The 72,089-nt window shown below is 38.8% G+C and overlaps 1 protein-coding gene across 1 annotated transcript; it reads right to left on the minus strand.

The window, feature by feature from the left end:
* Positions 1-11,927: 11,927 nt before the first annotated feature.
* On the minus strand, positions 11,928-34,787 carry tada2a (transcriptional adaptor 2A). The gene is made up of 15 exons (XM_084717970.1): positions 34,653-34,787; positions 34,055-34,161; positions 33,905-33,964; positions 33,399-33,490; positions 31,684-31,841; positions 28,227-28,315; positions 27,889-27,961; positions 27,732-27,795; positions 22,697-22,740; positions 19,886-19,996; positions 17,431-17,502; positions 15,226-15,358; positions 14,749-14,792; positions 14,285-14,364; positions 11,928-12,324 (listed from the first exon to the last, which is right to left on the minus strand). The coding sequence occupies exons 1-15, from the start codon at positions 34,675-34,677 to the stop codon at positions 12,139-12,141; spliced, it is 1,338 nt and encodes a 445-aa protein (XP_084574096.1). The 5' UTR covers positions 34,678-34,787; the 3' UTR covers positions 11,928-12,138.
* Positions 34,788-72,089: the final 37,302 nt, after the last annotated feature.

The following is a 72,089-nucleotide window of genomic DNA, read 5'->3' on the forward strand; positions in this document are numbered from 1 at the left end:
ACAGAGCTGCAGGCTGCGGGAGAGACAGTGACTCGGGTTCAGACCGAAATGTCAGATGAGTCAGAGGCATTCTGGGAAGACGCTTCTGTTTAATATGGCTCCACAGTCTGCCACGGAGGCTGAAAATTTACAATGACACCATCACCGTAATAACAAGCACCTGCAGCCACGTTGTGAAGGAGCTGTCTGCTCTGAATGAGCGGGTAGTGACATTGATTAACCCTGACCGCCTGTAACACAAGATAACTGATGGGCTTGACAGTGCAGAGGGTGCCACAGTGATTTAACCGTAAAATCCTTTGCACATCCCTCAAACGTATGGACACTCAATAACCTGTGCTGCTCAGCTATGGCCACTTATTTACACTCTCTGAGGGCCAGCAGGGATCTGTTAAAGGGATACTTCGGATTATTTGAGGAGGGGTTGTATGAGGTAGTCGGTGTATTACCTACAGTAGATGGTAACTGCACACCTCCAGTTTGGAGAGAGGAGCTAAGCGGTGTAGGGGAAAACAGGGATCGAAGTACAACTTTTTTCGTATTTCCCTCTGTGCATTTATTTAGAGCAGTGTATCTCACACTTTTTACACCGTGTACCACCTCAGAAAATATTGCGCTCTCCAAATACCATTCTTTGCACTATTTGGTGCTAGGAGGTGCCTCTTAAGTAGCCAACTTTATTTTCATCATGGCATCTCAAAATATTCCCCTCCTGATCTGCACTTCTGTTCGTAATAATTCCCGTTTGGTGCCACAACTGGCTAATCTCTCAGCCCCGCCTCAAACAGCCACTGTCCAATCCTAGGTGAACAATTGAAACTAGGGCTGGCAAGCTTTCCAATTCTCTACATGTTGAAGTGATGTGTAGGAGGCTGAGAGAAGAGTGATGTCTGGCGTTTCATGAGACTGGACGGTGGCGTCTTCTTTGCAGTCCCTCAAAAACATGAAACTCAAGAGCAGACGTGGTGAATGGATTAAACAACAATGCATCTCTCTCTGGCTCACTATCTCAGGTCTAAGTTGGGTTAGCTTGGCTCTTATGCGGGCTGTCTTCCATGATCGAGATCCACCTGGTCTGGCTGGGTGATCCGTCTCAAGGTCCGCTGCACTAATAGAGTCCCTGCGCTTCCTTTTCCCACGTTAGTGAGTGTATTTCTGTCATGTATCATGCAAATACACCTGCTGTATTTCCCCATGCTGTATTTAGCTCATAACTACCAGTTATTGTTGTTGACTTATCCTTACTTTGAGTTTTGCTTTTGTGAAAGCAAAGCAGAACAATTGGAAAATATCATGCTGGCACTGGTTTGATTCGGGAACTGGACCTTTAGATGTGAACCCACCATTAAACTGATGTTGATTTATTTAGTAGGGTAGGATGGGCTGCTGACTCTGTCCACAGCAGGACATTGCTTAGCTTCCTTCTGAGCGTATTGACCAAAATATACTGTAAGTAATACACCGACTATGGATAATTACCTCATACAACCCCACTTCAAATAATCCAAACTATCCCTTTAATCCAAAAAGTAAATTATGAGCACAGCTGTTCCATTAAGGTTGCTTAAAATCATTCAGGGAGAATGCCAGTGATTACATGGAGCACTTCAGAGTCCTGGTGTGAGAGCTGAGGCAGAAAAACTTGCTTGGTATCTGGAAATATTGGCAGTCCAGCCTGAGGGGTGTGTGATCAAAGCTTCAGCAGATTGTCAGACTGTCTGATTCATCTGCTAATAAGTTGATGAATGAATATCCCTGAGAAAGTAAACGCAAGTGTGTAAAGACACACTGTAAATCTCCAGTACGATGGTCCCTGTAACACTAGAGATGCTTATTTCAGTCTGTGACCGATCGGCGGAGAGGGCGGTAAGATGAGGAGAATGGAAAGTGCTTTGTGGTCAGCCGTGGTGGAGATGCTAGGAGAAGGAGGGGGAGGGCATGGGGGTCTAAATAAAGTTGCTGCTGATCCCACAGGTGGCCCCGTCGCGCCAGCTGTGACTGCGGTAAATAGACATGGGATCTAAGTGTTTGCTGTGGCAACATGTGAGAGCAGCGAGGTGGCTCCGCGCAGCATGGAGGCTCCCCGCCGCTCTGATCAGTGCTGCTCTGACATCAAACAAACACATTTGCTGCCGAGACCCCAGACACACACATCCTGCTACCTTCCATCTATACACACAGACAGACAGAAAATACAGTCGAGATTATCTCTTTTTTTTTTTGTCATACTCAGGATGGAAACCTCAAATGTCGTACTGCTGTGTTACAGATTGCAAGTTGTAAATGTAGGTGTCCATTAATGCTGATCATTTCATCATAAATCCAGATTTCATAAATCTGGAGGAACATCAGGCCACACTTCAAGCTAACAAATTTGATAACCCTTAGCTACTGTGAGACGACAGCTAACGTTAGCATTTACCCACTTCCTAGCTAACGTTACCATTTAATATTATATGATACAAAAAAGCATAAATTAATTTTGAAATATCTGGGCACTTCTAAGCTAAGATAACAGTATCCCTGTTTTAGCGACTTAGTTTGCGAACTTGGACAAGAGACAACAAGACAGTCATCATCACAGTGCAACTTTAATTCAGTATGTTTTACATCCAGGGTTAAATAAATGTGTCCAAGATGTGGGATATTTCAGAATTAATTCAAGCCTTTCCTATTGTATCCTGTAAGCTAAAACAACATATTTGATAACCTGGAAGACTACAGCTAATGTTTGCATTCCCACCCTTCCTAGTTAACGTTATTGATATGTTAGATGATGCAAAAAGAGCTTCCCAAATGCTACCGTGAGACAACGGTAACATTTGATTTCACCTACTTCCTAGCTAATGTTACCATTTGATAGTGTTACACGATACAATAGGAAAGGCGTAAATTACGTTAGCTAGGAAGTGGTTGAATGGTGATGTTAGCTGTTGTCTCACAGATATGGGCTATCAAATATCCCTCTAGATTTTCACTACTAATTCGACATATTTACATGATATTCATTTTGCTCTGGTGTCATACTCAGGATGGAGAGCTCAACTTTGCAAGTGTGCAACTCCTGACATATGATATGATATATGATTGATGACCCATTAGCTACCATGACACAGCTAATGTTAGCATTCAAACACATCCAAGGTAATGTTACGATAACGATAGGAAAGATATGATAGGAGAGGTGTATATTATTTTTGATTTATCAACAGAAGGATTGATTTACACCTTTACTATCATATCATGTAACACTGTCAAAGGGTCCTTTAGCTAGGAAGCTGCTGAATGCTAACATTAGCTGTTGTCTAATGATTGATCAATCAGAAAGTGGTGAAATGACAATGATTTGTCAGATTCCCTATGTAATATGACTTGCAGCCTAAGCATGTGATGTGATGTCCTCAAATGCTGTTATCAAAAGGATTTATGTTGTACTGCTGTGTTTCAGGTTGTAAATTGTATAAACATACACAATTTGACAAATCCGTATCATGTCACAGACTCCCAATTTGTTAACAACTGAACAGAAAATAAACAGTGGAAATCCAGAGGGAACCATATTTCAAGCTCAAACAATATAATTAGAATTATTATATTTATTATTAAAATTACATAATTAATAACCATCTGCTTGCTAACATTACTGTTACAATAAGAAAGATGCTATGGGGAGCCGTAAATGAACTGAAATATGAATGCAAATCAGTTTACACCTTTGCTATCATGTAACACTATCACTCAAATGTTAATGTTAGCTAGGAAGTGGCTGAATGCTAACATTAACTGCGGCCTCACGGCACCTAATGCGTTATCAAATATGTTGTTTTAGCTTCAAATGTGGCCTGAAGTATCTTTTCAATTGCCGATTTCTCAGGAAGCTGTGAAATGGTAACGATCTTTCAGATTTTGTACATTTCTACGTCTTAAAACTTGAATCACAGCAGTATGACACTATTGTTTACGTAACAGTGTTTGAGCTTCCCACCCTGCGCCGGACGTCAGAGAAAACGTCTTATTGACTGCTGAATGGATGTGCATTTATTTGCTCCCTTTCTTCTCTGATAGTGAGTCAGTGACAAAAAGCACGTACACAGATGGGTGGGGGGGGTGGGGAGGGGGGTGAGGTGAGGAGGTGAGGGGGTGAGGTTTTGGGGGGGGGGGGCGCTGGTTCGTCACGACTCTTCTGCCCAGCAAATGAGCACGAGCAACAGGGCGAATATGTGTGTGTGTGTGTGTGTGTGTGTGTGTGTCTCTCTACAGAGCTGCCCCCTGCCCCTCCTCTCCACTGCTGCCACCACCGCTCCTTCTCCCAGAATTCAGTATGCCACAGACCTGGTTGCCAAGGTAACCTCTTGTGTTGATGGGTTCACCTTTGTGTTAATCACTGCCCTGCAATAATGGCCAAAGGGGGGCGGGTGGTGACTTGTATCTATATATATGTGTGTGTGTGTGTGTGTATACGTGTACGTGTTGTCCTTTTAAAGAGGTTTACAACAACAACCCAGAGTGGAAACATGTGGAAGACATCTTTTTCCCTTTTCCCTGAATAGCAGCAAAGTTAAAAATCAATAAGACACCGGCAGAGGAGAGGCTCTAAAACCAATGGATTGATTTTTCTCAGGAGGGTTGTGGTTTCTCTTTAATTCCCAAAACATGATAGCCTACTTTTTCTGCTCTAATAAACAAAAATAGCTCCAAGATTACCAGAGAACGTGTCTATCTTTATACCGTAACCATGCAAATCATTAAATCAAGATTTAACTGGCAGCATATTATCACATATCTGAGCAGAGATCACATCATCTCCTCTGAAGCTTGTTTGCTCTCCGTCCTCTTTGTGTTCTGTAGGATTAAAAAAAATCATCAAATGAAGGGAAAAAATTAATTGTGATGCGGATTATCATTAACTTTTCTTATCCTCATTAACAACGGTTCCTGTGAAATGAGTTTTTTAGATTTATTATTGGATAAAAATAATAACAATGTACAATTTATATAATGTACACAGACCACACACTAAAAAAACAGCACACACTAGTCATAATAGATGAAAAGAAATCCTAAAAACCTAAATGATAGCAAACGAAAAGCCCCAAAATTCAAACTTTATTTTCTTATCACATCAACAATGAATGTTTCAGCCATCAGTAGCCTACAACAATGTTTAATACAAGAGGACGTCCTCTTCTTAATTCATAAATTATTATTGTTTGCAGGCACATACTTAAAGGGATAGTTTGGATTTTTTAAAGTAGGATTGAATGAGGTACTTATCCATTATCAGTGTATTAGTTACAGTAGATGGCGGTCGCCACGGCGCCAGTTTGGAGATGCAGCGAGCAGTGTACTGCTGTGGACGGGATCAGCAGCAAAACGCTTCTTAACCACTTATATCTTTTTTGTCTTGTAGCGTCTTTCACATTGTTTTTGGTCTTTTAATGTCTTTTTCCTTAATACATCTTTTAGGTTGTTTTTGTTCCATTACATCTTTTTTGTCCTTCACTTCATTTTTAGTCCTGTTACATCTTTTTCGTTTTGTTATGTCTTTTACATTTTTTTTTTCTTTTCATCCAATTTTCAGGTTCAGAATCTTCTTTTCTTTGTATTATTGTCCCGTCCATTTAGGTTGAAATCAGTCTTGATGTTGGGAAGGTGGCACACAGTGATGCAAAATAAAAATAATCAATGATTCCCCTCAAATGTATTAAAACTAATGTAAGGAGTAGAAAGCACAGATATTTGTGTTAAGTTTTCAGCAAAATAAATACACACATAGGTGAAAACTCTACTTAGGTTCAGTAACAAGTGTTTGTACTTAGTTACATCCCACCTCTTCCATCTACTGTGGGTAATAATCCGATCTATCCCTTTAAATCACCAGGTATTATTGTCTGTGGACAAATATTTAAGGTAACAAGAACACAAAGCAAAACATCTCTGTGAGATTTTCACCCACAAGGCAAAGAACATGACGGCAAAACCAAAATAAATGCACCAGTCCTCTGTATCATATTTACAAATCAAATCTTTTTATAATCCCCAATCTGAAAAGCATTTGTCTGTTGGAAGGATCTTCTATTTATTTTAATTGACAATACTGACTCCTGGCAAGTGATAAAAAATAATTAATCCTGATGCAGATTCTTATTAATGTTCATGATCCCCAAACGGATTATCTGTCTTTCTCTTGGAATCTCATGTTAGAGATTTTAAAATAGTTATAGCGACCTGTCAGTTTGAGCCTGTTTGAGTCTTTTTTTTTCTCTCAGGATGTGATGTTTCTAAGATCAACACCGATACACGAGTCTCCTCTTAAAGGTAGTCGGCAACAATTTACCTTTGCAGACAGCCTGAGAGCATCAGAGAGCAGGAGGCAAACAGCGTGTCTGTGTGAGGAGACGGTGTGTGGGTGGTGTTGAGAACTGCTGCATCTCTGCACACATGCAGAGCACTGACACTAACATCTGCTCCATCTGCTGCTCCTGCCACTACAGCACAGACTCCACAGTGACAGACGCAGGGCCACGCCGCAACATGTGCTGGGTGAAGCAGGTGAGGAGTCTGCTCAGCTCGACTGGCAATGAGACACATATTCTGTACGGTCAATAAATATGTGATCGGCGCGGCGTGAAAATGGCGATTAACTCGTGACTTGATCGTGCCACGGTCAATAAATATGTGATCGGCGCGGCGTGAAAATGGCGATTAACTCGTGACTTGATCGTGCCACGTCTTTAATTTCTCCGCACCTGATGGGTCTCGGACTTGTTGCACCTGAGTTTGTCCTTGCTCACATATTTCCTTCTGGAGTCGGGGGAGATGCAAAGCGAGTCACGGACTGAGACGCGCGCGTCCTTGGAGAGAGAAATAAAGCTGTCCAGACTGATATAACACTCAGCTCAGCTTGACCCACACCTGGCCTCTGCAGCTGAAGACGCTGGACTAAATGGAAAAATAAACCTTGAGCTGCTGCAAAACATACTGAGCCTTGTGTTACATTATGCAGCATGTTATAATAACCTAAAATAGATATTTGATCGGAATTTAAAGGAGAAATCTGTAAGATATTTACTGTAATAAATCATAAAATGAGCAGGATATGTCATCAGAGATCAAGGAAACGAGTTAAGCTGAAATAGTCGCTTAATACTGCAACTGCGGTGTCCTTTCAAATTTCTATTCCCAGCCAGAATAATTGTTTTCATTTGCCCATTTCAAGTTAATTAGAGGTGACATTAATGCAGAATGCTTGCTGAATGAGTTAGTGTCTGTTAATGAGTCTTAAGAAATCATTTATAATCTTTTAGAAGGAGTAGATGTTTAAAACGGTTAAATTGAGCGATATGTTAATAGAGTCTGGCAGGCAGTCACTTAACTGAAGGTCCATTTTCAGAGCGGTGGGCTTTTGTTTTCAGTATAACAGGCTGAACTTTACACTGACAGACCACTGACAGTTATAAACAGCTGATTGACTTAAAGTATAGGACTCATCTTCACTTGTTATTGTCAGTTTAGGATATTACACGTGTCCTGCGCTCCTGCAGTGTTAACTTAAACCATAGATTATATATTAAATAAAATTTCAACCTATTTAATAAATAGTGTTTTTGGGTTTTTTTTTTGCTCACGCAATTGCTACATATTGCTCCTTAAAAGAAATAACATTTACTTAGGGCTGCAAATAATGATTATTTCCATTGTCGATGAATCTGTCATTCATTTTCCAGATTAATCGATTAATTAATCCTGTCACAATCTTGTCAGTTGAAAAAATATATTTTCTAAGTCTTTTCTGCAATTATTATTTTCATCATGAATCAATCTTTTGACCATTTTCTCCATTAATCAATAAGTTGTTTGGTCCATAAAATGGTGAGAAATATTGATCAGTGATTCCCAAAGCCCAAGACGATGTCTTCAAATGTTGTGTTTTACTCACAACTCAGAGATATTCAGTTTACAGTCAGAGAGGAGTAAAGAAAATAGAAAATCTTCATGTAGAAGAAGCTGAAATCAGAGAATTTTGACTCTTTTTTTGCTAAAAAATGACTCACATCAATTAATCAACTATCATAATAGCTGGCTATCAATTTAATGATCAATTAATAATTGCAGCTCTACATTTACTCTGGACTATGACGGGGTAGAATAAATTGATCCCAGATTGTCTTCAAAGCCCAGAATAAAGAGAGGATAAGAAGAAGAAGCTTTAATAAATCAGTTAAAAATCAGCAGCACTTGTCATTTTTAATTGTAACTTCTAATTAGTGGACGACACACAATTCTGAGCCACAGCCACCTCAAAATCAAAATTTCATGTCTTAAAGCGATAGTTCACCCAAAAATGAAATTTCACTCAGTATCTACTCACCACTGTCAGGATGTGAGGATGGGTGAAGATCTCCAGTTCACGAAACGCTCCCAGACCTTCAGAGGAAAACAGCGTCACAGCCAAATCCAGTACAATTGAAGTGAATGGTGACCACTTTTTTATTTATTTATTTATTTTCAATTCCATAATTTATTTCATAATAATTTATTGGGAGGAACTGGGGAAGTTGAGGGTGATCACGTCCCCTCTTTCCCCTTCTTCCCCCCAGGATCTGTACCCAGTGTCCGGTGTGCCGTAACAACTGGACGCTGTTTTTGTGAATATGTTGACGATGATCCTGATGGCAACAGCCTGAAGTGCATCAATGCCACCATAAAGCCCAAGTATTATTAGAGTCTGACCCTGCTGCTTTCTCTTTTCTGTACACACTGTACACATTGAACCACAAACCTCCACTCTACTGTTAATGGCCCTCTACAAAAAAAAAAAAAAAGTGTGCCATTTTTATCGAGGGACAAAATCAAATATCACAATATTTTTGACCAGATTCCCCAATATCAATACTGACAATATTGTAGTGATGACTATGGGTGCTTTGACAAAATATTAACACAATGGGATTCTTGATAAATGATAATCATTAAATCAGTAATGTGGATATGATGACTAAATAGGTAAAGACAAATAATAGAACAGCCAGAACAGTCTAAGTTCAGAAAATGTTGGGATTGTTGCACGCCTGATTTCACGACAGCTTTTCAATGTTGGAAGGCTGAATAATACAACAAAACATTGTGATGGTTAATTCATTGAGATGTATATGTGTGACATTTGCATGATGGACTGTTAGGATTAACTCACAGGAAGCAACAAAGACTGATCAAATTTATGGAAAAGTTGCAGAGTTTGGACATAATTGTAAGTTTGTGCAAATTCACAGGGATTGGTTTACTTTGCATTAACATTGCAACTTCCTGTAGGGACCGACTTCTATCATGATGAAAAGATATCCAAAATCTAAGCTGACATCTAGTCTAAATATCACAATAGATGCAATATCAATCTATTGCCATCAGTTATATCCTCACTTCTCAGTCAGGGTGGAGTTTGTTCTGATTGGCTCCCTTTTGAATCCAGAAAACTCAGGTCACCTTTGCTCATCAGCTTTCACCACAGACCAAACGCCAACTGACACTATCTGTGACCATAAGCTTTAAACAGAGAATAAAAGGAGAGCGGACAGATCAAAGCCTAGTTTGTCGAGGCTGGTTGGAACCGAGTCTCGGGTAGAGACGCCAAGTGTGACACAAGGAAAACTGTATCCTGTGAAATGACCAGAAGTGAAAGCAGTACTTTACTCTGCTGCTTCTCGTTTGTTGTGGAACCGTAATTTGATAAGACACACAGAAGAGTAAAAAAAAAAAAACAAAGAATTTCTTCTCTGTCACATCCTCTTAAATCCTGCAACATTTCAGTTCAGACGCTCGTCCTGTCCTTATCATCAAAGGTTGAATCTGCCGTTATAATCAGGCTGTTAGCTGAGGCTGATGTGGCGGCTGCTCTCTGCTGAGATAAGCCTGTCAGAGGCCGGTGGCCTCCCGCCTGTGTTACATTCGTCACAGCTCTCCCACGTCACACCGCGCCCACACGTCCACAGATGGAGACAGAGAGGATTCAGTGGGATGCCACTAACTGTCTGTGTGGAGCATCATTCAAAAATGCTGACAAGACGGTCACATCAGCTCTGATCAGACCGGATTTATCCTGAATGTCCCTCCACAGCATCCATCATATGGGAACATGTAATGGTCATTCGTAGAGGGGAGTCCATGATCATTTATGTTTAATACAAAAATACAAGCTTGCAATTTCTTATTGAGCTTAAAGCTGTTGTCATAGCTACAGAGGATCAGTGCATTTTGAGTTCATGAAGTTGTTTAATGTCATGACTGATTAATAACCATTAACTCTTACTCCTAAAAGCTACACTGAGATACTTTGTGCGATTTTACAAGATGATGTGCAAGCCAGGTCTGCGTTAAAGGAATATTTCAACACTTTTCACATGGATGTCCGATCACTGTTGATGGTAAATGTAGTCAAATGAAGTAATGAATTCCTCAGTGGAGAGAAAGCTGAGTTTTCCTGTTTCTTATGCATCCAGTGGCTATGTTTATATGCACACCCTGAATTTGATACAGGTCATATGAACAGCATATTCCATTAGGATATTATGAATTAGGCCTTATTCTGAATGGAGCATATTCTGATTAAGACATGTGGGATATGCTGGTATTATTCTGGTTTTAGGAGCATTCTTTGGACATACGAACAGCAAATTCAGAATGTGTGTCTCAGTTGGGAGTTTTTACAGCAGTTTGTGACACACAACCTCTTCCGCTCTGTGCTGTAAACACATCAACTAGCCAACAGTTTCAAGACTATGGTGTAGATGCATGCACAAAATAAACTCTCAAATTTGTGGTTGGAGGTAGAGACGCACCTTTTTTTAAAATTTTGAACATCTAATACTGGCATATATTTGGACATGCACAAATATCACATTGCTGACCTTTTCGAGAAGATGAAAGAGGGAGGCTCAGTTTGCACGAGCAAACAAGTCTACCACTGATGGAAAACTTTGAAAAAATACTATTTTGATGGAAAGAAGTGTCCATAATCCGAGTAACTATAGAAAGAACTAAGTGTATTTTAGTTTGGATTTCTAGTCTCCATCTTTGGGTAGCCAGGACACCAGCTAGAGAAGTAGTTGTGTTGAAGTAGTATCTATAAACTACTGTGGTAACATATGGCACACAATGCATGCTGGTACACGGCATGGCTGTTTAAAGGAATTAAATTCTTCATCTGACATCCACATAAAGTGCCAAATTTCCCCTTAAAAAACCAACTTCATCTTACAGGTCTAATCTCCCAACAACTTTCAAGGCAAGAACTACAACTGTTTGCAATCGAGACAAGAGTACTTCAAATATAAGTTTAATTTGTTAAAGGACCAGTGCGTAGGATTTTGCTGCATTTAGTGGTGAGCATACCACCAGGTCTGGGCTAATGTAAAAACATGGTGGTAGAACATGGTGGACATAAACCCACAACACAATTCTTGATTTCCAGAGGAATTTTCTTGACAGAACAACTCCATTAAACTGCAGTTAATATAAGTTTATTACTGGAAACTTTGCCCTCTGTATATGCTGAATTATCTGGTCGCTTATAGACACATTTCAAAATTTTACATCCTCAGTTTTGGACTGCTGATTGGACAAAACAGATTTGAAGACATCACTCTGGCTATGGGAAATTGTGATAAGGATTATTCACTTTTTTTTAACGGACTAAACAGTTAATCCTGAAAATAATCTGAGGAATAAATGATAAATAAAATTATCAATATATAGTTACATAGCACTTAAATGAGGGGAAACTACAGAAATAAAAGGTCACCAAATATTTCAGTCCAAGTTGGGCCACAGTTGTCCAAATTAAAATAAAAACATACCCACCAGATCATTTTTTAATAGACATTTAATGTCAGGAGAAATAAATACATTCTCATTGTAATATGAGCCCCTGATCTTCTGACAGAGAATTATACAAACAGATTTGTCATTTTAATACATTTTAGACTCGAAAACACAACTAGACCTTGTTACAAATGTTACAAAATTTCAAATGAGCAGCAACAATATTCATGAACCTCTTACAAAACACTGGCTTACCATGTTACAAGATTAGAAAACACACTAACCATAGCCCAGTCTCCTCTGTGGTCAGATCAAAAGCTCCTAAGCCTTGGTGATGTAGCCCTCTTTGATCAGGAAATCATAGATTTTGCGCGTCTTGTTGACATCGATCTTAATCAGCGCTCGGGCCTGTGCAAGCCGCAGCCCGCCCTGTCGTCTGCACTCGTTCAGCAAAGCCTGTTTATATTCCAGGTAGGCCCCTGGCACCAGCCGCACCACCTGACACAACTGCAAGCACAAAATAAATACAAGGGTTAGTCAGAGACACTGACATCTGAAAACATACACAGCGTCTTATTTAAGGCCTCAGTATGCTTCAGACAAAGTGCTCATCTAATTATCTAACAGTGTCTGAAGAACTGTGAACAACTCCTACAACAGAGGTCAAGTCCACCATTTTTTGCAACTTTTCATACACGGACAATCTGACAGTCACTTCCACTTGATGCAGCAATTTGCCAGCTGCGCGTGGGTGTCTCAAGCCCTCTTTTTCCATTCATTCATATTAAATTCCACTGTTACATAAATGCCTTCAAAGAAAGACGGTCAAAAAATGTGAGATGTTTTGATTAAGTGTACGATTCACTGCCTCTGGACAAAAAAAGACGACACCAAAGATTTACCACTGGGAAAATAGTGCAACGCAAATGCACACTTCAGAGCTACAACAATTTTTCGATTAATCAATTGAAATAAAAGAAGTTGCCAGCTATTTTGATAATCTCTAATCATTTTTCAAGCAAAAATGTCAAACACTCGCTAGGTCCAGTTTATTAAATCTAAAAGTCTGCTGCTTCCTCTTTGGTTTGGGAAGAAATTTGAAGACATCACTGAGCATCTTCACATTATTTGACATTTTATAGACCAAGATATTAATTGATTAATTGTGAAAATAAGTGGTTTACGACCAAACGCCTGCATGCGTCAGCTGTAATTTGTGTTCAAACATTACCTGCTATCAGCTTATTAGCACTGTCACTGAAAACATGTTGGCATACTGATGTTAGCATTTAGCTCACAGCACCACTGTGCCAAAAGCTGTCTTCAAATGGAGTTATATTTACCTTTTCCATCAACGCCTCTCTCTTGTGGTATTCACGACCTCCATGGAATGTTTTGGAAGCTCAAGTTTGCAAGTTGTGACGCGTTTGCTGACATTTTCAGAAATGTCAGAGGGCGTGGAAGTTTTTCAGTGGATGGTAAGTTAATATATTGTAATTTAGTCGTACAGAGTTTTTCTTTGCAATTTTATATGTCTGAGGGAAATGCTGCTGTTCCCAACTAAGGCCGGGTATCAATTCAGATTTCTCAAATCAATTTGATTCAATTCACAAGGTCCCGATTCAATTTGATTGGATTCTATATTGATTAAGTAATGGATATTTCAATTACCACATCAGTTTTGCTTGGATACGAAAGAGATTCTCAGAGAATTATGGTTGTAAATTGTACAAGGAAGCCTGTCACCAAAGCAGTTACATCCACATTGTTTCTCTTACTATTGATTTTTTTCCCACAAAAAATTCCATGATCAGTATTGGGATCAATAAAAATATGATAAGTATCTGTGTTGTATCAAATTTAAAAAGTTTACCATACATTATATGAACGGGTTTGCTTTAGACTTACATTTTGTCTAGACCGCAAAAGTCATGTCAGCATCATGCTTGCATGATGACAGCATTAATGCCACACTGAAGCATTTGTCCATATAGGCTCCGCATTGTCAATGCATTTCAAAGCAACAGCTGCCAAAACTTTTGTGCAATATGCAGTTTTTCTTTGATATGTGTGAATATTCCTGGCCTATGGCGTGGATGAGAAAAATATGGAGAAAAAAAGAGTTTGCGGCTGTGGTCAGGACAGACAGGTGACAGGAGCTTAGAGCAGAGGGATTAAAGTTTAGTCTACTCTTGTCTAGTGGCAGTAAATGTACAGTTTATCCAAAAACACACTGCAGAAAAAGTTTCCATGTCATGCTTATCAGCTGCTGGGTAAAATGAAGGGAGTATCTGTTGTATTAAACCAGAGAAGAGTGAGCTGTTCTTTCTGCTGCGTGACACGTGCACCGTCTGACTTGCTCGCCATTGAAACAGGGAGTTAGTCTGATCACACATTTTCATTTGAAGCATACCAAGGCCTTCGTCTTTCTGTATAACCCTTATGCAAAGATAAAAGAGAGCTGTACCTCTTTCTCTCGCTCGTTGAGTTTCTCCGTCCCTGGCAGTCCGGTCAGGTTGAGGGGAGGGGCGCTCCGCCTACCTGTTGCTGTAGAGCAGAAATTTAAATTTAACAACAGTCAAACAGGCCTGCAGCACCGCAGTGTTGGTCCACACTTCAGATAACATAATAACAGGCTGACAACATGCAGTTTATTCCTTTGCTTAGAAGAGACAGGAAAACAAATATTTACAGTGTGTATAATTGTGTAAATATAGCTGCGTGGGAGTGTGCGTCCCATCGGTGCTCCAGAGGTTACAGAAAGGCAGCTAATTTGAAAGGAAAAACAGCAAGATACATATGCATGTAGGTCCTATTTTTCGAGTGTATTTATGGAGGAGCGTGTGCATTAATGTGACTGTGCCTGGGGCCATGCCAAGGCAGCAGAGAGGAGGCAGCACAGAGGGAGAAAGGTGGAGAGAAGCTTCGTACCTGACACTGTGATTGTTGTGACAACTGGAGTGATGCCAGCATCTCTGTAATCAAAAAGGAAAAGTGTTAGCATCCCTACAATCTTATTTATATACACACACGCATACGTCCCACTTACACACAGAATCTCTGGGCTTTGTTCACAATTCTCACTCCAGGATCGTCATCCAAAAAAGATGAATCATCGCATTCAAGATTTTTTTTTTTTTTTAAGGTGGAATAATTAGAAGAACTTGCACACCACCCAAAGAGGCCTTGGATGAATAAACAAGAGCAACAGCACGTTGAAAAGACTAAAAATACCAAAGAGACTGAGGTGGAAGTAGGATGCACAGTAATATAAACGTCTGCTCTGTTCGTCTCAGCGCGCCTGCTGCTGCTGCGTGTGATGATAGAGGTCAGCGTCTCCAGGGAGCGTGACTCCACCAGCCCCTCTATTACACACTGGGTTAACAAGCGGGAAGTTTGGAGTCTCACATTGCAGCCTGTTTACTGAGCCACTGCTGGCAGGCTCTGCCGTCCTGGATGTACTGCAGCACGTCGCACAACATGGTCCGCTTCCTTCGCTCATCCTCCCGCATTCGCTTCACCCGCTCGTACACTCTGGCACCTGAGAGTGGTGACACACAGAGAGGGAAAGGATTCAGAAACAGTATCTTGTGCCAAATGCAGTCCAGCTCCAGGGTTCAGAGCAGTGACTAACACTCTGCAAGTGATGATGGACACTTTTCAGCACGGCTGTACATCATAAGTTTCATCACAATGCAATTTATGTTCTTTGGACAACAGTACAATATTTACTGATATCACAAAGCTTTGTTTCTGCAGGTTTCAACAAGTTAAATTTGAGACTATTTAAGACCCTTTTAAGAACATTATGAATGCAAGCTAAGACCTATTTAATGTCTGTGCTGGTATACTGTGTGTAAAGTCCATTTTTTGGACACTCTATCAGTTTGTATTCTTTTACAGTAGCTGCTTCACAAAAAGAAATAACAAAGGTATCAAACAACTTCATAGCTCCTGTAAATCCCTCCTACCCCATACTACCTCATAATCCCATGCACTCCAATGAATAATAATCAAAATAAAGGAATAATAATAATATTATTAACCATAATGGTGGTACATTTGGTTAATACATTAAAATAACACAAAAAAGGAAAATTAGATAAGTGGAAAAAAAAACGTTAAAAAAACCCAGTAAAACAGAATGAGTTTGGCTCAGGAAATGCTATTTTATTTGCTTAAGTGTTGGTTACTAAATGTAAATGTAATCTGTTCCAGAGGAAATAAAAATAATTAAATTACAGTTGCTGATCCAAATGTTTTCTGGGTTGCCTGGCAGAGGTATGCCCTCTGTTGAGCGCACTATGCTAGTTTACGCTTCTTACTCAGCGCTGGTTCAACTCAATGCATCTCCAGACAGAAAGGCACCACTGAATTTCAGACTGATTTTTTCATCCTAACATTAATGAAACAGAGCAGCTAATGTCGCTGTATTGAGAGCAACAAGTTAGTGGACTGAATGCAGGTTTGCGGGTTGTTATTTCCTGCATATTTTATCTCATAATAGCATTGTTAGCACATTTCCACACTGCTGATCTAGGTTCAGTTAGTTTACGTTAACAAAAAACCAACAAAAACAAAACATAAATAACAATAAGCAACAATAGGCTACAATAAGTCATTAAGTGGACCAAAAAGGCGTAGGCTGAAGCTTTACCTTATTATACCTCCCCTTTTAAATAACAAAACAAAAAGCAAAAACAGAAGTTGCAAAAACAAAACAGACTGAAACCAGGTTCAACATTTCAGAGACATTTTATACACAAATATGTTCATATCTAATTTTATACTGGTTTACCACCTTATTTTACAACATTTTTTGCATTTGTAAAGTGAACTGCACGTTCTTCATTCCTCGTCACAACTGTTCCTCACGTATATCTGTTTGACAGACGCACATCTTTTTTTTAAATGTTTGTTCTTACCCTTTGTTCTTTATCCTCAAGAGAGGAGTAAATATCATCCTTTTTTTCTTGGCTGCTTGCCATTATCTGCCCGGCACTAACACTGTTTGAATGTTTAGGGAGGAGGTGAACTTGAACAGAAACGCATGACACATGCCATGGAAAATTTCAAAATAAAAGTGTCACCTTAAAGATGACAATATGGATCAATGTTTTAACTTTGCATCGATGCTACTGGATCGTTGATCACTGAATGGATATATTGATCCACTTTGATGGATTGTTACATCCCTGGTTTTTCAGGTGAGACAACAATGTTTTTACTGAATTAGTCAGGCCCAATTTACTGAAATAATTCATTATCTACGGGGAATATTCAAGTGTTCATTAATTCTGCCAGCAACTCTCTGATATAATTCCAAGAGTAGCTGATTTAGCAGCTCAATAAAATATTCAGCTGAGCTCTCCTTTGTGTGCCATGCATCAACAAACTAGCCAAACATTGTAATTCCAAAAAATGATCCAAAGACCTGATACACTCTGCTGCTGCTGCAAATAATAATAATTAAAACAATTTGGAGCCAAGCTCATAATAAAGACCTCAGTGTAACTTGAATCTGAATGTAAATATATTTTCCCTGCTGAGGCATGCAACTTTAAACATTAAGTTTTGTTGAACAGAGGAGTGAAAAGGTCAGAGCAGACTCACTGCAGAAAGACTTGATCCCTGCTTTCCTGTACTCCTGCAGCCTGCGGATCTCTCTCCTCAGCTCAAACTCCACTGCAAGGAGAAAAGAGATGAAGGCAAATCTTTACATGCTGTCACAAAGAGAATTACCTGAACTCTGTCTTACACAACCAAAGTTCAAGTCCCACCAGTATCAACACTTCATCCAACACAATGGATAAGCATTTTGTGGTTTCATAAAGAGGTCATACACATTTCAAGCCATTAATATCTGCATTATAAATGTACAGTGTGCATGTTGTTGATGAATACAGAGAAATTTTAAGGAAAAGTTTTACATCTTGGGAAACGAGCTAAATTGCTTTCCAGCAGAGAGTTCTTGATGATGAGAAGATTGATACCACTCTCTAAAGATGAAACTAACGATTGTTTTCATCATCATTCATTTTCCCAGTTATTTGCACAATTAATCATGAAGGACTGTGAAAAATGCCGATCACAATTCCCTAGAGCCCTAAGCCGCTTCAAAAAGCTTCTTTTGTCAACAGTTCAAAACCCAAAGACTCTTCATTTACTGACATAAATGACAAAGAAATGCAGCAAATCTTCACGATCTGGAACCAGAAAATGTTCGACATTTTTGCTTGAAGAATTACTGAAACAGTTAATCGATTATTAAAATAGTTGGCAATTACTTTCCTTTTGCGCGACTAATCAATTAATCGAGTAATGGTTGCAGCTCTACCGCGCTCACTTCATGCGATTTGGCTTCTCCTGGCATGACTGTACTGAGAAATCATTGCAAATAGCAATTTCACTTCAAAAAGCCACCACACACTGTAGACATAATTACATCATGTGAGCATACACTAAAATGAGTGCACAGAAATGTATATTTTACTAAATCACAAAGACAAACAACAAGGGCATTTGGGGAGTAGATAAATTACCGAATTTTATAGATTATAATTATAAATTATAAGCTGCGACTTATACTCAGGTGCGACTTGTATAAATTAAAATATATAATTTCACATGTTCTTAAATGTTATTTCACACTGATCGACATGACCAAGGAGTAAACATTACCTACAGCAGCAAGAGGGCACTCTAGGCTTGTGACAACTACCAGTATCTGCTACTCCTGTACCACTGAAAATTAATTTAAACATTAAAGACAACTGAGAAAGACTGAACACAAATGCCCCCAAAAAGAAAATCATATTCTGCAGATTACAACCTGCAAATAGTGAAATATGCAGCTGAAAACAGTTATCGAGCAGCAGCAAGAAAGTTTGGAATGAGCGAGAAATGTGTTTTGTTCAATTTACAACATCTATCCATGACTAGAATAAAATATACTGCACTTACATTAAAAAAAGAAAAGAAGAAATGTTGCATAACATTTCATTTTAAAGCCTTTTTCGGCCAATAACAATGATGTGCCAATACTACTGTGCCTGCATAGTTTCGGCTCATTGTTTAACTATCGGACCCACAACAGAGAGTGAACATTGGACTTACATTCCCCAGGTGGCCAAATTAACAACTCTAAATGAATAATCATGCAACACCGTAACTGCTGGATGTGTAGATAAGCAACTGTGGGAAAAACAAGTTCATCATATCAACTTAAAGATGATATGTGAACGTTCACTTTACAACTCACCAAAAGAAGTGTCGGTTATTGCAGGCTTACTCTTTATAAAGACAACGATTCACCATTTCATTGGAGTTATGAGCCAGACTATTTCTTGGAGATGACCATTAACTTCCAGTATTCTCTGCTGGTTGCCTAGCAACTGATCAGAGCCAACACATAGTCTGGCACATGACCATCTGTTAAACAGTGAATTGTTGGTTGGTTTGGAGGTGCTGCTAGGCAAACTTTGTTACTATTGAACAAAGCCTGTCCAGTCTTTATGCTAAGCTAAGCTAACCGATTGCTGGCTGAAGCCCTGTATTTAACGGTCAGATATAGGAGTGGTATCAACCCTTTCAGCATACACTCCACCAGACAATAAATGAACACATCTCCCCAAATTAAAAAAAAACTTTACGTCATTTCTCTTACTTAAAACTTTTACCTTTAAGGAAAACCCTCTATAAACTAGTGAAAACCCTAATGGAATGCATGTACTGAAAATTACAGAAATCATGAGCTTCACATTTCCCAGATTTCAACCCAACAGAACGACTATGGAAGATGTTGGAGCAATGTGTTAGAAAGCGCTCTCCACCATCGTTCAAAACAGCACTGAATCTGTCCTTATCTTATACAAATAAACTAGGAAAAAAGGAAAAAAAGGGTAGTCTGATATTGCCTTCCCACAAAAAATTCAAAATAACTTATTCTGAGGCTGTGATCATCTATGAATGTTGAGGCAGTTGGCAGAATTGGTTAAATTAATTCTGTGTTTGTGTCTGTTGCATGCATCCTCAGAGCCTATCCGTGTGTGCTCAGCCAGATACTAACGTGCGTGACTTTCGATGAATTTGTCATGTTCAATCGGTCCAACCACTCTGGCAAATCGTCTCATGACATCATACAGCTCCTGCACCTCCTTTGGGTAACATCGCTCCAGCACTGACAGAGAAAGAGAGGAGAGAAGTGAGTGGGCAGTGGATACGAACAAATATAACACAGAAATATGAAAGAAAAATCCTCCCCCTTAGACACTTTTACACATCAATGGCTTGTGATTTTTAGTGCGCTCACGGAGAAGTGCAATCATTTTTTCTTATTTAGATTTTCCATAAACCGCAATGTCTAGTTCACCAACATGTGACTATGAATCAACAGTTTATATGCATGCAAATATTACTGCTACTTTCTGTTATCACAGTCACTCTGTGGCTGTTCTGTCCTATCATCTCTCGAGGCTGCTGTTTGTAGAGATCTGTACATTTTACTGAAACCACTGATTTCACTACAGTAAACTCTCAACACTCCTGGTATCTTTGCATTAGGGATGAAGCGATCATCTGTTTCAGGATAAAGTGCAAAAACAGTCCCAACAATTAGTTTTAATGTTTCAATCTTAAATTATTGTGAGAAATTTTTAAAATTGCTTCCAAACTTTCAATACTATGAAATGTTAGTACTGTATTGCCTTTTAATTACATGGTATTGAAAAAATATCAATACTTCAATACTTTTGCCAACCTTACAACAGATGAAGTGGCAGTCCCAGTTATAATCAGTCCCTCCATAATGTTGCAATGTTGCGATTGCAACAATCACACAAATTCAACCAGTCTCTGTGAATTCTGCATGACCTTGCAATTTTGTCCAAACTCTGCAACCTTTTTTTTTTAATTTGACCATTTGTTGTTGCTTCCTGCGAGTCATAGCAGTCCCCCACACAAACTTCATACATGAAAGTCTCAATGAACTCACTCAATTAATTAATTATTATTATTTTTTTAATTTAAAAAGGTTTTATTTTGCCACAAGTTTTTGATGACTTATACAAAAAAGGGCAATTTTTGGTGCGATTTTCTCTTGGTTCTGCATGCCTAAAAACATCGCAACATGCATCACAATTTTGTAGCAAAGCTGCCGTGAAATCAGGTGTTTCAGGCTGCAAAAATCCAAACAAAAGGCTGCAAAATCCTGGAGGGACTGGGTATTGCTGCAATAGCATGCTATGGCTCAATCCATGTTTGTGTACATTTTTGACTAAATTTGCAAACTATTTTAATTTTAAACTTCACAATCCTATTATTCTCACATTTCTTTATTTTGCTGTAACAACCACAAAGTCCTTGTAAACGTGCACTTAGCAAAAAATCTGATTTCTTCCTGTTATCATCGACCATTTTTACAGAATGGCATTTCTAAAGAGACCAAGAGCCAAGTGTTCCACATTTAGATTTATCTTCCTCTTACTAAGTCTGAGCCCGGCTGAAGATCACAACAGAAAAAAACATATTAAAGCTTGCTGCATCAAAAAGCACCCCCCACCTCCCCGAGACTGGCCACAGCACACCGGTGTGTATTCACCACCACTTAACTCACTCTACAAGCATACACACTCTGAAGAGCTTGTTGTGTTCGTCTCAAAGCATCAACCGTGTTGCTGAGTAACAGACAAGTGTCAGAGAGCCAGAGAGGAAAGCTGTTGTGTGGGTGTGAGAGGAGTGGTTGTCTGTGTCTGTGTGTGTGTGTGTGTGTGTGTGTGTATGTGTTTGTGTGTGTGTGTGTGGGTCAAGTTCCTTCATCAGGCTCCTGAATGTGAGCGCTAATTAGCAGCTGCCATCTCAGGCAAAACACATGAAGCCATGCAGTGGACACACAGAACAATGTTGTCCACATCTCCACGGAGACGTCAACACTGGACGTCTCTGTGGTTGCGCACAAACACTGACTGCAAACAAAGGCAACAGGAAAACAAAAACAAAATCACTTGAATGATTTAATGTAAGAAGGTCTAAGAGGAGTTCAGACACACTGCTGCTCTAAAACAACAACACTGGTCAATCTGCCTCCAGCAGTTACTGAGACATGATACTGTGAGCCTCCTGGGCTCGGATACTGCTTCCATTATTGCATGTGACACACACACACACACACACACACACACCGTAGAGACACACAATCTTTGACAGTCTCCATGACAACCAGTCTGCAGCTCTACAGCTACTCTGAGTTCCCTTTTGTCTTGAAAGACTGGGGAGATAAGGGAGTGGAGGGAGAAAAAGGAAGGAGGGCTAACTGGAGGCTGGAGGATAACATAAATAAAACATGAGGGGAGAACTCTTCAACTCCCAAAACCACAGCCAATTTCACGCAGCAACACGTGGAGACGGAACGGCGGTCGGGCGGGCGGGCGGGGGCAGGGGGTCGGACATAGTTTTAAAAAAGAAAAAATCTTGCCGTCTGTCTGACCTCTAATGAAAAAACCCAAGAGATGCAAAGAATTACATTACAGAGCACGCTGAAATCCAACCTGTGACAGGTGGATCAATAAAAGAAGCCCCCCACATTTCAGTCATTATGGCCGCAGCGCTCATCGCACGGGGATCTATTCGCAGTGAAGCAATTATGCTGTGGCACACAGCCCCTGTAGACTATTCGCAGCCTTGATCGTAAATACAGAGCTCCGTCAGTTGCCACACTCTGGCTGCCCGAGGGGCCACGGAGGTTAACGGTGGTTATTACAGTGGAGTTGTTTGCATGCATCCACAGAAACCCTCAGCAGCAGTGATTTGGCTGGGAGATATCAGATGCCTCCCTGAGTTGCTATGAATACTGTCGCAGTGTGAGTACCACAAGAGGACTTACTTTGGAATTTGCGCAGGTTGATCAGTCCGTGATCTCGGATCACCCTAAAAGAAATAAAAGATGTAGAATTATTAGTATGCAAATTAATATTCTGATTGCAGTGTCTCTGCAAAATGAAACCTGGCATTTGCTCATATGCAATTATCTTTTCTCATACAGTCATTATGGCATTTGAAAACCCAATATATACATATATCTTGTACACAGCAGCGAGGTGAGATCTGCTCAATAATTGGGTGTGAGACTGAAGTCACATTGCTTGAAAGGTCTGTAATGGGCTCCCTGAAAAGTGCACAGTTAGGTTCAGGGTTCAGCTCCCCAGGGTCACCCGCCTGGGAGCCACTCTGACAAGCTACAAGTTAACGGACATAAAATAAGGATCATGGGAAGAGTGGAGAACTAGAAAACACACATGCCTCCCCAGCCACACATGCCATTCCTCCGTGCTTGGAGAGCGTGAACTCGTTAAGGCTGATTTAGTGATGGATGCATTACAGCAAAGAATACTGAGTGTGTCCAAGAATGACAGGAAACAGTCTGAAGGTGGAGGAGCCTCTCTTGAAAGAATATCAAATAACCAATAACTTTGAACGAAGGGTAACAAATGTTTCAAACTTCTATACTTTTCCAGACTCAAATTTCCAGACCTCTCAACAGATCTTTCAGACTATATTTAACATCAGAGTATCGATGGATGTTTATTATGTAAATAAATGGTTTTGAAGTCCAACTTTTAAAACATGAGAAACATTCTGACTGCGTTATGGTATGATATCATGTTGCCAAATAATTGACAGTAAAATTGTAGCTAGGTACTGAAGGGTAGGGCTGAGAATCAGCACTCAGCACCTTTAAGGTATCGACTGAAATAACCCCGTACCAAGTAGTACTGAAACTTCTCCGGTCTAATGATACCTGCGTTCAATCCTTTGTGTAGCCTCATCTAGGGGAGGAAAAAAAGACTTTTTGTGTGGTTTTGCTTGCAGCCAATCAGCAGAAGTGTTCTTCACAAAGAAGAACCTTTGGAAAAAAGGTATGAATGAATCACTGCATTCTTATCAGCATCACTTTAAGGGTACTATTATCGCAATTTTTTAAATGATACCCAGCCCTACTGTGGGGGATTCCTTAGATATCAAATGTTTTAACACAACGTGTGCATCTAATGTCAGACATCCAGGCTTTATATTCAGAAATTGTTAAGCCAGTCCTTGGGAAACGTGCATTTATCCACTGTGGCTGTTAAGTTTACAAGACTACAAGCTGTCAAACATCTCTGCCCAAAAAGAAGTAAAGAAATCAACCTAAATCGCTGCATCACTGCAACTCATACATGTTCAGATCAGCTAAATATTTGGTGATTAGTGATGCTTTGTTTATGTCCAATTCAAAGATACTGTCACATATTCTTTCAAACCAATTTGGTCTCAGATGTCTGGTTTTAATATAATTATAGGGCACTTGGGGCAGAGCTGTTAAGCAGGCTGTGATGTGCAGACATTTGAGAAATTCTGATTTTTTTACAACATGGACATTAATCTGGAAACAATAAAATTATATACTCTATTTTCCCCCCAGTTATTCAGACATGGAAATTGTTCAAATCAAATTCAATACCGTGTAGGAATCCTGAAAACAAGGCAAATAGTGCTGCAGCCGACCAGCATTTTCATTATCCATTAATCCATTGATTGTTTATTGTATAAAATGACAGAAAATATGTCAAATGCTCTGACAAAAATACAAAAAGCCTTTGCATTATTTGACACATGGTGTGTTGTTAATCCAGACACATATGAATATACTTATTAGTCCCACACTCACAATTCATACTCCAGGATTGATTATCTGCTTTTCTCAGTTCTCAGTTCTCTCAGTTAGTAAGTTGGTAATGCAATTGATTACAAAATTCATGCAATTATTCTTTCAGACCATGCTCCTCTGTCAGTCTTCTTCACTTATACTATAATTAACAATACAACTAAACAATGGAGATTTAATAACTCTCTATTTAAAGACAAAGATTTTGTGTCTGCGGTCGGGAAAGAAACTCAGGAGTGGATCAACATTAATCTTAATTCAGTCCAGTCAGTGCAGACTGTGTGGGAAGCCTCTAAGACAATTTATACTGTCGGGGCTGGATTATAAAATACTCAGCAGCTAAGAAAAGAAGAAAAATGGCAGCGCAACATGGTCTGATTACTGAACTTAAAACCCTTGAATCTAGGCAGAGTATTAGGCTGCTCCTTTTCAGAAAATGTTGAAACCTCAGTTTCCTAAAGCCCAAAGTGAAGTCTCCAAACTTCTTGTTTTCTCTGACCAGCAGTCCAAAACCTTTGCTAATTGAGTTCACTTAGTTGCCAGTTTATGAGGTTCAGCGAGCTAAAACTAATACATTCTAATACAACAGTCCTGCAATAAATCCCATCATCATGAAAGTTATCATGTTCAACTTTCTTTTAACTGTTTGAGAGAGGTGTAGAGCTGCAACAATTAGTTTATTAATTGCTTTGTCGTCAACTATTTAATTAATTGCCAACAATTTTGATAATTAAATCCTTTTGAATATTTCTTTTAAAGAGAAATGGCCAAATTCTCTGATTTCAGCTTCTCAAATGTGAATATTTTCTTTAGTCTTTCGTCTCTCTGTCACAGTAAACTGAATATCTCTGTCGGTGAACAAAAAAAACAGAGGACTTGAGGACAGAGATAATAATTTTTCACCATATTCTGACAATCTATGGACCAAATAATTCCTTGAGAAAATGATCGATAGAGAAGTGCTGATTCAACTGCATGATTACTTTCAACCAAAATACTGATCACTGTAACCTCAAACAGTAATTCTGACTGTTTAAATACAAAAGTCTCACAAAACCATAAAAATACAAACCAATCAAGGCAAAAGTAGACCAGAAACTCCTGTGCATTCCAAAGTAAAATTACAGTTTTTGTCAAAGGAATCTGGTGGCTTTGAAAAGAGCAATATAACTGCTTCAGTTTACTATCGAAAAGTTCTGTCTTTCCCATAATGTTGTCAGACACTTAGTTTAACAATCTGAGCCCTTCAGTGGCAAAAACAAGCACTTAAGTGGACATAATCTGACGAGTACATTTACTTCCAAGCATTATGACGCAGCCACTGCAGCTCCTGCTGGCCGAGGCAGCAAATTTGTCTACTGGAGAAATTTAAAAACTTTTTGGACCTCTCGTAATACACTGGCTCCCTAAATGGGGGGAATTAAGCTTGAGCCCTTTTTAACAGTAGCATCCTAAATTGTTGCTACTGATTGATAATAACTGTGGGGTGTGAACTTTTTTTTTGGCTTTGTCCACTGCCATATTATGTAAAAACAGGGCACAAATTTAAAAATGCTCTTTTACCCTTAAAGGGATAGATCACCCAAAAATGATCTATCTACTCACCCTTATGCCGACTGAGTGCCAGGTTTAGTTTTTTAGTCCACAGAACACTGCTCATCTGGCATAATCCCAGTCTCCTAAAGTCCCGACATGCGGTTTGGACACATCACACCGCACGAACTCAGTTCAGACAGTGTGCATGTGGCTCCAAGCTAAGGCTCTACAGTGAAGGATTTATGTTAGAAACATGGTGTAAATGACGTCTTTCAAGTGAACTTGGCATGTCGGGGCTTTAGGAGACTTGGATTACATCAGACAAGAAGTATGGAGGCATTTTATGTTTTTTTCTGTTGTTTTTTCTGTTTGAAAAACAGAAAAACCATTCACATCAATTATTTGGGAGATTCTGCAACATTGTTTTCCTGTGAAACTCCAGCACTGCTTTGTGGACTAAACTAAACCTGACCTTTAATCGGCTTGACGGTGAGTAGATAATGACTCGATGTTCATTTTTGGGTGAACTATCCCTTTAATGAAGATAGTATTTACTGCAGGACTGCTGTATTTAGCCATGTGTACCTAATAAGCTGTCACTTTCACATAAAGACATTGGATTGGATTATGGATGATCAAAATATTGTTTTTCTTTCAATCACAGTGTTATTTAATCATTCAACCAACTCCAAAGTGCACTGAAGTAGGGCTGCAACTAAGGGCTATTATCATGATCGATTTAACTGTTGATTATTTTCATTATTAATCAATTATTTGTTAGGTTTATAAAATGTCAGAAAATGGTGGAAAAATGTCAGTCAGTGTTTCACAAAGCTGAAGATGACGTTCCCAAATGTCCTGTTTTGCCCACAAGCCAAAGATATTCAGTTTGCAGTGGAGGAAAGAAACCAAAAATATTCACATCTTAGGAGCTGGAATCAGAGAAATGTGACATTTTTTTTTCTTGAAAAAAAATTCTCAAACCAATTATCAAAATAGTTAACAATTAACTTAATAGTGACAGCTAATCAATTGCTAATTGCAGTTCTACAGTAAAGGTGCCCTTTAGAGTCATAAATGGTGTATTTCAAACAAACTTGAAACATGTTATTAATTTATTACTTCAGAGAGGACGCTGTCTTTGCCAGCCTAAAACTGGGCAAAATGTCAGACAGTTTGGCATGCAGAGCGTTCACCAGGAGACAGACGCATTCTCCCCATTTTCCAAAAATATTCAGGGTTTGAATTGAGGTTCCCGCAGCTCGCAAGTTGCACCTGAAGGACTCCCCGTGGCTCGTAATGAGAGCCTGAAAAAAAGGCTTAAATATGCAATTATGATCACGCTGCTGACTCCGTAACAATCCCTGTCTCCCAGGACGTGCGTGTTTAACAAAATAATAATTAAAAGTTTAGATTAGAAATTATAAATATATTAGCATTATGAATTCATTAATATTGAGAAGATACAGACAAGGGGTTTAAAACGGTTTGCCTTGTACATTTTAATTCACTGTGAAATTCATTTATTCAACATGAAAGCATAAAGAAGTACTGGTGGGAGACAAGGCTCCAAAAGGTCAAAACAGAAGCTTATAACGCCACCTACTGGCAGTCAGGGGTCATTACAAGAACAAATAAACACTGTATTGATCTTAGAGTGAATTAAAAAAGGACCTACTTTTTCCTCCGCTGTCTCTCCTTTAATCTTGAATGATATATATCCACAACCGAAAGCTTGAGTGCTGAAAAAGAACAACACATGACACAATTAAGAGTGTTTTATAAAGTAGATAATCTTCTATTTGCCAGTTAAAAAGAATTTAAAAAAGTCTCACCACGCAGGATGTCTGAGTCATCATCCACAAAGTCGATGTCTTTCAAATCCCATTCTGCATAGTTGTCGAACTCCTAAGAGGACAGTAAAAAAATGACTTTAATCATCTGCCGCTTTGATCTCAGTTCACATGAAGCTGATCAATGATCCCTGATGAGTGCTCATGTTCGAAAACAATTTTTGAATAAAAGCTGACAAGAGGATGAGTCACTCACTGTGATTCAACAACAAGGACATGAGTCACTGTAAAACCATCTAGTGGCCATTTCAATTGTTTATTCATGCTGATAGGCTACGTTCACACACAGATGATAAAATACAAGACATGTATCCCCTCACCTCCATGAAGTCCGCTCTGGCAGGCATGTATCCCGCCATATCTCGAGACAGCACAGAGTCAAACGTGGGCCGAGGGGGATCGTCAGTGGCTGTAATGTCACAGAAACACAGTACATGCACATTAAAATATGAGCATACATACATTTTCTTTGCGTCCTGCAAACGGCTGTCCCAAATATCACGTTTTACATTCAAAGCTTCTATTGAGGTTTTCATATCAAAGAAAACATAAAAAAAATCTTCTAAAAAAATTCTGAATTTGAAAAAACTACTTTATTGGATTAAATAAGTTTAATTTCATCACCTTCAATTTTTCTTTGGGGCAACAATGACAACAATCATTGTTTTTATCTTAACAGACCCCTCTTGTTTTAAATGTAGTTATCTACCAAACAAATGAGCTGTCACATCATGGTAAAGGTATCAAAGTGCATTAACAAACAACAACAACAACAACAACAACAACAACAACAACAATAATAATAATAATAATAATAATAATAATAATAATAATAATAATAAAAGCTAACTTGTTTAGCTAAAAGATTTGGCCGTGTGTGGTGGTGCAAGAACACAAATGTTTTGGAGCATTAAATTAAAATAAATAAAAATGTAAATTTATTATCATCATCATAAAAACTACAATATGTCAAAAAAGGTGTATACATATACACACACACACACACACACACACACATATATATACATATATATATATATATATATATATATATATATATGTATATATACATGCTTACCCTTTTTGTCTCTAACTTCTTGTTGGGAGGCAAAAGTCAAAATATAACAATATTGAAGATAAAGCTCATGTAATGGACTTTTTGGTAGAGGTGGTTCAATCAGGTTGAGTTAAATTCAACACATTTTTCAATGAGATACAGTTATTCAAATTGTGCTCTACAAAACAGTTGAGTAGATGGTTTATGGGTTAATGAACATGTCAGTTTCGTCAACATGAATATAAATTATGATGCTGTTAGACTGCTATGAAACTGACCCGTTAAAACAGGGGTGTGTCTTCATTTATTTGCAGGAAGCAGGAGAGCAAACAGTTTTTTTTCCCAACTGAAAATGTAGTTTGTGAAAGACTAAACACTAACAAATACGGATTTAAGCGGAATATTTCCTCAGTTAAAAACATGTTGTGAATTTTGGAAATGATTCCATCTTTTTTTTTTTTTTTTAATTGAATTTGACTTTTGACTTTTGAACCCTGCTTGTGATCCAAAAATTTCCAGTAACTCTGTAGTGTTTTAACTTGCCTGCATGTGGTAAAAAATAATTACGCTGTTTTGATAATCAATTAATCGTTAAAGTATTTCATCATGCAAAAAAAAAAAAAAAAAAAAATCACGTTTTCAGCCTCTTAAATCTGGACTGCAGTTACTGTGTTTCTACATTCATTATCATATTAAACTGATTATCTTTTTAGATTAATAAAAAAAGCAATTTTCTGACATTTTGTAGATGTTGCAGGCCTAGATTAAACATGACAATTAACTTTACTCTTTCTTATTATTTGATAACCGTCAATAAATCAATCGGTTTGTACAGGGGAAAATTAAAATAAACTTTGTGCAAGCAGATTTCTGACCCACTTGCTTGACCAGGCAAGTGAGAAAAATGTTATTGTTGAACCCTGATGAATCAAACAATCCTGCACAACCATGTCTGGAATCTAAATCTATAATTAGAACACTAATAATATTAGTGTAGCCCAATCTTTATTTGCAACTGTGCAGAAACACCAGGATTAATCAGAAAAAATGCATCAAATATTGACTAAAAATCTGAATGTCAAAATCACAAATGAAGCTTCAAACTAGTTGGCACAGCCCCAACTGTGCATGAGAAAAACTAATGAGCTGTGTGCAAACTTCTTCTGAGGTTTGGTTTTCTTACAGCATTTCCTGAGAAATATCAGAACTGTAACTAGTTTCTTTTTCTGCCCCAGGTTTGCCAACTGCTGCGGGAACATGTCAGTGAAATGTTTGTCAAACACTGCGACAGATGGAGACCTGAAGCCCGCGAGGAACGGAGACAAGTTTCTAACTGACCAACTGCTTCTGTCCAACTGTTCACTTCAGTTTGTTTTATGCAAATCTTTCTTCTGGCTGCTCTGAAAGCCCACAAACAACACTACTTTATCAAAACTTAATCTGGATACTGTTTAATATCAATAGCAGGCAGGGCTCAAGGCTGGGAGATGACAATACATAACTAAACCAACTAAAACAACAGCTGTCTGTTGCTACACTCGTATGGAAATGTGAATACCGATCTTTCTAAACGCACAAAGATACAGAAATTCTTGCTCACAGTTTTATTATAAGCTGTTAAGACTACTGTAACTCCGATTATACTTGCTTACCTTAACAGTCTTAGAAAACTACAGCTAGTTAAGAATGCTGCAGTGACAGTCTTAACCAAAAGAAAGAAAATGGATCACGACACCACTATTTAAGACACTGCAGTGGCTACCTGTATCTTTAGAATTGATTTTTTTTTATTCTTTTACTTGTTTATTGAGCTGTGAACGACATTACTCCTCCATACATCAGAGCTTTTCCTTCATTTTATGTTCCAGCCAGCTCACTGAGGTTCTCCAACACTTTTCTTTTTAAATGTTCCTCATGTGTCACACCAGTGAGAGTGCCTTCTGTTTTTATGCCCCTAAACTATGGACACCTGTCTTTTTAATCTGGCTTTTAATTGTATAACCTTAATTTTTAACCTTCCATTATTGGCTTTTACATTTTTTTTAATCTATGCTGTACCTTTTACTTCATTCTACTGGCTTTTATTTAGTGATTTTTTAAATTTTATTGTTATAATTTTTAATTCTTGCACATTTTTATTATTGTATTTATGTGTTTCTCGTCTGTGCTGTTTTAATCTTGTTATGTGAAGCATGTTGGGCTGCATGTGTGAATGAAAGATACTATATAAATATAGCTGAGTTGAGTTGGGAATAACTTCAAGAATTCTGTTTGTCAGTTTATTTGCTCGCTCTGTGGGATTTCCTGACTGGGTGTCTGTATAAGATACACACTACTGTTGATTTTGTTTGTATTAGCTAATAAAGAAGAAAAAAATTTGAAGGGAAAAATGAAGCAAAGAAGGATAAGGGAAAGATGGTAAAGGTTTACTGTAGCTAAAGGCTGTATAAGGGTCGAGTATTTCCTTCTTTATATCTCTCAAAGTTTAACTACTTATTTAGGTTGTTAGGCCGGCTAAGCTGAGGTTATATTGTGTGTGTTTATCAGGATGTATAGGTTTGATTTTGTATTTTGGTCTGTTTTAATGCGACTTTGTTCAGTTTTTATTGTTTAGCTTGTTTTCTGTCGATTAATGCCATGTCTTTGTAGTGTTTTGTTATGTCTTGCTGTGACATTAGTGAGGAAAACCAGTAAAGAAGGCAGATAAGGTGGATACTGACGTTTGAAAGGAATAGCGCCCTCTGCAAAGCGAGAGTCTTTTGTTTTCCGAAGGCTGAGCAGGGTGGAGGAGAAGAGTGGGTTATTGATAAAATTCTTCATGTAGTGGCTCTCACATTCCTCTTTGGTTTTAGTCCGCATCTGATAAGCCACATCCTGCCTGCGGGAGAAAAATGGCACAAATAACAATTGTAAGTGTGCAACAACAGCGGAAAGAAATCCAAGGTACCTGAATAAATCCATCAGTTATAAATATTCGTATCAGACAGTAAACTGTGTTTGTTTGTCTTAACATATTTCAGTCATATAAATATTAACTGGAAAATCCTTCCACTCCAGATTTCCAAGAGCGAAATTAAACCCACTAAATCCTTGTTATGATCAAATCATGCTCTGTAGACTTAAAGTATTTTAACAGCTTTTGTTCAAAGACCAATGTCATGATGAAAAGAGCACAGAATTGATCATAAGTCATGATAAACTGCAACCAATTAGGCCAGGATTTCTCTCTCATTTATTATTTCCCAGATTTCTTATGTCCCAAGCCATTATAATTAATTATTTTGGAGCCAGAGGCAGCACACTAATTACATTTATATAATTCACATTTAGGTCTGTAAGCCAAATACTTAACATTTCACATTTGTGCTATCATGCAAGTGCCTGTATTTATATCATGGAATATTTCAATTGTATCCATTTTTATCAACATTATGACAAATAAAGAGACCACAGTATCAGAAGTCTTCCATGCTTAATGCCCAAAAGATAAAATGCAACCTGGGAACCAGACAAATCAGTGATCTCATTTTTCATCTGCTCTGGCAGATACATTTGACCATATGGTCACACATATGTAAATGCAGGTGAGTGACCATCACCTGTAAAGGCACAAAGCAGGCATTGCAGGATGTGCCATACACAGAAAATGGTTTGGTTGGTTGTAGTCTGTTTTATGGGTCAGCCAAACAGACTTATTTGCTGTTGGTTAGGCTGTCACTTCACCAGTTAAAGTTCACCAATGTCGAGATGCTAATCGTCTTTACAAAGGTTTTATTTGCCCCTTCGCTTGCTCTCGTAAAATAAATGTGAACAGGAGGCGAATATTCACCAATGTTTATTTTGCACGTGTGACTGTACCCCGACAGAGGAATCTCACCGGTCCAGATTTGAAAAGTCACATGTCGGTGACAATACATGCTTTGAGTTCAACACGCCAAACTCCGATCTAACTGTCAAACTATGCAGTGTTGATCAAATATGAATCAAGATTCTGCTACTACGCTGTCTAGTTTTGGCCTTAATTGTTAGCCGAAACATACTTGGCTTTAATTTGAGAAAGGCTGCCTCCTACTTGAAACCAGACCAAGACACACACCAATGTGAATCAGTGCTACATCACTCGTGTTGTTGCTCTGATTGGTTGTAGGTGTATCCAGTGGATCCAGATTCATTTTTTTCCCTGCATCTCTTGGAAATCAAAAATGAACTGACAGATCCCAGAATAATTCACCTTTGTGAATTAGTCTGGTGATGCAAGGCTAAAGCACACATGGACAGTTGAGTAACGATATAGTTTTGCCTTAACAAGCCTTCATCAGGGCATCAACATTTTGATAAAAATAAAGTTGTTTTTTTTATTTTTAAGACCGTCTGACCAATAGATTAACTTGTAAGCTAGAGGTGGCAGCAATGAACAAGCAGAGACAGCACTCACCAGTTTCCAAAGCCGCAGTCCATGACTGCCTCCAACAGAGCCATCTCTTCCTGTGCTGTCCATCCTGGCTCCAGGACGGGGAAGTCTGATGTCTGAATTAAGATTAGAGAAGAGTGACAATAAATGGAAAGTGAGCTTGTCACAATTATTTATCAATTCATAAGACAAAACAGGAACCCCAGTAATTTTTGCTGACATCAATATTGCCTGTTGTATTTATGTGCTTGTTTGTTTACATAACAATGTAAGTTTCACCTAAATAATGCCAAAATAAATAGCAGGGCTTTCCTGACCATTATAAGATATGGGCACAGCATCTGTGTATTTTTAATGTCTATTTATTTAGGATAGTTTAGATACTGTATATTATCATTTTAACAATAGCGGTCATTTAGTAAAGAATATATCTTTGTACAGGTGTAGTTATTATAACAGGCCTACTGATGAGTGTGTGATGGATATATATGTGTGTGTGTTAAACATAAATGCAGACAGTCTTTACTCACCATGATTTCATATTTGTGGTCACTCTCATGCTTCTTGTATTCAAATCCTCTAGTAAAACACTGAGACAGAGTGTAATTTCAATCAGACTGAGTGGTCAGAGAATAAACAAAAGTTTTGATAATATTTGTGCATGTCTGTCATGTGCTCACCTGGAGGCAGAGTAGAAACGGTGAGGGTCCACATTCTGCACACTTGATGTAGGGCTCAGTCAGATAAGATGAACATCCTCTGCATGGTGGTTTATCAAAAGGATCATCTGAAATACACAACATCAAACTTCATGTTTACTACTCTCTAATAACTCACAGGACAACATATAATGTTAACATTACGCTAGCTAGTTCACCCTATATGAACTATATTTGTATAGTGGCCTCTAAGAGCAGCCTGTATGATAAACAATCCACCGCATATAACGCTAGCATTGATGCTAGCTATCCTATCGCTGCTTATAAAAGGTAAAGTACGTAAGGTTTTACTATCTCTGGATTACAACAGAGCATGTATGAAAAGTATCCAACCAGAACCACATAACAGATTGTTTTTAGAGTCAACATACATACATTGGCCGACAAATAAGCATAATATAGATGTAAATATAGCTCGCATGTGTGCGAACGCTAGCAAACCGATGCTAGCTGGAGTGGAGCTAATGTGGCCAACCAGCGCTAACTCGAAAACAGATCGGGATATTTACTGTAAAGCTGCAGCGGCAACATTTTACTGTATAAAATTATTAACACTTACTTCCAAAAGATGTCAGACGGTCCATAAATGAGAACGTTTAAACAAAACTAGCTGCAGAATGGATGTTGTGTTGTTCTTCTTCTTCTTCCTTGAGGTTTAACGGCAGTTGAAATCCTCAGCGTTACATTACTGCCACCTACTGGAGACAGTTTACTCCTACAGTTCAGTGCAGTTTGTCAGATTTCCCCCAATCTGTCCACTTCCTGTTAATCTCCTGCCTTGTCCACTTCGACCATAATCCTGCTCTGTAAACTTTAATCTTTTCTTCTATCAGGTCCCCTCTCTGATACATATTTTCTAGTGGTAACTAAGTAAAGTAAATGAGTAAATAAAGCAACTAAGTACACTTACTCAAGTACTGTACTTAAATACAATTGTCAAGTATTTGTATTGCACTTCACTTTCCATTTTGCTTTATACTTCTACTCAACTAAAATGTAAAGGGGAATATTTTACTTTTTCCAACTCCACTAAACTCTCACGGCTACATTTAAAGTTTAATTTCATATCAATATTTTACATAAAACAACATAACAAGCTTTTTTACCTTAATCCTCCCACCTTGGGTGCCCACAGACCACTGACATATATCTCACAGGTGCTTTATTCTACCATTCCAATTTCTCCTGACTTGGTCAATACGGCTGATTTTCACAAAATATCTTCCGATTAGTTTGAATGATACTGCAATTGCGACAATAATTTTCACTGTTCTCATTGACAAAGACAAAGATGTTTTCTTAAAACTGTAAAAAAATAAAAAAAATAAAAAAAAAAGATTTGTCTGTCTTGACTGTTAGTCAATCAATTTGTTCCTGATCACTTCATATCATTGTTTTCTGTTTATGTTTTAATGAGTGCTTTTTAAAAAATACCAGTGTGTTGGGGTTCTGGAGGACCTATTTTCATCTTTGCAATATTAACAGATGGAACTATTTATTTATTGAGTTCATGTTTCCCAAGGATCCTAATTTAAAGTATCACACATTATGAGGGGGTTCAGGGCATCCTGTCAGTCATTTTGAAGGAGACAGACACAACAAGCTTATTTACTGTAACTTTTCTAATATAAGATGGTATTAGTCACATAGCGACTACTGATTTATGGAAGAAAAAGTTAACATTTTTATGATGGTTGTTCTGTACAGTACTTTATTCTTGAGGCTCCTGGGGACCCTGGTCATCAGTAGTCTTTACGTTAAATATCTTGGAAAGATGAGGGTTAAATTACACTGAACCAGCCTTTTAGCAATCTTGGTGCAATCTGCCTGAACTGGTCTAAACTTATATTTGTCAGTTTTCATTCATTCAGTATTTTTTTTTGCCTCTGCCCCTTAAAGAAAACTGATGGAGCAGATTTTACAAAATGCATGCCCCTTTCAATTAAAACTTTCATTAAGAAACAAAAACTTCTTAGGAAGTCTGGTCTGGTGAAGCTGGACTGTTGTTTTGTTTTTTCTCCTATCCTGCCCAATTAATCATCTCATGACCTCTTGGATTTTTCTTGAGCCGCAACCAACTACAACAGTACAATTCTGATTACACACTCATTCGCCAGTGACGAGTCACAGGGGCCATTTTTCTGCAGAGCGAGAACTTACACTTCTGAAAGTACATTTTGCTGGGAAAACTTTGGAAGTTATAGCAACTTTGAATACAGGACTTTAACATGTAATGGGGGATTTTTACATTGCAATATTAATATCTTTACTTAAAGGTAAAATCTACAACCTTTTCCTAAAAAAAAAACCCAACATACACTTACAATCACAGTCATCACCCGTGACCCACTCTGCTAGTATATCCTCTTTTCTATTTATTCTTCAATTTCAAACAATACCTACTGTACTGTATCCCTCAAGTTAAGTTCTTACTGCTCCTACACATAAAAGTCCAGGCCTGGATCACATCTACTCCTCCAAGCACAGTTTTTGACGGAGACCCATAAACTAGACTCCCTTAATCTAATCTAGATCTAATTATAGAGCTACATTAGGAGGATAAAACTAGTTGAACCCATCACGAATGATGGGTACCTCTTAGGCCGGAGATATACTTGCTGTTTAACCATGCGTTTGCGTTCGCGTATGTGTCGCGTTAATTTCTGAGGACGCGCACAACCATCGCTCCAAATGGACGCAGGATACGCGAGGCAGCCATGAAGCGTAGGGATGCGTAGGGGTGCGTATGCGAACGCGTAGTTTAAAGCAAGTATATCTCTGCCCTTAGGGTCCAGGCTTTCCACGTTTATGGTATTTTCTATGACCATTTACTGACAATCCCAATAGTAAATGTATATTTGTGCTCACTGTAGAATAAAAAAAAGTAATCTCATGATTTCACAAACTCTATATTCTCCTAGTCCATGTATTGCGAATGTATTGAGAAAGCAGTTTGTTGACACAGCATCAGTTCCAGTGTGAGGCTCCTTTTATTAAAATAGGATTTAATTAAATTAGGGACATCAGAGTCAGATTTATTGCAAGTAGGTTTGCACATTTGAGGAATTTGTTTTTCTTTGTTGGTGCATATCAATAAACATTATATATACACACAAAAATATAATAAACAAATCAAGCACTGCAAGTCAAGGAATATAAATTGAAAACTATTTAAAAAAAAATGTACAATATGTTAAATGAAAAAGCTGTGCAGATTTGTGCAGTTATGTGCAAAGTATTCACCAGGGAATGTGCAAAAGGTCACAGTATGTAGTGTAAGAAAATGTAAGAATGTGCAAGATACTAATCCAAAAGAAGATGCAGTCCAAAAAAAGAACAATAACACGGCAGTAGGTGATTATAAGAAATGTTGTGTGCTGTTTTAAATGTGTCTGCTCTGTTCTCAGATTCAGAAAAGGTAACAGAATTAACTCCAAGTAAAATATATGTTTTGTTTTGTTTTTTCATTGAACTCTGTGAACCTCAATCACAGCTGGGGAAAAAAAAAACGACTGTCATTCTCCGTCCGACCACATGGTGCTGATGTTGCACCACTTCTGTTCAGAAAACAATGAACGCTCTGCCAATCTCTCTTTGTCTTCCTCTGAGCACACAGCACCACCTGAGCCTTGTTTAGGTCAGTATACTGTATGTAGTAGGCTGGATATAATGGACAGACAGATGATGGATATTGGACTGCATCGCATTACACCCCCACAAACTATAGCTGCTTTTTTCCATCTCCATAAAATCCACCCCCATACAGACTTTCAAGAGAACTACTGCTTGCCCTGCAAATGGCTTAAAAACAGCTCAACTCTAATGCAATAAATATCTATGAGCCTTGATATTTTCCAGTGCCTGTGTCCAGCTTCGGCCCCTGAATCAAACACAACTCCTGCTGCTCAAGGACGCTCCCAGTGGCTGCACATCAGGGGAGCTGGCAAAACAAATATCTGAAAACCTTGACACATAAAACTGCAACTCCGCATGCCTCGAAACCACAAAAGAACGTGAGAAAGTGTTTTTTTTTTCTTTGTGATTTGGGTGAAATGACCCTTTGATTCAGTACAGATGTGCAACTTGGTGGAAACAGCTGCATCTCTCATGGTAAGTGCTGGCACCAGTAATGGTAATGTTAAACTAGGTCTATCATTTTTACAACCAAAGGGGCAACATGTTATATCAAGACTGGGTTACACTAACAAAGATTCATTTTTACACCAGAGTGCATCATGGTTTAACTGTTGCACTGCTGTCACGTTGCACCAAACTTTTAAACTAGCTTAAAACTAAGAAATACATAATAAAAACTAAACCTCAGTTTAAACTAAACCTCAGTATAGTTTTTATTCTAAACAAAGATTAAATTAAATTTCGCTGTTCCAGAACTCCAATTTCTGATCCAGTATCAACTTTAAATTTATACTTGAGGTTTAACTGTTAAAATAGCTGCATATTTGAGATGAACTGAACAAAATCAGTCTCTGCTGAGCCATCACGAGGAGGCTAACTAGGCTAACTAACTTTTTAGCTAGCTGTTTTTGGTTTAAAAAAAAATATCCAGCTAGCAAACAATATAATGCTTTTATTTGTTGTTGTTTTTGTTTTTTTTAGGTAACAAACAAACTTTTTTCTTTTTTTTAAGCTAGCTAGCCAACATAATAAAATTTTTTATTTATCTAGCTAGATAGCAAACAGTTGGAAAGCAAATTCGTTTTTTTTTTACTTCTTTTTTTAGCTGGCTAGCAAATAATATAACAGTTTAACTTTAAGCCAGCTAGCTAAACAATATAACATTTTTTCATTTTTTTTATTTGGCTAGCGAACAATAAAATGCTTTGTGCTTGTTTTTGTTTTTCTTTTTTAGATAGCCAGCATACAAGGTAACTTTTTTTCTGATTTAACTATATTTATTCTAGGTTTAAACCAACAAAATCTGTATTTTAAACCTAGTTTTGCAAACCTCTGATTAGAATAGATTAAATAAATCTTTGCTGCGACCCAGTCTTAGGGAGGAATTGAACTTCCCATGACATTTGATCCAACACATGCATCACGTATCCTTAATTTTAATGGTTCAAATCTAATCAGCACTGCACATCGTGTTCAATCTGAGCGTTCTCCTTCCTTCTTATGACCCTGAGCCATCTCTGTGAGGACGATCCACAGTGACAAGTGCGTCGAGTTGCAGCGTACCCTGCGTCCCGTCTCCTGACCCTCTGGGTCTGCCTCGGACCTCTGGGGAGAGGCTCAGTCAGCGTGAGAGCCTGCAGCGACACAGATCCATGAGTAACGACAAAGAAGCGGCCTCTCGACAGACTGTGCACAATAAAGGGACAGTTGTACTTTCACGCTCTCAGAGGAATTTCCAGCTTACTGCCAGAAAGCAGTTTGTTTAACATAATCCTGTGAGAGAGTTATGATTTATTTATCTTTAGAAGAGGAACTTCTCTTTTCTGTGTGACAGTTGGCAGTATAAATGGGGCGTGGATGAGGATGTTCTCTTGAGCCAAGTTTTACCCTGAATTACCCTAAAACTGAGACTCACAAAGTTAAATCTTTTGTTCCTACAGGACACGTGACCAAAACTACATGGACACCCAAACATTAAGCCCCTTTGAGACCTTTAATGTAGTGCTATAACCACCTCCACTCTTCTGTGAAGGCTTTCCACAAGATTTAAGAACCCGACTGCAGGATTTGTCTTCCGTTCAGCCACAAGAGCAATAGCGAGGTCAGCCACTGATTATTTATTTAATGTTTATTTGTATAGGGACAAATATGTAGCATAAACCACACCACAGCATTTAAGGCCTAGGCTATAATTTGCAATGTCCTTTCCTCTAATATACATAAAACTCTGCAACAAATACAGGAGACAGTACAAAAAACAAACTCAACATTAAACTGAGCCCAGGGACTACAAATAAAAATGAGCTTTAAGCTATATCTGGTACAATACATGTATTGTGAATTGTCCCTGCTAAATAAACCATAAAAAACATTAAAAACACAAAAATCAGCCAGAAATGACAGACAGAACAATACCAGACACTAGCTATAAAACAATACAGCTCCATGAAATAAGAAGCACCAGATTATTCAAGACTAAAGGACTCAAGTTCAAAAACTGTTTCACTTTGAATTTAAAATGATCCCAGACAGGATCCAGTTAAGAGTTCTGTAGGTAAGGAAGTCCACATGTTGTACCCCCCAAACAAGAAAAGCTGTTTGTCCAAAATTAGGATTTATGTGAAGGCACTTCAGAAAACGTTGTTTCACTGAGCCTGAAGCTCTGAAGGTCACTGAGCACCTGAGGAGCCTCATCATGTAGGCTTTTACAGGTGAGTTTAAGACAAGCAATCGTAGTAAAATTATTCAAACTTAACACATTTTATTTCTCCAGAATATGGCAATGATGTGATCGGCTTCCTGTCTAAAGTTTTAATTGCTCCATTGTATACCATCTGTTGGTCGATAGGGTCGGTCTTTGCTTTTAGTGTTGGATAGTCGTGAGGTCAGGGTTCTGTGCAGGCCCATTTTTCCACAACAAACTCTGTTAAGAAAAACATTTCTTTATGGATCTGGCTTTGATCATGAAAGCACTGTCGTGTTGACAACCAGCTGTTGCCACAACGTTGGACACATGTTGTTGTCTAAATTATTATTGTATTCTGCAGCATTCAGATTTCCCTCACTTGGAACAAAGCAGAATCATGAATAACAGCCCCAGACAAAAAGTAAGACAGCAGCATTGTTTGACATTTGTACATTTCAAAACAGTGACATCAAATTATTGTGTCTACTTGAAGTATCTCATAGAGATTCTGTTTAAATATTACTAAACTGTGTTTATAACAATGTAAATTACAACGTAAATTAAAGGTTAAAGTGAGGACGCATCATCATGCCTCAAGTCATAATGCTGCTGTCACAATGAGTGGAAAAAGTATTTCAAGATTGCTTCTTTCAGAGGAAAACAAATGAAAAATGTTGTCTGTTTACATTTTATTCATACATTCAGTATCACATTTTTGCAGGCTGACGGAAACATTAATTTCTTCTTTTTATGTAACTTATCAACATGTCCTCATTATGGAAACAGAAAATGTATTTCAGTTGCCGTTACGTTTCCCTCAAATTGTATTTGCTGTTGCAACTTGTTGTATATAAACCTAACTTCTAGGATACAGGGCTGACAATAAAGGGTCATGGCAGAGAGCCGTGCATGTGAACCTTTTTTCCACACAGAACACTGATCAGAAAACAATACGGGAAGTGATAAAGAATAGATTCTATAAACAGAATTGATAACAGCAGCGGTATCAATAAAATCTTGTGGATGTCCACTTTTTTTCTGGCATCGTATTCAATTGATGTTCCTACAGAGACACGGTGGGCAAAGACAAACATTCTCAGTTTTTTTTCTCTCTTTTGAGGCTCCATTACAAGATAGAAAATATACATGTGACCCCTCATATTTTGGAATAATTTGACAAAGCCTATTTTTTTTACTCTTACTTTTAATGATGTGAAAGAACTCAGAAGAAATAGATTAGAAAGATTTCAGGGATGCGTTAGACATATTAAAATATTTGTACTATGTCAACACAGAATAGCCATAACACACAAACAAACACATAGAGAGAGTGTTTCTCTTAATGCATACATAATATAAAATGTAGATTCTGATTATTTAAAAAAAAAAGTTGATGATCAGTAAAAGTCTAATCATAAAATGCAGGATATAATGAAGCTTTTGTATTAAAAATAAATAAATAAAAAATAAAATATTTATATCATGATAATTTAAACCAACAAATCTGAAAACCTTCACGGACCCACTGTCAGAGTGACACGGACCACTATCTGAGAAGCACTGGTTCAAATCGACCTTTATTAACTTTTGTTTCCATGTTTCTCATCACTCCCTACTATCAACAATATAATAAAAAGTTAAGGTATACTATCTAGAATAATCTATAAAAGTGAATGCTCAAATTAATAAATTATTATAAGTAGTGAAAACTTAAAATTTGTTTAGAAGTTCTAAAAACGTAAAAATCTGTGAGCGCCAGTAGAATTTTCTTTCTTTTATGTTTATTGAACTCAATTTTCAATTAATATGAACTTTACTTGACATGAAGTAATGGGTTTTACACTTAAAATTATTCACTTCTGTTAATTCATTGCAATGATTTGGGTGAAGGAAAGTTGCATTTACTGAAAATATTTGAGTTGGCTTGATCGAGTGGTTCCCTGGATTAAACTGGGGGGCGAACAGCCACAGCGAGGAGGGTGTGGATGACCAGGGGAGAAATAAAGAGTGAAACGAATTTGAAAAATATGAATATGAGAGTTTACTGATACTATCATATTATTTCACTGAAGTGTAACTTTTTTATTACTTGCTTCCCCAATTATTGTTCATCGTTGATTAAAAATCGTGGGATGTGGGAGTTGTGAACTTTTTTCAGCTACTGAAGGGGGGCGTGCCGGAAAAAGTTTGGGAAGCACTGGCTTAATTATTAACTTTAACTTAACTGTAACTGTAAATCAAATACTAACTGAAAAAATTCAAGCTCTAACAACATCCAACTTTTGAGTTTATGAACCAAAAATAATTGTGGCAACTGACTGCCTCATTTTTTTTAAGTACTGCTAACTTATTTGGGTTCACAGTGCCTATTTGTATGAGGACGACAGTACTGTATCGTCCATATCACTTAAATAAAACAAACTTCTCACTGCGAGCTCCTTGTAAATGCCAGGGTCAGCATATGTGGGAGCATACTGTATAAAATCACATCTTGGCAGTGAATGTGGGCAGACTCTATTATCCACATGGACACTAACAAAGAAAATAATGTCGGCTTCACAGAGTGACATGTGTGAAACCCTACAACAGCCCCTGCTGCAGCATCACTGCCTGTGGGCAGACAACCTGCTGTCTTCTGCAGCCACATGCCACCCCCGCCTACCCACGGTGCCTTTCTCCTCCTCTTCTCCCTCCGCTGCCTGTGCCTTCACACCCAGAGTAAAAAGCCTAAAAACCCCCAGCCTGCAGGCCCCACACTGCTCCTGTGGATCAAACACTGAGAGCCTCGAGGTCTCTCTGTTATAGACGTGTGCCAGATTATACACCGGCCAAACAAATGCACCCCCGCACCCACCCCTCATTACATCTTTAAAAACTCCCCCAGCCTCTGCCCACTCCTTAAAGCACTTCCCAGCTGCTGCCATTTGAATATGAGGGCCCCTCCGAAGAAAAGAGGGCATCTGGCACACGCCTTAGAGGCTCAGAAAAAAAAAGAGTTAAACTGCTCCTGTCATGGAAATGTTCTGAAACAAGATTAAACCTCTTTAAAAAAAAAACGCAAAGACCCAAAATGGACACAAACCCTTAAATAAGTCCAGACAAAAGACAACAGGAGGAGACACCTGGATAAAGTCGATATCCTCACAGTGAGTGGTTTCTAGAAGTGGACGTACACGTTGAGAGCTTTGCTCTACAAAATAGCGTTGTGAGTCAAATTCTGGACAGAAAATCATGTTTCTTTAGTTTGAAATTAAGGACGTGTCAGCAGTAATTAGGTAATCACTCTCTGAAGATGCTTTCAGTGCAGATTTATGAGGCTACCTGCCCTCGTCTGGGCACTAACGCTAATTAACATACAGTTGCTGTGAGGTCTGTTTCTGTCGACACTGTATTGAATGGACTGAATTCATGGCACATTGAGAAAAACAAGAGTGTTTTGTTTTTACAGTTTGTGTCCAGGGAAGATATTTTATTGGGCCTATTGATTATATTTCTGTGGCACTCACTTCTAAAGGGGCACTCCAGCTCCCACTTGGAGCTTAATGATACTAAAGTGCCTGAAAAACCGTGATGTGCTTTCAGTGTGGGCAGGGCCTCAACAAAGATAAAAAGAAATGTTGAGATCACAGAATAGTTGATTCAGAATTTTATGAATTTTTTTTATTTATTCATGTTATTATAAATCATTATTGTTTTTATTCATAATCTGTCACAGGATTATACTTTAGCAAAACCAGTGAAAACAGTTACAGACTTAAGTGTGTAGCCATGATCATCTGCTGTGAGTTGCTGTGACTGAGCTAACTGGTTAGCTTTTTACATGTCGTGTAGGGATGGCTGCAGGTTTTACAGGTACGGCCAAGTTTTTGTTTTGCAAGTCAGAAGTCTCGAGTTAAGTCCCAATTCCTAAACTTTGAGTTTTCAGTCCTGAGACATAATTTAACAGCCTCGCCGATTTAAAGTTACTTATCTGTTAAGCTGACATTAGCTAAGCATTAGCTTGCTAACTATGTTAAAATCCTTGTAAAGTTGGACTGTTAAACAGTGATTTTTGTGTTCAGGATTTGGCCAGTGGCAGTTATATATTTAAAATGCGTGTCAATTTTTGCCTGTAAAGGGAGAATAAATGAGCCTTAAGTCTACACATTGGGTGAACGATGGTGTGAACACACTTTAAGCTAGATGTGTCCATTGATTAAGTTTGATTTCTTCTGCATCTGACTGTCTTTGCAGTTGGCTCTTGGCATATTTGTCGATTTATTACGTACCTAATGTGTATATGAACTCAGGCTGCAACACTGACTGAATGTAGAACCTTGTTTGTAAAATCTGATGTTCAATGTAATCAAACCTCATAAATATGGACACAGGACAGATGTTCGTGAGTTACATTATTGGAATCATAGGACCCAAAGTCTTTGGAGCTTTAACCCAAACTACAGACCAAAAGTCAGGATAGTTGGACTCTCCTGCATTAATTTGGACCGTTTCTTTTTTTTAATCCCTCTCTTGAAAATCCCCAAACCTCATGAAAGTCTAAATCTCCGGAGATTAATATGTCTTTAATATGTGGCATGTACTCTGGCTTAGTTCAGGGAATGAAACTGAACCCATGACTTGCTTTCGTAAGCCTTATATCTTCTACGTCTGAAAAACTGCATCAAGTTACTCTTTATTACCTCATTCAACCTACAGAGATCTACAGGGTTTTACCGTCCTGCTGTTAATCATAAACTAATCTTTGCCGTGTGAGCTGATTTTTATAACACAAAACAAAATGTGACCACAGAGCCACTTTGAGAGCCTCACGTGGTGCAAACAAAGTGACTCAGGACAGAAATATGTGCCTTTAAACAGAGAGTGTTGATGAAACTCCAGATAAGACTCACATTTTTGTCATTGTGTGAACAGCTGTTAAACTTCATTTTCCTGTTGTATGCGTTTGCTCTCATTCAGGCTTTGTGTTAAGTGAAGAGTTTTGAGAGGAATTCAGACAGCTTTTGGCACGCAGCACTTGACCCAGCTGATTTATGCAAGCAAAGGCCACGTGGTGTAAAAGAAATTAAGATTCAGAACCATATAAATGTCAACAATGACCTGACTTCCTTCAGTATCTCCAAAGTGCTCCGGCAGTGTTAGATCTGAACAGATTAATGAAAACAGATGACTCCTATACAAATGTGTCATCGGTTTATTTTTGCTGAGCGAGAGGTTCCCCCTCACATGTGTTCCTCCTCCCAATGACCTCGGTGGACGTCCTCTCCCCACGGCCAAGGTAACGCCGAGGAATCAGCACACTGAGAGTTCAGGGAGGTCAACAAGTGGGTGTGGAATGCGAGTGTTTCCCACGCGGCGTACCTCGACACACAGGCTCTGAGAAAACATGTGTCCGGCCTCAGCATGGCAAACAGGAATTCCACGAGGTCTGCTCGTAAGTTTGATCCACGGGACCACAGTGTCTGAGGGTTGGATTAATTCAAACACGCTGGGGAGGAGGACAACAGTGGTGGAGGAAGTACTCAGATACTTGAAGGTTAAAGTGTACAACACAATAAAAATACTTCTAATATAAAAAATAAATAGTCTTGCACTCAAAATCCTGCTGAACATGGCAACATTTTAATTAATAGATATCAGTGTAATAGATATCCGTCTTTTTTTAATTCCTCACATTTTTCTTCATTGCCTAAACCTGCCACCTACATTACCCACAATGCAACTCAACTCTTGTACTAGCTAATGTAGAACTGAAATGGTGGCCAAACCATGTAATGACAACGGCACATGATGGACCGCAGCCCAACAAGACTTCTCCCCAGTAGACCTACACTTTGACTGTGAAATGACAAATGCATTTTTTTGAGTTTCACTATCAGAGTTAGAGCCATTCAGTCCAATTTTTGGAAAAGTCTAGAACAGCTGCATGATTAAGTTAGCAGAGGGCTAAACCAGAAGTTAGTTGCTCGGACGAAGGAAGTCTCTATTGCGCTTGCTCCATGGGCCGCACATTGCAGAAACATGAGCTCCTTCATTGGCTTCATGCGACACTGAGCAGCTCTCATAGGAATGAACGGAGGCCCAACTCAACAGTGTATTCACCTATCCCTAAATACATCCATGTCCTAGCCTCAAGCAGAGATGAGGAGCTACAGGGGTCTGGTAAGCTCACGTCTTTCTAAATCCATACCCCCAGCTGTCGCCGACTCAGGCGACATCACCTGAGGCTTTGTTCAGCTCCCTCTGTAGCCACAAAAGGCTTAATACAACTTTTTTTCACACACATAGTACTCCACAAAATCTGCAAACAGACTTTGATGAGCAACATCAGCTCAGTTCCCCTTATTAAAATATGTTGTATTCATTTCAGTCGCTCAGTCCATTGTTCTGTATAACTACTGGCTGAGCCTGCTGCTTTGAGTCACATACGATATAAATCTGAGTGGTTGTGACATGAGTGGGATTTAAAAAAAGAATAAAAGACAATGTTCAGCTGCATAGATATGTTTTCATTTTTGTACTTTTCTTTAATCTCAACCTTTGTTGGGAAATACTGAATAATTTTACATCTCTGGGCCAGTTATTTAAATGAAGCCATCTGAGACGCTCAGAGGGGAAATGTCTCTTTGTTGGAACTGTTAACAGCTCAGAGACATTTGAAGGACAAGAGACTCACACTGGACACTGTTTGTCTGATACAGACTGAAATATAGAGGATGAATCCTACTGACTTTGGCGATCTGATGACTTTTCCTCTGGCAGAACCACCAGGTCAAAATTCATCACTGTCCAATACTTTGGTTTATACTTTGCTTTTTCCATCTGATTCATTTTAAAGCAAAAATAGTATATAGCTTATAGCACAGTAGTAGAAATTCCACTACTTCCACTTAAGTAAAGATTTGACTACCTCTTCCACCACTGAATATAGCAGAGTAAAATTTACAAGTATAAACATAAAATGTAGAAACGCTAAAGTAAGGTACAAGTAATTTAAATTTGTATTTAAATACTTGAGTAAGTAAGTACTCAGTTACTATGTCCAGTGGGGGAGTGGGAAAGTGTTGGTCGAGCCAGGAGAAGAGATTTCTGTGGCTGAAATGCGGAAACGTTGCCTTACCCACACACACACAGAGACACACACACACAGTCGATGTACCCCACTGGGGCCGAGCTGTGGATGGAAAAAGAGCTCCCCATGTGAACCACACCGTGTTTCCTATGTACCTCTTACGGCAGAGCGGATCTACCACAACACTGTCAGAACGCATCAGCTGCTGCAGCCTTGACGGTTTCCACACTCGGGCTCTCCCAGTGGCGCCCTGGAGAGACACCACAGGCCTGTTGCTTTAGTGCTGCTCCCTGCAGCCCATTCAGCCTGCCCGGGTCTCCGTGCAGCGGAGAGGGCTCCCTAACACAATATCCCCCTCGGCTTAATCTGGGGGAAGAATGATGACGTGCATTATGCATTATCTATGGTGGCGTTTGGGAGAATGGACAGAAATAACAGTGAGGGGTCACGCGGGACGATGTAAAAAGTTTTTTTTATAAAAGGCTGATCTGTTGTAGCTGGAGCGTAAATGGCCTTGAGCCCTCAAGCTACAGCCTCTATGAGAATAATAATATCCTCAGAGCGTGACTGGATGACCTCATTGGCAACTATAGAGATAGGTCACATTAAAGGGAGAGTATGGATTATTTGAAGTCGGGTTGTGTGAGGTGCTTATCCATAGTCAAGTTTATTATACAGTAGATGGCAGCTAGTAAATGTATTCTAGCCACCTAAAAAAAGGCCCACCAAAAATATTTTCACTGCGTTAGCTTGCCATTAGCCAGCCTCTTCTGATTTGGCTGCCTAGCCAAAAAAAAAAATTCAATTCTCTAATACTTCTTTGGGCCGCCTTTAGCTTTCATGACTGCACACATTCACCATGACATCATTTCAATAAGGTTATGTAATGTCACAATAATTATTTCTGTGAAGCGTAGCATTAATTTTTCCCCAAGATCTTGTATTGATGATGGGAGAGTCGGACCGCTGTGTAAAGTCTTCTCCAGCACATCCCAAAGATTCTTAGTGGGGTTAAGGTCTGAATTCTGTGGTGGACAATCCATGTGTGAAAATGATGAATCACTCTTTCACACTTTGAGCCTGATGAATCTTGGCATTGTCATCTTGGAATATGTCCGTGCCATCAGGGAAGAAAAAATCCACCAATGGAAAAACTTGCTCATTCAGTATATTCAGGTAGTGAGCTGACGTCATAACGTTGCTGAACATCGACCTGGGTAACTGAAGCAACCTCAGATCATAACACTGCCCCCACAGGGTTGTACGGTAGGCACTAAGAATGATGGGAGCATCACTTTATTTGCCTCTCTTCTTACCCCGATGCCCCCATCACTCTGGAACAGGGTAAATCTGGACTCATCAGACCACATGACCTTTTTCCATCGTTCCACAGTCCAATCTTTATCCTCCCTAGCAAGTGTGTGAGTGAAGTCTTTTTTTGATTAGCCTCACTGATAAGTGTTTTTCCTAAGGATACACAGCTGTTTTGTCCCAGTCCCTTGAGTTCTCTTCACAATGTGTGTGGAATTGCTCTAACTTTCACTATTAAACATAGCTGTGAGCTCTACTGTTGTTTTTTTTACAATTTGATTTCACCAAACATTTAAGTGATCTCTGATCATCATCATGCAAGATTTCTTCTGACCACATTTCTTCCTTGAAGATGATGGTTCACCACTATCCTTCCAGATTTCAATAATGCATTGGACAGTTCTTAACCCAGTTTTAGTAGTTTCATCAGTCTCCTTTGTTGTGTTTCTTTGCTTGATGCAGGCCAATAATTTGACCCTTCTAAAACAAAGGAACATATTTTTTCATGACCACAGGATATGTCTTGTGACATGATTGTTTAAGAAATGAGAAGCTCCTCACTGCATCAGTTTGGCTTAAATAACTTGTCGCCAGCTGAAACATATTAATCACTGCAGCAATTATCCAATGGAAGACTTAGTTAAATCCAGGTGGTCAGGCAGTGTATAAGCCAAGCATCACTCTCCAACCAACCAAACTCAAAGGTGAAATCAGTCATTTTACCTCACAGAATACAGAAGTTGCCGGTCTACCACTGACACAGCAGTAGACCAACATCTCCCAACTTCTGTGGGGCAAAAGGAGAAAGAATGATATTTAGCTCATATAAAGGTAGTTTCTTGCAGGAAAAGGCTGTCTGACAGCAAGGTAAAGCAGTGAAAACTTTCTTAATATAGTGTACATTTAACATTGTGATTAAATAAAAAAATGCTGTTTAATATGTTTTAGATCACATCCTCAGTCATATTGTGCCCCTTTTTAAGAATATATACAGAAGTTATACAAAAAATCTATTTCTTTATATTTCTGTATCCCATTCATGGAAAATTCAATACTGTTTTCTTCCTGTAAAACAAAATATGATGTAAGACCCAACCAATTTCAGCCTATCATATCATGACATCCACCTGTCAATCAATCTTCACTATTAGTGGTACAGAGCAAAGGCTAAGATTCATTAGATAACTTATGATCAGCAATATGGTATATCATTGTGTCTTCCGAGATGCTTGCAACCTAAAACCTTGTTCTGCTTCACCAAAATACCGTTGTTATGGCTGCTGGCTACTGGGAGGAGAATCACATCTTATAGAGAAATTGCTCTCTGGTTTTCCAACTGATGTCCTCTGGCTGCTCGGCTTCAACTCCGGTTCAGAATTTCTCCTAACTTAGCTGCTGTTAGCAGGAAAACAAACCAGGCTCAGCAGCCTCTGGGCTGAACACAGCCTCGGGGACCAACAGGGAATTCAGTTCTCAGGTCATTCACCGAGTTTCCTGGTGCTTTCCAGAGCATCCTGAAAGCTTTAGTTGTTGCTAAAGCAGCTAAGTGTCGACGGCTGATGGCAGTTTGCTTGGCTAGCTACACAGCTAAGTCAGCTGACTCAGTCACCATGGTGTCAGGCGACAACCACCTTTAAGATGCATTCCCTGTCGTCAAACCTTGCCAGTCTCTAATATCTTCCAGTCTGGGAAGAGTCAGTTAACGTTCATCCTACTGTCCCTCCATAGCCGCCTGTTTTTCAGGAAAGAGGGAAGCAAATAGCACTTTGCTTTCTGTTTCATATCAACTTTAAACTAATGTTGATTTTTTTTTTTAGGTACTTTACCTTCTTTAAGTGGTTAAAATACCTTTTGTTGCTGACCCTGTCAACAGCACTTCATTGCTTAGCTTCCATGCTGGTGCTCCTCTCTGCTTCTCCAAACTGGGGATGTGTCGACTGCCATCTACTGTAGGTAACACACTGACTATGAATAAGCACCTCATAAAACCTCTCTTCAAATAATCCAAACTATCCCTTTAATCTACAATGTCTTCTTTCTATCAGGTGGCTAAATATGTCCTCATGTCCTCACTATATTCCTTTCACAGTGGTATTCAGCGTAACAGCGGAGTGAAAGTATTCTTGGTTGTCACCTGCTCTTCAGAAGTGAATGTGTGTCGAGGTGAGCAGCGAAAGGCCGGCAGGGTCAGAGCAGGGATACAATGAAGACAGCATGAGAAAGAGACACACACACAGAGACAGACAGACAGAGAGAGGCAGACACATGCGTGTAGATATCACCAGTCTTCCCACACAGCCACCCGTTCAGGGTTACGACCTGTCAACTCTGCCACTTTCTACCACACAGCAGAAACATATATGACTGGCCTCAGCCTGGGTGTCCACTGTGGGCTTTCTGTGCAGGGGATTAGCCAGCTGTTGGGTGGGGGAATTTGAAGGTTTTTTCCCCGGTTGACAGTTCACGCGAGTACAAAGTGTGCTATTAAAACAATCTGCTCATGGTCAGCGGAGGCAGTGTAACGACACAGATGACATGTACTTATCAACTTGCAGACATCACAGCCCAGACAGGGGGCAAATGGGGTAAATTTAGTAGTTCATCCCAGTGGGACAGTTAGTGACGAGGTGTGATAAGTCAGGCCAGGCCAGGCAGTGACTGACATCTACTGCATTTTTATGTCCTTCTTAGGGATGCAACTAATGATTTTTTTATTTTTAGGTCATTTTTGATCAATCATTTTGCGCAATGTAAAAAACAGTGAAAAAAAGCCCATCAAAAATCATCTTCACATAGTTTTGATATGAAGGAAAACCGTATATCCAAAAGAAAATCCTCCAATTTGAGGAGCTGAAAACAGAGAACAGAGAAGCTTGGAATTTACTCTGACTTAAAACCACTTAACATCCAGTTTTCCACTTTTATTTACCCTTGAGTGTCTCTTAAGTCGGAAAAATCATCTTATTCCAGACTGTCTGGCAGACTCATTATGCATACTCTGTGCCAGCTTGTTGTGACTCTTCATTGAAACTATATGATGTTACACTGAGTAAATACTCAAAGCCAAGAGCCCGTGTTTTTTTATGACTAAACCACTTCAGAAAATGGAAATATTCCAGCTGTCTTGTGCATCATTTTATACACATTTCTTCAAAATTCAAGTGATATATTTATTATCATTGGAAACTTTGTGATCTCCTTTGTTTTATGCGAATATAATCAATTGTGTCATAATAAAAAATGTATTATGACTGTGAAAGTGACTGTGAAGGTTGCTGACAAATATAAACAAATTCAAAGACTATTATTGATTGATTGATTGATTGATTGATTGATTGATTGATTGATTCAGGTTTTTGCATCATTCTGTAGCTTCCCAGTAGTTCCCTTGTGTATTACAATCTGTTTTGGTGTCAAATGGTATTTTCCCAAGCCCCTAAAAATGTTTCCTGATGTGACCTGCCGTAGGTTACCGCATGATGATGTTGCAACATATAAACCCCCTAGGCTGTGAGAGGGGAGGGGATCAGCACTGTAACTTGCGTCACCACTTTTTGCTAACAGCTCAATGTGAGTTTCCATTTGAAAAACCTGGAAAAAAAACAGTAATGATTTGCTGTTTAAAGTTTGACATTTTGAGAAACAAGCTTATTTACTTACTGGCAAAAGATTAGATGAGAAGATTGATACCACTCTCATTTCTGTCTGTTAAATATGAAACTGCAGGCAGCAGCTGTTCGTTTAGCTTTGCATGAAGAACGGAAACTAAACAAATGTGAATCTGCAGGCCCCCTCAGCTTTACGGAGCTTGATAGCAAGTTTCGGCTCATTGTTTAGTCGTCTTGGCGCAGCCTTACTGTTTTGGTTCACTCTCACTGCTCTCATAGTGTCGTTTCTGGTCACAGCAGTCAGCTGTTTCAGTGAAAAAGCTCTAAAAACCCACAGTGTGCTACTTGCTCACCACCAAACAGACACAGTGTAGCATTTAGCAGCTAAAAAGGACCATATTATTATCAGGAGTTGGTGGAGACCAAAAACAGAGCAAAAGCGAGTGAATTTTGGACTTAACATAAACACGACTCCAAATTTATGATAATGTTGCTCCATAACTGCTGGATAAATAAATGAGCAGCTGTTTCCAGATAGATTCACCATATCAACTTCAAAAATGATCATATGTCAATGTTGTGTTTATAATTCGTTTCTGCAGTCCCCAAGTTGCCAAAACATCTAGGACTGTATCTGAAGGATTTCACCGTTCAATGCAAACATACTGAGATTCATTCTATTTTCATTCACTGCACCACACTAAACTCTTCATTGCATCTGGCCACCTTTCTCTGCATCTGTGCTGTCAAAACATCACAGTCAGAGAAAGTAAAAGTGTGTGTCCAGCTCATAGCTCAGGTATGAAATCCTAACGCACCACAAAGTGTCTCTCCTGAATGCTCCGCGATTCGCCAAGGTGGCTCCATTTCTCTCACTCTTTTTTGTTTCCATCATGGTTAGTTTTGTGGTTTGAGGTGATTTAGAGACTCAGTTTGTGAAGTTTACAGCCTGCCATGTTGTTGCATTGCTCTGTGTACAGTGATGCGGCTAAAACACAAGAGGTGAAACTTGTTTACCTACCAATCCACCTCAGAGGGTGGTTAGCGAGGTATATTGACTCTAAAATCTGAGTTTTCCGTATCACAGAGGTGGCTCTCTTTTAAGAAAGTTGATGACCATTGTGATACCCATTATCTCTGATGGGAGTTTTAGGTTTTGTCGAGCCAGCTCCTGCAAAGAAAGCCTGTGAAAGCTTTATGATTCCCATTATTTTCAATTCCTAATGTCCTCCCTGTGCATTTTGTGAGCTTTTATCCGTTTTATCCTGTAATTGTAATGCACACTGACTGACAAAAGAAAAAAATGACTGGCTTGACCTGAATAATTGTAATCAGTCAACCAAGGGGTCTCTGACTGATGATTTCAATGTGACAGCCCTGAAAAATTATTAATTCCATGTTTAAACAACATGCTGCACAACATGACTCGGGCGGATGTAAATAAACAGGTGAGCAGTGATTTCATCATGTTTGTTGTTGCATGAGGAGGAGAGGGTTGCAGAGCCTGTCAGGTCTGGATGCAACGTGTCTGATCTTGCATTGCCCGTGTGAAAATACTCACACAACCAAACACAGTCAAGGCTGATTTAACTTTCAGTATCATCATCTTAACTGATTAAAGGTAATGCTGGAGAAACATCCTGAAACTACGGCAGACAAATTAGAAAATTCCAACACATCCAGCCAATCTAAACCAGTATCACAATAAAATATGTTTGTGAGGGTAGAAAAAGTTGAATGAATACAGAGCCATTGTTTGTCAGCTTGGGAACAGGGCTCCCACGGGACAGGACATGACTGAAAACAGGGACTGAGATCGGAGCATTTGGGTTTGATCTGGCATGTGGTTCTCATTGCTGCAGTATAGTGAGTGATCATTGTGTACTGGTGCTTTAACTGGCCCCGGCCTCGCACGTGAGCCGATCAAAACCACATGTTCCAGTGTGATTGTGTCTGTGGGCTCGTAAAGACGGAGCTCTGGCTGAAGAGCTGCCCCTGGCTCACACAGCCACACTGAGCCCTCTTTGCATGTTAAAAACATTTTTTTTTCTCTCTCCCTGCTCTCTCTTGGCTGATGCAACGTAGTACAACTTCCACATGGAGAGTATTTTCCCTGACTCAGGGGTTTGGGAGCTGATTTATACTACAGTACTGCTGTTGAAATGAATCTGGAGGAGAGGGGCTTTATTTTTCTAAGAGCCTCCTTTAAGCTGATATACAGCAATCAGAGAAGAATGAAAGCAAAAAAAAAAAAAAAGTAAATTATGGTCCAAACTATGGGGGAAGATGACTGGCCAGAGGTGCTAAAAGACACTTTACAGATACTGTTCGTTTGGGAAAGATGACCTAATCCTCTTCCTTTTTTCCACATAGCTCCTATTTCAAGAACAGTAGTGTCATTTGTACTAACATACACAGTCAGCATCTGGTTTACATTTCATTAACTTTTTACTGTGTGTTTTACATATAGATTTATTGGTTGTTGTATTTATAAATTCAAACTTTATATTGTCAATCCTAGATGAAAAACTACCAGACTTAACTGATGTCTCAAGACAAAATGCCCTAAATAATTAGACAAAGTTTTAAAAGGAGACATGTTCTGCGGTGATTGACAGGAAGCTCAGCGTAGCACAGCGTGTGCACTGACATGAAAACACAAAACTCAAAGCAACAAAATGTAATGTAATGTAATGTAAAGTTAAGTGTGCCAAAACAGAAACGGACAAAATCAAAGTAGCCGTCATGTCTGATTGTGATGGATTGTCTACTGTAGGTCAGGCAGGTCTGTCTGTAGTCTTGACTTCCAGTCTAAAGACATTCTAGTGTAGCTGCTCTGGAAAACACAGACCCCTGCATCTGATTACCACGCAATCTGATGTTTGTATGGCAATTTACCGAACTTCACAAGCAGCTAGAGCAGCTGATTTAGCAGATTAGCACATTTTAAAAGTGATGGGAACAGTATTTTGTACCACATGTTCATTAAGACTTCTATCAAGCACAAATCAACTGAATGGAAATCACAAATACAATACTGTTAAAGCAGATTTCACACCACAAAAACGCTTTGGTAAAAACTGATGAAAAAGCAGTTCTGCTTTCTGCTTGCGTCACAATACAGCTGTGTCTGTTAGCGATCTCTGGTTAGATGGTCATTCTGAGTACGTTGGATTGCAGGGAAACAGAGTAAACTTTACTGACTGCATTCATATTCAAACAAGAATATATAAAGGAGGGAAGAAACTAGATCAGCTTGCCAGCCTTTTTTTTTTACTCCCACAGCCGGATCAGATGAACTCAAGTAACCTTCATCGAATCCACATATTTCAATATCTTCATTTGATGATAATTACATAAGTGCAGATATTATTACAATAATCATCTTCATACAGTGATGTAACTGTCGTATGGTTTGACTACCTGGACCCAGGCCAACCAATCTATAATTAAATTCATAGAGTGTCTTTACAAATGAGCCTTTAAAGGGCAACAAAAGTACCATGACTGCCACATTTTAAGTAAATACAAGATTTTGCAAACTTAATTCATTTTTGATTATGTTATTATGTTAACATGTTTAAATTGACTTGATCTTCTGTCTGTGGATCAAAAAAAATCACAGAGCTACATCGATCCACCAGCACATCTTTACGTAGTAATTGTTAAATCCTGAAACAAGTAATATGATCAGTTGCTGCAGACTTCATCATTTTTAAGAGAGCTAACAAAATTTGTCTTCCATTTAAATATAATATCTTTAAATGTATGCTTTATGATATCTTGCTGCATTCAGTTTACCATCTTTTTATCTCCGTGTTCTGAACTCTTGTTTTCATGAAAGCCCTTCTAGAGACGGTTGCTGCAAATTAGCATCCACTCTAAGTACTGTGATACTTGATACTTGGATTGCTGTTTTCAGTTTGCCTGTACATATATACTGTATCTGTCCCTATCAAATAAACCATAAATAAAATAAACATAAACGTTCATTCATTACTTATGGCTAACTAGCTGTTACCTGCATGTTTGCCGACTAGTTTTCATGCAGTCTTCGTCATAACAAACAGTGTTCAGTCACTGCGGCTGACTCGATCTGTAGATATTTCTTAATCAAATCAAAATCTTTCCGTGTACCATCTATCAACTGCAGAAGTCGCCGTGTTATACCCTCCACTGCACATCACTGACCCAGATGACTGATTTATGACATTTTTGTTGGTTTTTCAGTACCTGATATATACGCCACAGCAAAGGTCTTACAGTGGTATAATGTGTTGAATAATGATGGTGGAGCAGCAGCAGCAGTATACTGTCTTTACTGTCCACAGTGGTGTTGCTGGTGTGGATGCTTTGGCCTGAAGTCTCCTGGCAGAAATCCAGCCTCAGCCTGCACACTGAGCCACTGAGCTTATCTGCAGCAGCCAGGATGCTGATTACAGGGAGACTGTACAGGCATGTACATACATCCTGCTCTGTGTCAAAGACAGCATGGCTGCATCTGCCTCCACAGCACCGCAGATATTCTCAAAGTCATTATTATGCCACTCACTGTAATAGGATAGTGGGCAGATCCCTGCTGCAGTATTGTTCAGTGTTGCTTCCTTGGAAACTGACAGCAACAGGTCATGTGAGCAAGAGCTGCCATACAGTGGGTGATACTGATGCTCCTTTTTTGCCTGTAGTTAATATACTCAACAGAATCATTGGGTCTCATACAGGAATATACAAACAAAGTTTCTCTTATTTTTGTTTGTATCTACAGTTTTTTCTTTTTTTGTTAGTATCCTTTGATTTTAGGGGGTCATCAATGTTCTCTTATTTTTGCTCTCGTCTCACTAAATACTTGTTAGTTATAATAACTATAATTTCCATACTACTTAGAATTTAAATACTTATATAAAATAAAAACAGCATCTGCATTTCCCCTAGGCTGACTGCCTTGGGTGGGGGGTTTACTAACCCAATTAATTCCAATATTACACAATACTTGGACCTAAACAAAAACGTTTGTTCAAATTAAAAGAGTCATATTTACAAGTGTTCTCATATTTATTCCCTGCTTCACAACTGTACTAGTTAAATGTTGCTGCATGAGGCCCACTGTTGCTTTAGAACATAATTGCAAAATGAGGAGTCCTAGCTTCAAAAACATCTCTGAGCAGGAATGGATGCATTTCTCAAGCACTTTCTTATTTTAAGGCACTGGGATTCAAAAAGGTCCACGGTGTCAGTGAGTCAGTGATTTTCACTCTGGCGTCAGAGTGTCAGTTGTGAATGGAGCTGCTATTTCTGAAATCCTGCAGCTGTGGCAGAAAAGTGTCTAGAAAGTAAGTGAATCTTTTGTGTGTCAGCTATATCTATTTCAGGGGAATGTGACACCAGAGACAGAGACGAGTAAAAAAGAGGTATGAATTTGACCTGTGAACTCTCTGAGGCTGAGGGGAAAGAAGAAGAAGAGTTCATCAGCTACACGGACAAAAAACTCAGACTCACAGGTGTCTGCCTGCAGGCTCGAGAATGACTGTGCACAAAGTTTCTCTCTCTTCTAGAAAGATTACCAGGGCAAAAGTAGAAATACATAAATACAATAAATGTCAGGGGATAAAGAAATGTGTACAAATACAATGCAAGCATTTAACATTAAAGAGGATCAGAGCTGTGCTGTTATCAAGCCCCCCCAGCCACCTCCAGGCTTTCTGTTCGTCTCATCAGCGGGTTTGGCTCAGTTGTTGATCCTCTGAAGCTCATGAAGCTGCAGTTTTATTCCCTGACAGTAAAAAGACAGCGTCAGCCTTCTATTCCGCTCCCTTTTCAGGCTGCGGAAACCAAATTTAATTGGATCCCAAATTAATCACAAACAATCAGGCCCTTGAAATTGAGAGGATGCTGTTTGGCACACGAATTACATCGTTTGGTGTTCAGTCTAATGACGACGGTTTTGTTTGTTTAACCAGGGGTAAAAAAGCAGGGCTGGATGAGGAAGAGGCTCCATTTTAACTGGCTGACGTTACTGATTAAACAAGTTTAACTTCATTTGTGACAACTTAGATTACAAAAGGTACTGGCTAGTTACTTTGTGGTGTTCTTAGTATTCTTAAAGCAGTTTCTATTTAATACAACTGAGGCACTGACAAACCGAGAAGGAGATGTATGTTTGAAAATGAATGAAAATGACACAATAATATATCAGAGGGTGCTTGTTTCTTTAAAAAACACTTTCTTTGCTGGCGTCATGGTGGGCTTGTGGTTACGACCACAGCGTCCCCTGTTAAAACCCGACCAGGGACCTTTGTTGCATGCCACTTCCCTTTCTCTCCCTTGCCTACAAAATACTTTCTTTGCCAGGAAGTCATTTCCACATCACAAGTTTCCAATTAAATGAAAATATTTTGGGACAATTTGTAAAATTTGTGGTTTCATTGGTCTTCTTTTAAATAAGACTTTGACATGTTCCAAAATTTTCACCCCTCTTACTGGCAAACCAAGGACCAAATCTGGAGTATGTTCACAGACGTTTCTTTGAAACAATACATTTATTCATTACACGGCTTTGTTATATACTTGATTCTGATTGGTCAGTTACAGCATTCTAAAGTCTGTGTATGAGATTGGAGCCATGAAGAACAGACCATAGTCTCATAGTCTGAAGGAGCAATAAAATCATTTTTAAATCAATATTTTGTGTAAAATTGTTATTTTTTTAAGTAAACAGCCATATAACAAGCAGGATAATACACAGAGATGATGAACTGATTCAAGACCTGCACCACACCTTGTCAAGGTATATTCTGCAACAATGACCTCACTGCACATTATCTTGTAGAAATATGAACCTGATTGACAAGGAGGTCATTGGAGTGGAGTTTCTGTTGACAGCAGGTGGCACTTTGGCTATGACTGAATATTGTCATGTAGATGTGTTAAGGCAGAGACTCTTATCAAACGTGAGGTTTAGGGCAGATGTGACCATTTACACTAAAGTTACAGCAACTTCCTGTCTCATGGCAAAACATCAAAATTTGACACCACCTCACAGACGCACCGTTCAATGACAACGGAAGCTTCTAATAACAAGACACAGATAAAGGACAAAAACTGCAATGATAACAAACATAGAGCAAAATAAACAAATATAGTGAAAAAAGAACAAGTATAGTACAAAATACAACACATATAGAGCCAAATACAACAAATAAAGCGCAAAATAGAACAAATATAGTGTGAAATCGTAAAACATAAACAAATGTCATACAACAAAACCTATACTAGACACAGGCAGTTCATGACTTTCAGTCTCACGTAAAGGCAGTTGGTTACATTTGAGGATGACTGTCTGTAGCAGATGCAGCAGAATGTTTCAGCACCTGTCTGTGCTGCAGTGCAGGGGGCCACGACCCCGAGACCACCAAGAACTACCAACTTCACTGTAGACAAAGTACAGGAGGCTTTCCCACAAATTCAGTGTTCATATTTTATTGTTAACAGTTGAGTATCTTAAAGTCCTCATTCCAACCGGAAGGGAGCCAAATAAGATGGATTTTTAGAGGGTTACGACTCTTCTCATCATTAGATGAATTATTAAAAACACAAGTAAAGTCTAAGCAGTTTAAAAAAGCTGCACAATGACTCCGTGACCCTCTGAATCAACCACAGAAGCTCCTTTTCCTGCATCGCATCAACTTAACAGCTTTCTAACAATGCAGCCATGTGCTGGAGCAATTGAGGAACTCTCAAGAATTTCCTCGCCCCGCTGCAACAAAACCTGAAATCCATCACTCACTTCCTGTTTGTACTGCAGCTCAGTTTACATGCACGCTTCCTGTATAACCCAAAGGACTTCCCTCACAGCCCCTCTGGATGCACTGAATCTCTCAACAGTCTGCTTATCTGCTCTCAGCACACAATGACACAAATATGGGCTCAAGATTCATGGCTGTTCACACACATAAAACACACACACGTTCCAACTGCTTCTTGTGAATCATTTACACAACAGAACAATAAATCAGAAACTTATAGCACTCACACACACCAACACTGGGCAAGAAATTGCTTTTCAAAATCCCATTCGTCCCCTTCAACTTTGTTTGATTAATTCATTGAAAAGAACAAACAAAAAACAAACACAAAATGGCACCTCTTGCTGTCAAATCGCAGTAGTTGTTCCAAATGTTCAGATATTACTCTGCACTCACAGTATTTAAGCTTTACTAACAGTTGCCGCTGATTTGCAGTTTTATTTGCACTGAATTTTGGCTCTAATGTAACACACAAGCTTCCCTCCAGCTTTGTGGAGGCAGCTGAAGCTGTGTGCAACTTGTTAGAGTAGAAAAACATCCCCCAACATTTTCAGGTAAAGAAAAAAAGTCATTCAGCTGTCTTTATTTGAAGATAATTCTCAGAAAGAGGCTCTAGAAATTATCATTAGTCAAAGATAATGCAACTACACATCACAACTACAAAATGAAAGCAACATGGAACCACTCTGCACTAACAACACTAACTCCTGTAACTCTTATGCAATGAAAACTTTTTTTTTTTTTGCAAGAATTGATATGAAATGGGTTCACTCATAATGGTCTTTAGAAGGTTTTAAAAAGTTTCAAATCTACCATGCTGAAACTTGCGGAAACCCTGTAAAAAAAAAAAAAGATCAAAACAAAACAATATTCCCATCGGTTTCCATCAAATTGTTTAACTTTTCCCCACTTTGTCTCAGTGTGAACACCCGTACTGGGAGGTTGCTGAGGTCTTACTGGACTCACTAACTTGAATTATTACAACTTTTGTTGTGCAGCTTCTGGCATAATGCAATACATCTCTTCAACTGTTTGACTCCTTCTATCCCATTAGGGTTACTCTTGACACACCAGGTTTGCCATTTGTTTCAAAAAATGAAAGAATACTTCATCTCAGGGAGTCTGCGAAGGAGTCTGTGGCAAGTGTGAGTTAAATATCCACGGTTTGAAAGTGAGGCTGTGACTGCAGATAAAGTTCTATCTAAAGAAGTGGGTGCAGATAATAATCATATAAACATCTCTTTAACATCTTACCTCATAACCTGTAATTACTAGGGATGTTCCTGGCGACTAATTTCCCTGTTGGTTAAACGCAAAATTGAATTTAGACTAGTCAACTAGTCTAACACTAAGAAAACACCCAGAAAGCAGTTAAAATTTAGCAGAATTTATTAATTTATAATGTTAAACACTGTCTGAAAACAATACTGTGTGTATTAAGAGCCATTTGAAGCCGTTAATCACAGTCAACAATCATCATATCGTATTTTAAATGCCACTGAAATGCGCGCTACTTTGCGCTGTGCAATACAAGCCTACACATTAATGTACAAAGTGTGACAACAACTCAATAAACGCTTCACCTTTTCAGTCCAAAGAAGGTCACAGTGTCTGCAGGTAAAGGATCCAGAGCTAATGTTAGCTGCCAGCCTGACACAGTGTGGCTAACGTTAGCAGTGTAGCAGCAGCAGCTCCGCTTGCAGGTTTATGTCTGTGTCTGTGCTTAATGTGGGCACATTTCTCCAGTCGAGTGAATATATATCAGCTTATTCTGTCACAGTCTACATTCATCTGTCTGACTTTGCTGATATAAACATCCGGGGTTACCAGGGCGATTGGTTCACACGTGCTGGACGAAAGGAGCTGCCGCCTGACAGAGCCGCAGCCCCAACTAGTGGCGTTTGGCTGCATAAAATCTTAGAGGCAACAGATAACTGGCATCATGCATGAATGAAATATTGATAAATATTTTAAATGACTAATATTTCTGATGCCGACTAGTGTGGGTGCGGACGTTTAATTGTATAGTCGACTAATTGTGCGCATCCCTAGAAATAACATGAATTTTACTGCAGTTTGGATCTATCCATCCACTCATCTGATTCTTTGGTTGAAAGAAAGTTAGTTGCAACTATTTTGATATTCAATTAATCATTTCAGTCATTTGTGTCATGTTTGACACAAAATGTCAAACATTTTCTGGTTTCAGCTTCTTAAAATCAGGGTTTGGGGCTGTTGGTTGGACAAAAGAAGCTATCTGAAGAGCTTTCCATTGAGCTACGGGAAAATGATGAGCATTTTTCACAGTTATTTGACATTTGGGACTTTTAAGCCTTTATTCGATGAGACACCTCCAGATAGACAGGAAGCATGGAGAGAGGCTGGGGGGAAGACACGCAGTAACTGGCTGCAGGCTGGAATCAAAACCACGGTTGTACGTGGGGCACGTGCTCTACCAACTGAGCTACCAGCCTGTCCATTTTTGACATTTTTATAGCCTAAATGCTTAATGCGGAAAACTAATTGAGAATTTTAAAAGTTGTTAGTTGCAAGCCTAATCTGTTCTTTTTGCACTGTAGTGCAGCAATGTGCCCTTTTTAAAAAGATTTTATTAATTTTTCTCATTATATACAATAAAGACTTTCTACATTGATAAAACATAGACCAACAGTCTTAATGACAAAACAACACGTATCAGAAACAAGACAAAACAGACAACAACATTAACACACATCAATTCCACATAAACACACAAGTTCAACATCTGTATCTTCATATGTGACCAGCTGAAAATATGTTAAATGTAAATCATATAACTTGAATATCACTCTTCTTTATCGAGAATCCCCATCTTTTATCTTTCATCAACCTGAGTGTCAACAAGAACTGAATTCGATCATTTAACTTACGTAGAATAATAACCTGCTGTGTACAATAACATCCCATTGAACTCTGACCATCTTGGGACTATAGAGAATAATTTATCTAATTTTTCTCTATTGTGCTTCACACCTAATACACTTGTTTTTTTATACTTATTTACTGTGTAGTTACATATGGAGGGCATACGGTATGTGTTTGCTGAACTGCTGAAGTGTTTTGTTTTTATTATTTGTACCGCTGCACTAAAAACCATTGTACAGCTGTGCAATAAAAAGAAAGGCATTCCGTTCTTTTCTATTCTAACTCAAATGTTCCACAACGAAACGATCTTTCAGATTGTGACCACTCATTAGTTACGTCCTGAGTGGCATTATTGTCCACTTAACAACAAAAACAAAAAACAGAACAGAACATAGACCACTGTTTTTTTGTTTTCCTCCCTTTCTCCATGCACATGTAATGTAATTTTCTCCCAATATGATGCTCTTTTGGCCATTGTTTTTCCATATTCAAATAGTAAAACATTTCTTTTTTTCCAGTGTAGTTGGATTTACAGTGTTCAAGCTTCTTTAATACAATCAAAGACTAAAAGAGTAATCCGACTCTGTGGATATGTCACTGTGTCCTTTAATATATTCTGAAATATAAATTGATGGATTAACATTGAATCTAAATTCTACACCCAATATCTCTGGAATGTATGACAACCTATTTAATCATAATTTATTATTTTCCAAATTAATTTATGTAAATGAACTTCTGAGACCAAACCTCCACCCTTGTGTATTCTGAACCTCTCTTTTTGTCTTTCTTCCTCACCAACCATCTGAGCGCCGGCTGCTGTATCTGGTGACACTGACATATTACCTCTGTGTTGACAGAGCTCTCACTGTTCGGGTCGTCTCTTGTTTACTTCTCCTCTTCAGCCTCTCAGCGATCATTTACTATCATCGGGACCCTGAGGTTTTGGGACGATCGGGAAAGGCTGCAGGCCACACAGGACCACCAGCGGCACCTCCACCACAGCAAAACTCAGTCTGGCAAACTCTCTGCGAGAACAAAGAGGGAAAGAAAGTGTGCCAAAAGTTAGTGTGTGGTATGAAAGTGCTGATCTTGTGTGTTGATCAGGGGGAAGAAGTGCTGAGGCTGCTGCTCATAAAGCCTAATGTTTCAAATCAGCCTTAGGATGCTCTGCAGTGAGTTATAAATACTAAAGTCGGTGGGATGATGCAACAAAAATGTGATGTGTGACTTTAAAGTTTGGAGACTGTTGTAGAGACAGACCCAGCTGGTCCTCTTCTGCTGCGGAGAGCAAGGTAACACCCCCTCTGGGCTTTGATGGCACAATGTTTAATTCATGAAGAGGCCACGACTCCTGCTGATGCTTTAACGCTCAAGTTAAATGTATCAGAGGAGAAAAAGCGCCTCCCTTACTGCATGACTACACGCCAAAATGTGTCCACTTCAATTATTTATGTAACGCTGGAGGTCGGTGACATAAGTGCATAGCTAAAAAAGCATTTGGAGGAAAAAAAACACAAGGCAGCTGACAGCTGCAAACATGAGGGTTTAGTGTGGTTTTGTGTTAAAGCTTGTTTTTAACACTTGTCCACAGTTTCTGCCGTCGTCCATGACTGGCGGTGTTACTCAGCGAGAGCCGCTGCACTTTGCCTGAGTGCACGTGAAGTGGTGCTTCACGCAGAGAGATGGTGCAGCTTCAGCTTCTCACGAACCTCACAGAGAGAAATGACCAAAGTATAGATTCAGGTGGGGACATGGTCAGTCTGGGAATCACTGGATTGGTTACCAGTTAACTGTCATGACATTTGGGAAGCTTTAATTCTGAAAGTGGCTTGAAACAATATTAAAAAAAAACCAAAAAACAATGAACCCAAATCCAAATTACATTATCAGTACAATTTACATTGTATTACACAGGTGGGTGAAAATATAGTTTTTAAGTCATGATGATAAATAAGATTCTGGACCAACAAAGTAAAAGTAATTTGTCTTGGTACAGAGGGGTATCAGGGCAATGAGAGGAGAGAATAAATGTCATTAAAGTCTAAATGGTAAAAACAAAACAAAACAAAACTTCCTCCTCTGATTAGTTTTTATGCCTGTCCCTAAAACTGAAAGTCTGAATTCATTCTCAACATTTAATCTTAATTCTTGACATTTCAGCTTTATCCTCTAATTTTCCCCCCTTCCACTAGGCCCTCATACTATTCTGAAGGTTTAGAGACTGTTTGTGAAGAATGTGAATAATGTTAATGAGTTGAGCTATTTGTACGCTAGTTTTTGAACAGCAGCAGCTGGAAGTTAAAAGACAAAAAAGGTAATAAAGCAAACAAATTTTTTTTATACAGTTTTGGTTCACTCTCAAAGAGGCATTTTTTGGCTGTAGTCCACAGCTGTTTTCAAATCAAACAACAGAACTGGAGACTTTCTGGTGAACATGGTGGAGCATTAAGAAGCTAAGTAACCAGATATTCCCTCACAAGCTGACAGAGACTAAAAACAGAGTTAAAGGAGAATTAATACATTTGCAAGAAACACTGCTCCAAATGAATTAAACTGTTGCTCTGTAGCTGCTGGTTGTGTGAATAAATTTAAATCAACTTAAAACATGATGCTGTGTCTAAGCTATATTTGCAACTTGTTTCCAAATAAACAAACAAATTAAAAAAAAACAGCTACTATTAGTGCAGGCTTAAAGCTGCACTAATGTTACTGGATGTTAAACATAGACTGTTCTTTTTTTTAGCATATACTGGTTGTCTTAGCTTGTTTATGATATTTGTTACTATTGTAACAATATTTTAATGCTGCAAACTTTCCACTATATTCTGTGGCTTGGTTTGGATCCGGACGGCTTATCTTGACTTGCTTTTCTGGGTTTTTCATTATAAATTGAATCTGGTACCTGGTAAATTTTGGTATCACCTCAGTCAAGGTTCTGAGCAAGATGAGCCAATACCAAAAAACATGACACATTCTGCACAAACCTGGCAATTTTTAATAGCCAAACTACTATCAATAGCGACCAAAATGTTTTATTCGCTCAAATATGGAAGTCTACAAAACCATGCCATAGTCAACTGATGAAGTGCAGACGTATCAAGGGCACCATCACCAGAGCGAGTGGCAGAGAGTGATGTGAATACAAGAGGAGCAGAGGAAAAGATGAGCAGTGACGTTGTCAGTCAGGCAGTAAATGCACAATATAGGTGTGTCTCTTTTCCCAACAGCTGGAATGGCATCACCATGACGATCAGCTGTGCTCATGTTAAGTGTGTATTATCTGCAGCGGGAAAAAAGCAGAGGTACCAACAGCGAGTAGCATAAAGTTGAGTTGAACCATAGTGTGTAGTGGTAATACGGTGGTAACGTAGCTTTAGCTAGATCTCTGTTGAAAAAGAGACTTTTACCAAGTTAAATAAAAATAAAAATGATTTGATTAAACTGATTAAACCTCTAACAGACAGCAATGTTTTGATGTGCCTACAAGATCCTGCAGCTCCATATTTAAACCAGGATTATTGAGTGGGTATCAAAATTGCAGGTGGGGATTAGAGCATTATCTCCTCAATCCTGACCCTATTGTTCAGTATTTTGCCTGCAGATTACAGGGACACACGGTCCATGTGAATCTTTCTGTGAAATGTATTCGTCAGCAGAGGTCAGCGGCCGCTGGACCGCTATTACGTAAATCTTACTCACATCTGACACATGACGTAAATCTCTTTGTAGAGAATCAATATTGTACTGACTGTGGCAGATGAAGATGTGAGGAGTTCCCCTTCTTTTTGGGTGGGGGTTTAAGACATATGGCTGTTTCCCCTGATGAAAGACTTTTTTTTCCCCTTATGTTGTCAAAACAGCAGCACAGCAGCAGCAGGGAGAAACCCCCTACAAGAAGAGACATCCAGCTGGGGTCAAAGGTCAGGACCCTCCCTGCCACTCAGAGCAGAGGACTGAGTCCATCTGCCAGAGGTGTAAAGGAACCAAGTACAAATACTTAGTTACTGTACTTAAGTGGAGTTTTCAGGCACAAGTGCTTGAATATTTATTTTTCTGGCAGCTCTTTTAATTTTCATGTATAATTAACTTGCCCAACATCAGGAGCAACTTCAGGACGGGACAATGACATATGGAAGAGACGACTGATTGGTGTGTCCATCAGTGCATCACACGTGACAGACATATCAATTCAACACAGACAAGAGGGAATATGGACACCCATTTCCATCACAAGGGATAAAATTGAGAATTATAAAAAGTATTCTTTTGATCTTTGATCTTTAATTTTATAGTTAAAAAGTCAAAAGAGAAGATAAATCTAAATGACAAGGCAAAAAGTCAAAATTATGCCATAAAAAGTTATCATTATAAGTTGAAATGATCATAATTCATAATATATAATAGTAAGTAATTATTATAAAATAAAAAAAGTTCAAATTACGAGTAAAAAAGTCAGAACTATGAGATAAAACGTTAATTGTGAGATAAAAAGTCATAGTACTGAGATAACATCAAAGTGATGAGTTAAAAACTTAAAAAAAAAGGTCACAACTATCAGTTAAAAAGTCAAAATTATGAGATGAGAGGTCATCATTATGAGATAAAAAGTCAAAATTATGAGATAGAAGTCCCAGTCATGTGTTAAAAAACTCAAAATTATGAGATGAAGTCGAAAATATGGGTTAAAAAGTTAAAATGAGGTGATGAAACGTTGAAATTATGAGCTAAGAAGTCAAAATTATGTGGCTCAGATAAAAAGTCCTTTATCTCATAATATTTGGGTACTTCTTCAGTTAAAAAAAAAAAAAGTGCACTTTTGCCACCCCTGCCATCCACAAGCTGAAATCAAACCAGCAGCTCAGGTTTCAAATCTTCATCCTACCTCCTGGTTTCCGCTCCGTTTCTGCTCAGCGGAGACTTTTCCATGTACTAACTGTGTTCCTCTGTGTCTGTTCTGACGACTGCGACAGGAGATGGATTGAATCACGGGCAGAAGAGTGAGTCACCTCTTCTACCTATCATCTATCTTTATTTAATCTGTCACCACAAAGCTCATAAAGACAGTTCACGACCTTCCAACCTGAGCTCCTTCATCCTCAGCTGTCTTGAAAGGCTCAGACGACTGAGATTTATAGACACTCAAGGCCATTACGACGTTATCGCCCTAATTTCTCACCACCTTTTGACATATTAGTAGCTTGTTTGATCGGTGAGTCACTGAGTGTGTGAGGGCATGCTGTCTCTCACCCATCTCCCACCATAACTTAGTTTACAGAGACATACAGTAGAGTCCAGGATGTCCTTTTCTCTTGTGGCTTCAAGACATGTAATATATCTGTAAGAAGACATCTCAGAGGACTGTGAGTGTGTTGTAAATATCTTTTTTTTAAAAAAGCAATAAAACATATTTCATACCTCTCGTGGTATCTAGCCCTCTGCTTCAGTTTTATCTGCTGAGGTTCTGATGTATCTGCCACTGAGATTTCTGCTCCCACCAAGTTTGTGGTTCTCATTGTACTGAAAAAATGTATTTAAAAATTCACAAGGAAAGTCTTTTTTTCTGTGGATTATTCAGAGCAATCAGGACAGTTTCTGGAAAGACACAATGTTGTTGAATTTTAATGTTACAGACCTATTTCAGTGCTGCAAGCTCCACAAATTAGAGCGTGTTCACTTCCAGGGCGACAGCAGAAATCTCAGACATACACCTCTCAAAACCTGTGTGAATAAATCCAAAACTATCTGCATGGCTGTGTGAGAAGAAGCTTTATTTTATTCATTTTTGTGGTTGAACTGACCTTCTAACCATCTCTGAGTCACTCGTAATTCTGTTTCAAAAATTCCACACCGTGCCCTCCTTCATATGTACATCCTGTCACTGTGACACCGTTACATGACGTACACAACTCGATAAGTCTGAGCTAATATTACCAGAGCAGAGCGGAGCGTGGCTGCATCTAAAGGAACACGATGGAAATGTGAGACATCTTCGCTGTGTTTCGTACTGTACAGCCTCAGTGACAGAGGTAACACATTATCTATTTTCAGTTGGCTTTACTGAATCCAGTCTGTGATTATACATGCAGCGTGGAGACGTGGAGGAGAGGGGTTGTAGACAGGAAGGTGTCAAAAGATATTTTTCATCTGTATGGTGCAGAATAGGGCTGAGAGATATGGTAAAAAAAAAAAAAGGCATCAAATAAAGACCGGTTTTCAGTACGAACCAGTATACCACACAGGCCTAGATGGCCATAATGCAATTTTGATTATTTTGCAATTAATTGCGCAGCCCTAGTGCACAATGTAAAAAAGAACAGTGTTGATGCCCCAATTTCCATCTTTAAAGCAGATTATTAGCGATACTGTACAGTATGTCCTGGATTGTAATCAGGCTGCATCATTTTTACTGTAGCAACATTGTTGGCACACTGGCTTTCCTGCTCTTTGTTTTGGATTCAGTCCTGCAATTTTCTCTTCTATCAGCCCAGACTTCATTGTGTATTTTTGTAAATTATCAGGTGAACTTTTGCTGAGAGTTTTTTGTACATTCCTTTAAAAAGCCCTCGAGCTGAGACTGCATGAGCAGTAAAGGTTGAAGTAAGTAAGACATTTTGTGAAATATGCTTTTTGTCTTGTGTTGAACTATTTCTGTTTTGTATCGTGCCTGAGATTTCTCTGCACACCACACATGATTTACATTAATGTAACCTTGTTTGTAGTTCTCAAAGACATGAAAATTACATTTTTTTAAAAATCAACAGTAATATATCACACACATACTATGGTTCTGTTTTTCTGGTGGCAGAAATCGTAGAAAATTGAACACTTTTAACACCTTGAACACAAAACTATCCACACAACTACAGGAGGTAACTGGAAAAACAAGTTGTTTTTTTGGTTTTTTTTTTATTTTATAACTGGGTGACCTAATCTTTCTAATGTTTGGAAGGCAGTTTGTGTTGTTTATCTTTGTGCAACAGCTCACTGATTTTAACCCAAGCAAGAGTTCAGTGTGTTAAATGGCAACCTGGGTGCAACCCGAAACTGGACACCAGGCGTTACACTGTCTCCTGACAAATGAAGCTCTCACAGCTTCATCACATTCCCCAAGTCTTCATGGGAATTTCACAGAACTTCTGTTTTATCTAATTTGACTTGGAAAATAAAAAGTGGGAGAGCACCTTGCGGTTTCAGGTCCATTGTGTCCAGTCTCTGGGACCGCTGCCAAACATTCTCTGATGTTGTGCTAATAAATGGTTTGCAGTGGTTTATCATTGGTGGTCCATGATGCAGGCTGAAAGTCCCTGAGCTGTTGGACTATTGAATATGGTTTAATGTTTGACTCTCCCCCCAGCTGTAAACGTCTGCGTCTATATAAATGGAATGTGTGAATCATGTCGAGCAGCTTTTACAATGACACAAAGGACGCTCGAGTCACTATAGTGTATTAAAAAAACAAAAGAATGTTGAATGCAGTCCAAACTGGAGGATGAAAACCAACCATGGAGCCAGTGTGCAATGTACACACAAGCTCAGTGAAGTCTCACAGGATTTCTGAAGTGTCCTTGAGCAAAACACACACCCTGCACTTTAATCCCTCTGATATATTTCCCTTCAAAGGGATCAATTGTGCTTCACACCACGCACATTTTTGTAAACTTTACTATATGGTTGGACTGATAGGCCATTGTGATGCCTGACAGTCATCGATCACTGAGCCCTATACATCATAACACCTTGATTTAAATGTGCCCTAGAACTGATGAATATGTACTTAAAGGAGTCTCAGCCAAAGAGCACAAAAATGAAAATACTAACAGCACTTTGCATCTGAGGAAAAACTAAATAAAGCACTTGCAAAAAATCTGTAATCAATATCCAACATGCATAAAAGTATAAAACAGTATATATCAACAATATCATTGTCCATCGTGGTATTTCACTACAGACAGAGCACACTCTGAAAACCACACCCACCGGGGGGAAAACCTCAGCACCTAACTATGAAAACAAGTGCTTTAATGCCCACAAAGTGACTGTAGCTCGCTGGAAACATTAGATTTCAGCACGTCAACTGATTATTTTGGCACCTTATGTCTACCACAGATGAAAAGTTAAATTGAAAAACTCAATATTTCCAGTAAATCTCAGTGTCCCTTCTCCTTACCCTGATTTTCTGTGAGAAATGATCCCACTGAATGGCCAGAGGAGAAATACTTCAACAAGTATTTAATCATTAACAACTATTTGATCACGTCACGAGGTAAAATCAACATTTAAACTAAGATCAAAACCAGGCCTTTTAAGGTTAATTTCTCAAATTAGCAACTGTAATCTAGGCTTAACATTACTGATCTGTCAGATCTCAGTTTCCCCATTCATCCTGCTGACGTTTCACATCTGTATCCACTCTTGTTCTCTTTAAGACTCATTTTTCAGTTTGGCAGCGTATAAAAATAAGTTCTGTTTTTTTTTAACTTGTTGGTATTGCATCCCAGCACACAGCAGTTTTTCGACATTTATCTGTTGTTTGCAAGCAGACGTATTGGGTGACGGTGCCTCTTGTCACTTTCCAAGTCAATGGAGAACCAAGGATGGTTTTCCCCTCTGGTGTGGGTGGGGCTTAAATGAGCTCTGTCTCTATATGTCAGTTCGATAGACATTGTCCAATCCTACTTTACTATTTGCCAAAAAGAAAATTCAAGAGGAAGAGGACACCAGAATGATACTGAATTATAGAAACAGATGGATGTTACTACAAAAGCACCTGTGTGGCTGATGGTTTCACAAAATGAAATCATTTCATGGACAAATATCCAAAAAAAAAACAACAGATGTGGCTTTGAAGCTGCATTTTTCAATTTTATATTAACAATGGGCACACTTGTCAACCTTGAAATCTCAAAAACAGGATTTCAACCACAAAGCAGAGGGTCCCCCAGAAAGAGTTTCACCGACTTTGTTTCCTGTTTTAAAA

The sequence above is a fragment of the Lutjanus erythropterus genome, chromosome 4 (genome assembly GCF_056507025.1).
Source record: "Lutjanus erythropterus isolate fLutEry1 chromosome 4, fLutEry1.hap2, whole genome shotgun sequence".
Classification (NCBI taxonomy): domain Eukaryota; kingdom Metazoa; phylum Chordata; class Actinopteri; order Lutjaniformes; family Lutjanidae; genus Lutjanus; species Lutjanus erythropterus.

Bases quoted from the DNA above. Each gene is read 5' to 3' on its own strand.
- tada2a (XM_084717970.1), bottom strand. From the start codon at position 34,677: ATGGACCGTCTGACATCTTTTGGAA. The intron at 17,503-19,885 runs GTTAGTATCTGG...TTCTCCTTGCAG, and splicing joins ATTCATCGAAAGTCACGCAC to TGGAGTTTGAGCTGAGGAGA. The intron at 14,365-14,748 runs GTACGAAGCTTC...TCTGCTCTACAG, and splicing joins CACAACAATCACAGTGTCAG to CAACAGGTAGGCGGAGCGCC.